Raw genomic sequence first — 72,089 nt, 5'->3', positions numbered from 1 at the left:
GTAGCTGTGTGTGTGTGAGAGAGTAGCTGTGTGTGTGTGTAGCTGTGTGTGTGTGTAGCTGTGTGTGTGTGAGAGTAGTTGTGTGTGTGTGAGAGTAGCTGTGTGTGTGTGAGAGTAGCTGTGTGTGTGAGAGTAGCTGTGTGTGTGAGAGAGAGTAGCTGTGTGTGTGTGTAGCTGTGTGTGTGTGAGAGTAGCTGTGTGTGTGTGAGAGTAGTTGTGTGTGTGTGAGAGTAGCTGCGTGTGTGTGAGAGTAGCTGTGTGTGTGTGTGAGTAGCTGTGTGTGTGTGAGAGTAGCTGTGTGTGTGTGAGAGTAGTTGTGTGTGTGTGAGAGTAGCTGTGTGTGTGTGAGAGAGTAGCTGTGTGTGTGTGTAGCTGTGTGTGTGTGAGAGTAGCTGTGTGTGTGTGAGAGTAGTTGTGTGTGTGTGAGAGTAGCTGTGTGTGTGAGAGTAGCTGTGTGTGTGAGTAGCTGCGTGTGTGTGAGAGTAGCTGTGTGTGTGTGTGAGTAGCTGTGTGTGTGTGTGAGTAGCTGTGTGTGTGTGAGAGTAGCTGTGTGTGTGTGAGAGTAGTTGTGTGTGTGTGAGAGTAGCTGTGTGTGTGTGAGAGTAGCTGTGTGTATGTGAGAGTAGTTGTGTGTGTGTGAGAGTAGCTGTGTGTGTGTGAGAGTAGTTGTGTGTGTGTGTGTGAGAGTAGCTGTGTGTGTGTGAGAGTAGCTGTGTGTGTGAGAGAGTAGCTGTGTGTGTGTGTGTGTGAGAGTAGCTGTGTGTGTGAGAGAGTAGCTGCGTGTGTGTGAGAGTAGCTGTGTGTGTGTGTGTGTGTGAGAGTAGCTGTGTGTGTGAGAGAGTAGCTGTGTGTGTGTGTGTGTGAGAGAGTAGCTGTGTGTGTGTGTGTGTGAGAGTAGCTGTGTGTGTGTGGGTGTGTGAGAGTAGCTGTGTGTGTGTGAGAGTAGCTGTGTGTGTGTGAGAGTAGCTGTGTGTGTGTGAGAGTAGCTGCGTGTGTGTGAGAGTAGCTGTGTGTGTGAGAGAGTAGCTGTGTGTGTGTGTGTGTGTGAGAGTAGCTGTGTGTGTGAGAGAGTAGCTGTGTGTGTGTGTGTGTGTGAGAGTAGCTGTGTGTGTGTGGGTGTGTGAGAGTAGCTGTGTGTGTGTGTGTGTGTGAGTAGCGGTGTGTGTGTGTATGTGAGAGTAGCTGTGTATGTGTGTAGCTGTGTGTGTGTGTGTGTGTGTGTGTGAGAAGCTGTGTGAGTGTGTGAGAGTAGCTGCATGTGTGTGTGTGGAGCTGTGTGCGTGTCATTAGCTGTGTGTGTGTGAGTAGCTGTGTGAGTGAAAGTAGCTGTGTGTGTGTGAGTAGCTGTGTGTATATATGAGAGTAGCTCTCTGTGTGTGTGTCTAGCTGTGTGTGTGTGTGAGTAGCTATGAGTGTGTGTGAGTAGCTGTGTGTGTGTGAGTAGCTGTGTGTGTGAGAGTAGCTGTGTGTGTGTGCAGCTGTGTGTGAGTAGCTGTGTGTGTGAGAGTAGCTGTGTGTGTGAGAGTAGCTGTGTGTGTGAGTAGTTGTGTATTGAGTAGCTGGATGTGTGTGTAGCTTTGTTTGTGTGAGTAGCTGTGTGTGTGAGAGTAGCAGTGTGTGTGTGTGTAGCTGTGTGTGTGAGAGTAGCTGTGTGTGTGAGTGTAGCTATGTGTGTGTGTGAGTGTAGCTGTGTGTGTGTGTGAGAGTAGCTGTGTGTGTGAGTGTGTGTGTGAGTACTTGTGTGTGTGTGAGAGTAGCTGTGTGTCTGTGTGTGTGAGTAGCTGTGTGTGCGAGAGTAGCTGTGTGTGTGTGAGAGTAGCTGTGTGTGTGAGAGAGAGTAGCTGTGTGTATGTGTGAGAGTAGCTGTGTGTGTGAGTGTGTGTGTGAGTACTTGTGTGTGTGTGTGAGAGAGTAGCTGTGTTTGTGTGTGTAGCCGTGTGTGTGAGAGTAGCTGTGTGTGTTTGGAGCTGTGTGTGTGTGAGAGAGTAGCTGTGTGTGTGAGAGTAGCTGTGTGTGTGTGTGAGTGTAGCTGAGTGTGTGTGTGAGAGTAGCTGTGTGTGTGAGTGTGTGTGTGAGTACTTGTGTGTGTGTTTGAGTAGCTGTGTTTGTGTGAGTAGGTATGTGTGTGTGTGAGCACAGTTGTGTGTGTGAGAGTAGCTGTATGTCTGGGTGTGTGAGAGTAGCTGTGTGTGCGAGAGTAGCTGTGTGTGTGTGAGAGTAGCTGTGTGTGTGAGAGAGAGTAGCTGTGTGTGTGTGTGAGAGAGTAGCTGTGTGTGTGTGTGTTTGTGTGAGTACTTGTGTGTGTGTGTGTGTGAGAGTAGCTGTGTTTGTGTGTGTAGCTGTGTGTGTGAGAGTAGCTGTGTGTGTTCGGAGCTGTGTGTGTGTGAGAGAGTAGCTGTGTGTGAGAGAGTAGCTGTGTGTGTGAGAGTAGCTGTGTGTGTGTGTAGCTGTGTGTGTGTGTGTGTAGCTGTGTGTGTGAGAGTAGCTGTGTGTGTTTGAAGCTGTGTGTGTGTGTGTGTAGCTGTGTGTGTGAGAGTAGCTGTGTGTGTGAGAGTAGCTGTGTGTGAGTGTGTGTAGCTGTGTGTGTGAGAGTAGCTGTGTGTGTTTGAAGCTGTGTGTGTGTGTGTGTGTAGCTGTGTGTGTGAGAGTAGCTGTGTGTGTGAGAGTAGCTGTGTGTGAGTGTGTGTAGCTGTGTGTGTGAGAGTAGCTGTGTGTGTTTGGAGCTGTGTGTGTGTGAGAGAGTAGCTGTGTGTGTGAGAGTAGCTGTGTGTGTTTGGAGCTGTGTGTGTGTGTGTGTGTAGCTGTGTGTGTGAGAGTAGCTGTGTGTGTTTGGAGCTGTGTGTGTGTGTGAGAGAGTAGCTGTGTGTGTTAGAGTAGCTATGTGTGTTTGGAGCTGTGTGTGTGTGTGAGAGAGTAGCTGTGTGTGTGTGTGTGTGTAGCTGTGTGTGTGAGAGTAGCTGTGTGTGTTTGGAGCTGTGTGTGTGTGTGAGAGAGTAGCTGTGTGTGTTAGAGTAGCTGTGTGTGTTTGGAGCTGTGTGTGTGTGTGAGAGTAGCTGTGTGTGTGAGAGTACCTGTGTGTGTGTGAGAGAGTAGCTATGTGTGTGTGTAGCTGTGTGTGAGTGTAGTTGAGTGTGTGTGTGAGTAGCTGTGTGTGTTTGGAGCTGTGTGTGTGTGAGAGAGTAGCTGTGTGTGTGAGAGTAGCTGTGTGTGTTTGGAGCTGTGTGTCTGTGAGAGAGTAGCTGTGTGTGTGAGAGTAGCTGTGTGTGTGAGTGTGTGTGTGAGTACTTGTGTGTGTGTTTGAGTAGCTGTGTTTGTGTGAGTAGGTATGTGTGTGTGTGAGCACAGTTGTGTGTGTGTGAGAGTAGCTGTGTGTCTGGGTGTGTGTGAGTAGCTGTGTGTGCGAGAGTAGCTGTGTGTGTGAGAGAGTAGCTGTGTGTGTGTGAGAGAGAGTAGCTGTGTGCGTGTGTGAGTAGCTGTGTGTGAGTGTGAGTAACTGTGTGTGTGAGAGAGTAGTTGTGTGTGTCTGGGTGTGTGTGTGAGTAGCTGTGTGTGTGAGAGAGTAGCTGTGTGTGTGAGCAGCTGTATGTGTGTGTGTGAGAGTAGCTGTGTGTGTGTGTAGCTGTGTGAGAGTAGCTGTGTGTGTGTGAGTAGCTGTGTGTGTGAGTAGCTGTGTGTGTGAGTAGCTGTGTGTGAGAGTAGCTGTGTGTGTGAGTAGCTGTATGTGTGTGTGTGAGAGTAGCTGTGTGAGAGTAGCTGTGTGTGAGTAGCTGTGTGTGAGAGTAGCTGTGTGTGTGAGTAGCTGTGTGTATGTGTGAGAGAGTAGCTGTGAGTGTGTGTAGCTGTGAGTGTGTGAGAGTAGCTGTGAGTGTGTGAGAGTAGCTGTATGTGTGTGTGAGAGAGTAGCTGTGAGTGTGTGAGAGTAGCTGTGTGTGTGAGTAGCTGTGTGTGAGAGTAGCTGTGTGTGTGAGAGAGTAGCTGTGAGTGTGTGTAGCTGTGAGTGTGTGAGAGTAGCTGTGAGTGTGTGAGAGTAGCTGTATGTGTGTGTGAGAGAGTAGCTGTGAGTGTGTGAGAGTAGCTGTGAGTGTGTGAGAGTAGCTGTATGTGTGTGTGAGAGTAGCTGTGTGTGTGTGTGAGTAGCTGTGTGTGAGAGTAGCTGTATGTGTGTGTGAGAGAGTAGCTGTGAGTGTGTGTAGCTGTGAGTGTGTGAGAGTAGCTGTGAGTGTGTGAGAGTAGCTGTGTGTGTGTGTGAGTAGCTGTGTGTGTGAGAGAGTAGCTGTATGTGTGTGTGAGAGAGTAGCTGTGAGTGTGTGTAGCTGTGAGTGTGTGAGAGTAGCTGTGAGTGTGTGAGAGTAGCTGTATGTGTGTGTGAGAGAGTAGCTGTGAGTGTGTGTAGCTGTGAGTGTGTGAGAGTAGCTGTGTGTGTGTGTGAGTAGCTGTGTGTGTGAGTAGCTGTGTGTGTGAGAGTAGCTGTATGTGTGTGTGAGAGAGTAGCTGTGAGTGTGTGTAGCTGTGAGTGTGTGAGAGTAGCTGTGAGTGTGTGAGAGTAGCTGTATGTGTGTGTGAGAGAGTAGCTGTGAGTGTGTGTAGCTGTGAGTGTGTGAGAGTAGCTGTGAGTGTGTGAGAGTAGCTGTGTGTGTGTGTGAGTAGCTGTGTGTGTGAGAGTAGCTGTGAGTGTGTGAGAGTAGCTGTGTGTGTGTGAGAGAGAGTAGCTGTGAGTGTGTGTAGCTGTGAGTGTGTGAGAGTAGCTGTGTGTGTGTGAGAGTAGCTGTGTGTGTGTGAGAGTAGCTCTGTGTGTGTGTGTGTAGCTGTGTATGTGCGAGAGAGTAGCTGTGTGTGTGAGAGTAGCTGTGTGTGTGTGTAGCAGTGTGTGTGTGTGTGAGAGAGAGTAACTGTGTGTGTGTGTGAGTACCTGTGTGTGTGTGAGAGAGTAGCTTTGTGTGTATGGGTGTGTGAGAGTAGCTGTGAGTGTGTGAGAGTAGCTGCGTGTGTGTGTGAGAGAGTAGCTGTGAGTGTGTGTGAGAGAGTAGCTGTGAGTGTGTGTAGCTGTGAGTGTGTGAGAGTAGCTGTGAGTGTGTGAGAGTAGCTGTATGTGTGTGTGAGAGTAGCTGTGTGTGTGTGTGAGTAGCTGTGTGTGTGAGAGTAGCTGTATGTGTGTGTGAGAGAGTAGCTGTGAGTGTGTGTAGCTGTGAGTGTGTGAGAGTAGCTGTGAGTGTGTGAGAGTAGCTGTGTGTGTGTGAGAGTAGCTGTGTGTGTGTGTGAGTAGCTGTGTGTGTGAGAGTAGCTGTGTGTGTGAGAGTAGCTGTATGTGTGTGTGAGAGAGTAGCTGTGAGTGTGTGTAGCTGTGAGTGTGTGAGAGTAGCTGTGAGTGTGTGAGAGTAGCTGTGTATGTGTGTGAGTAGCTGTGTGTGTGAGAGTAGCTGTGTGTGTGAGAGTAGCTGTATGTGTGTGTGAGAGAGAGTAGCTGTGAGTGTGTGTAGCTGTGAGTGTGTGAGAGTAGCTGTGAGTGTGTGAGAGTAGCTGTGAGTGTGTGTAGCTGTGAGTGTGTGAGAGTAGCTGTGAGTGTGTGAGAGTAGCTGTGTGTGTGTGTGAGTAGCTGTGTGTGTGAGAGTAGCTGTGAGTGTGTGAGAGTAGCTGTGTGTGTGTGAGAGAGAGTAGCTGTGAGTGTGTGTAGCTGTGAGTGTGTGAGAGTAGCTGTGAGTGTGTGAGAGTAGCTGTGAGTGTGTGAGAGTAACTGTGTGTGTGTGAGAGTACCTGTGTGTGTGTGAGAGAGTAGCTTTGTGTGTGTGGGTGTGTGAGAGTAGTTGTGTGTGTGTGTGTGAGAGTAGCAGTGTGTGTGTGTGTGTGAGAGAGAGTAACTGTGTGTGTGTGTAGCTGTGTATGTGTGAGAGAGTAGCTGTGTGTGTGAGAGTAGCTGTGTGTGTGTGTAGCAGTGTGTGTGTGTGAGAGAGAGTAGCTGTGTGTGTGTGAGTACCTGTGTGTGTGTGAGAGAGTAGCTTTGTGTGTGTGAGAGTAAGTATGTGTGTGTATGAGTGCAGTTGTGTGTGTGTGTGTGAGAGTAACTGTGTGTGTGGGTGTATGTGAGTAGCTGTGTGTGTGTGCGATAGTAGCTGTGTGTGCGTGTGTGTGAGAGAGTAGCTGTGTGTGCGTGTGTGTGAGAGAGTAGCTGTGTGTGCGTGTGTGAGAGTAGCTGTGTGTGTGAGATTAGCTGTGTGAGTGAAAGTAGCTGTGTGTGTGTGTGTGTAGCTGTGTGTATGTGTAGCTGTGTGTCTGTGTGTAGCTGGGTGTATGTATGAGAGTAGCTCTGTGTGTGTGTGTCTAGCTGTCTGTGTGTGTGAGTAGCTATGAGTGTGTGTGAGTAGCTGTGTGTGTGTGAGTAGCTGTGTGTGTGTGAGTAGCTGTGTGTGTGTGAGAATAGCTGTGTGTGTGTGAGTAGGTGTGTGTGTGTGTGTGATTAGCTGTGTGTGTGAGAGAGAGTAGCTGTGTGTGAGTGTGTGAGTACCTGTGTGTGTGTGTGTGAGAGTAGCTTTGTGTGTGTGGGTGTGTGAGAGTAGCTGCGTGTGTGTGAGAGTAGGTATGTGTGTGTGTGAGCGTAATTGTGTATGTGTGAGAGTAGCTGTGTGTGTGGGTGTATGTGAGTAGCTGTGTGTGTGTGTGTGTGAGAGAGTAGCTGTGTGTGCGTATGTGTGAGAGAGTAGCTGTGTGTGCGTATGTGTGAGAGAGTAGCTGTGTGTGCGTGTGTGAGAGTAGCTGTGTGAGTGTGAGTAGCTATGTGTGTGTGTGTGTGAGTAGATGTGTGTGTGTGTGAGAGTAGCTGTGTGAGTGAAAGTAGCTGTCTGTGTGTGTGTGTCTGCGTAGCTGTGTGTGTGTAGCTGTGTGTGTGTTTGTGTAACTGTGTGTATGTAGGAGAGTAGCTCTGTGTGTGTGTGTCCAGCTGTGTGCGTGTGTGCGTGCGAGTAGCTATGAGTGTGTGTGAGTAGCTGTGTGTATGTGAGTAGCTGTGTGTGTGTATGTGAGTAGCTGTGTGTGTGTATTGAGTAGCTGTGTGTGTGTGTAGCTGTGTGTGTGTGTGTGTAGCTATGTGTGTGTGTGTAGCTGTGTGTGTGAGAGTAGCTGTGTGTGTGAGAGTAGCTGTGTGTGTGAGTAGCTGTGTGTGTGTGAGAGAGAGGAGCTGTGTGTGTGAGAGTAGATGTGTGTCTGTGAGAGTAGCTGTGTGTGTGTGTGAGTACCTGTGTGCGTGTGAGAGTAGCTTTGTGTGTGTGGGTGTGTGAGAGTAGTTGTGTGTGTGTGAGAGAGTAGGTATGTGTGTGTGTGAGCATAGTTTTGTGTGTGTGAGAGTAGCTGTGTGTGTGTGTCTGTGTGAGTAGCTGTGTTTGTGTGCGAGAGTAGCTGTGTGCGCGTGTGAGAGTAGCTGTGTGTGAGTGTGAGTAGTTGTGTGTGTGTGAGAGTCGTGTGTGTGTGTGTGAGTAACTGTGTGTGTGAGTAACTGTGTGTGTGTGAGAGAGTGGTTGTGTGTGTGTGTGTGAGAGTAGCTGTGTGTATGTGTAGCTGTATGTGTGTTTGTGAGAGTAGCTGTGTGTGTGTGGGTATGTGAGAGTAATTGTGTGTGTGAGAGTAGCTGTGTGTGTGTGGGTATGTGAGAGTAATTGTGTGTGAGAGAGTAGCTGTGTGTGTGTGTGGAGCTGTGTGTGTGTGAGTAGCTGTGTGTGTGTGTGAGAGTAGCTGTTTAAGTGAAAGTAGCTGTGTGTGTGTAGCTGTGTGTGTGTGTGTCTAGCTGTGTGTATGTATGAGAGTAGCTCTGTGTGTGTGTGTCTAGCTGTGTGTGTGTGTGAGTAGCTATGAGTGTGTGTGAGTAGCTGTGTGTGTGTGTGAGTAGCTGTGTGTGCGAGAGTAGCTGTGTGTGTGTGAGTAGCTGTGTGTGTGTGTGAGTAGCTGTGTGTGCGAGAGTAGCTGTGTGTGTGTGAGAGTAGCTGTGTGTGTGTGAGTAGCTGTGTGTGTGTGTGAGTAGCTGTGTGTGCGAGAGTAGCTGTGTGTGTGTGAGAGTAGCTGTGTGTGTGTGAGTAGCTGTGTGTGTGTGTGAGTAGCTGTGTGTGTGTGAGTAGCTGTGTGTGTGTGAGTAGCTGTGTGTGTGTGAGAGTAGCTGTGTGTGTGTGAGTAGCTGTGTGTGTGTATTGAGAAGCTGGGTGTGTGTGTAGCTGTTTGTGTGTGTGTGTGTAGCTGTGTGTGTGTGAGAGAGTAGCTGTGTGTGTGAGAGTAGCTGTGTGAGTGAAAGTAGGTGTGTATGTGTGTGTGTAGCTGTGTGTATGTCTGAGAGTAGCTGTGTGTGTGTGTGAGTAGCTGTGTGTGTGTGAGAGTTGCTGTGTATGTGAGAGTAGCTGTATGTGTGTGAGTAGTTGTGTGTGTGAGTAGCTGTGTGTGTGTGTGAGTAGCTGTGTGTGTGTGTGAGTAGCTGTGTGTGTGTGAGTAGCTGTGTGTGTGTGTGAGTACCTGTGTGTGTGTGAGAGTAGTTTTGTGTGTGTGGGTGTGTGAGAGTAGTTGTGTGTGTGTGTGTGTGTGTAGCTGTGTGTGTGTGTGTGTGTGAGTACGTATGTGTGTGAGAGTAGGTATGTGTATGTGTGAGCGTAGTGTGTGTGAGAGAGTAGCTGTGTGCCTGGGTGTGTGTGAGTAGCTGTGTGTGTGTGCAAGAGTAGCTGTGTGTGTGTGTGAGAGAGTCGCTGTGTGTGCGTGTGTGAGAGTAGCTGTGTGTGTGTGTGTGAGAGAGTCGCTGTGTGTGTGTGTGAGAGAGTCGCTGTGTGTGCGTGTGTGAGAGAGTAGCTGTGTGTGTGTGAGAGAGTCGCTGTGTGTGCGTGTGTGAGAGAGTAGCTGTGCGTGAGTGTGAGTAGCTATGTGTGTGTGTGTGTGAGTAGATGTGTGTGTGCGAGAGTAGCTATGTGAGTGAAAGTAGCTGTTTCTGTGTGTGTGTGAGTAGCTGTGTGTGTGAGAGAAGCTTTGTGTGTGTAGCTGTCTGTGTGTGTGAGAGAGTAGCTGTGTGTGTGAGAGTAGCTCTCTGTGTGTGTGTCTAGCTGTGCGTGTGTGTGTGAGTAGCTGTGTGTGTGAGTAGCTGTGTGTGTGTGAGTAGCTGTGTGTCTGTATATTGAGTAGCTGTGTGTGTGTATAGCTGTGTGTGAGTGAGTAGCTGTGTATGTGAGAGAATAGGTGTGTGTGTGTGTAGCTGTGTGTGTGTGAGAGTAGCTGTGTGTGTGTGAGTAGTTGTGTGTGTGAGTAGCTGTGTGTGTGTGTGTGTGTGTGGAGATGTGTGTGTGTGAGAGAGTAGCTGTGTGTGTGAGAGTAGCTGTGTGTGCTTGTGTGAGTAGCTGTGTGTGTGTGAGTACCTGTGTGTGTGTGTGACAGTAGCTTTGTGTGTGTGTGTGTGTGTGTGTGAGAGTAGTTGTGTGTGTGTGTGAGAGTAGCTGTGTATGTGTGAGATTAGCTGTGTGTGTGTTTGAGTAGCTGTGTGTGTGTGAGAGAGTAGGTATGTGTGTGTGTGAGCGTAGTTGTGTGTGTGTGTGTGAGAGTAGCTGTGTGTCTGGGTGTGTGTGAGTAGCTGTGTGTGTGTGTGAGTAGCTGTGTGTGTGCGAGAGTAGCTGTGTGTGTGTGTGAGTAGTTGTGTGTGTGTGAGAGTAGCTGTGTGTGTGTGAGTAGCTGTGTGTGTGTATTGAGTAGCTGGGTGTGTGTGTAGGTGTTTGTGTGTGTGTGAGTAGCTGTGTGTGTGAGAGAAGCTGTGTGTGTGTGTGTGTAGCTGTGTGTGTGTAGCTGTGTGAGTGAAAGTAGCTGTGTGAGTGAAAGTAGCTGTGTGTGTGTGTGAGTAGCTGTATGAGTGTGTGTGAGTAGCTGTGTGTGTGTGAGAGTAGCTGTGTGTGTGTGTGTGTGTGTAGCTGTGTGTATGTATGAGAGTAGCTCTGTGTGTGTGTGCCTAGCTGTGTGTGTGTGTGTGTGTGTGTGTGTGAGTAGCTGTATGAGTGTGTGTGAGTAGCTGTGTGTGTGTGAGAGTAGCTGTGTGCGCGTGCGTGTGTGTGATCTCCCAGCTCTGCAGGAGGTTTGATCAGTTTCAAGATATGATTGAACACAGTATGCACTGTGGGATCAAGGAAGGAAATTCAAACAATAAACATGAACACTCCCCTCAGCCTGGATTCTGCATTTTCCCTTAATTAAACTGGTATTATAATCCTCTACTGAGCAATAATAAAAGGCCAAGGGGTTTGGAACTGCATTCAACTGCAGTTCACAAGAAAGAATTTAATATATTGTTAGCTGTACAGTGGGAGTGAATATGGAGAGGATTGAGTCTACTGGGATTGTGTACAGTGGGAATAAATGGGAAGTGGTTTGGATCCATTGGGATTGTGTCGAGTGGGAATGAATGGGAAGTGGTTTGGCCCCATTGGGATTGTGAGCAGTGGGAGTAAATTGGAAGGGGTTTGGCCCAATTGGGATTGTGAGCAGTGGGAGTAAATGGGAAGGGGTTTGATACATCTGTATATTGTGTGTTAACTAAATGCTCCAACCAGAGTAATCTGCCTCATTAACTGTATAGCCCATGTCCTCGGAAACACTCAAGAATAGGAAACAAAACCAGAAAGTAATGGAGAAGCTCTCTTTGGAGAGAGAGAGAGAGAGAGAGAGAGAGAGAGAGAGAGAGGAACAGAGTTAATGTCTCGAGTGCAGTCACTCTCCTTCAAGATACGGTCTTCCCAACACTTGACAACAGCACAAACACATGAACCCTTTACCCCAAAGCGTGACCTTACAGCATGTAAAGGAGTTGCCATGGTTGAGGATTTCTAGAATAGAAACAGGCCATTCAGCCCTCCAGCTCCATGCTGTGTCCACTACGAACTGTGTCCCAGCCCCACACAAACATAATCCCCCAGACCGTTCTCTCACTTACTGATCAAGAGTGTCCTTAAATGTCCTGAGCATTGTCCATTCACCAGCCCTTTGACAGTCCTGAGTTGAGGTTGATGTGTTACCAACCTCAGGCAGGCGGGTATCTGGAGGGGCGGGTAACAGTGGGATGGGCTGGGAGGAGGGGGGGGAGAGGATGGGACAGAGGTGTGGGGTATGAGGGTGACATAGGGAGGTGTCTGCAGGGTGGTGGTGAGGGTGGGATGGGAAGGGGGGAAGTAAGGACGGGCTGTGTTCTGTGACAGGTGAGGTGGTGAGGTCCCCCACATGTTGTATATCAGCAAGAGGGCGGGTGCAGAGAAATCCCACAGGGCTGTGGCAACCGAACTCAGTCACCTTAAGCCAGGAGGCAAGCTCAGCTGTATAACCTTTTTATTATCTATCAATTTATCGCATCCTGTTGAAGTGGAACGAGTTTTACAATGGTAAGGGATGTGGGGAATGTGAGCTGGTCATTACCAGAGCTCAGTGCTTTCTGAAGCAATGGAAATCTCTGTTTGATAAAGTGGATAAGGCATGTTCACTCAATCCACTCCCATTAAACTCTGGCACGGATGGTTTAATCTCAGCCCCATCTCCCTTTCAAACATATTGTGGAACATTCCAGACCCTCATATCAACCCGTTAATGGAAGCCCATTTGCCATTTTTAAAGGGTAAATGATTGAGGAAAGTAGTGCCTAATTAGGAAAGTTTAAGTCCTCAATTTGTCCACTGCCCTCTGTATTTAAGTGGGGTGAACAGCCCATTTACTTTGGGAAACACAGAGTTTAAGCTTCTTGCTGAAGTCTGACCTTGCCTCAGGCAGAGACAGCAAGTGCTAATTCAGAGTCAGGAGAGAGCCATTACATCGAATCCCTGATTAACTTTATCCTTTCATTTCAGTAATGGCTGTGTGCAGCTCTGGGGTTACGTCCTCGAGTTACCGAGTCACTCTCCATTGAGGGAAAGATCAAAACAAAGTGAGGATGACCTGGGAAGAGAGGAAGAACTCACCCCACAGCCCGAACAACCTTTCCCTTGATCATAACTGGAATAAGGAAAAAAGAGGACGGCTGATTGACGTTACTGTGACACCCTTCACAATCCCAGCGTGCCCCACTCCACAGCCAATGACATACCTGGTGTGGCCGCTGCTGCAATGGTGGAGATGTGTGCACAGTAAGCTCCCACATATTGGCACCGCGGCAACGGCCGACTCCCAGGAATGAAAAGCTTAAACATATGAGGAATGTTTGAGGACTCTATGCCATTTATGATTGTGTAGTTTGTGCTGTCCATGTAGGACCTGGAGGAACGCTGCCTCATTTTTACTGGATCAGTTGTATATGGAAGAAATGACAAATAAAAAGCTACTCTAGAGGTTTTAATCTCTAAAGGTTCTATACTCCATGGAGTTTACAATGATGATGGGGTGGGGGGGGCGGGGGGGGGGGGGGGGGGGGGGGCGGATCTAATTGAAACGTACAGAACAGCCTGCACAGAGTAGATGTTGGGAAGATGTTTCCATTGGTAGGAGAGACTAGGACCCAAGGGCATAGCCTTAGAGTAAAATGAAGACCCTTTAGAAGGGGAATAAGGAGAAACTTCTGCCAGAGAGTGGTGAATCGATGGAATTCACTGCCACAGAACCACCAACGTATTTGAATCTCATTTTCCAGCACTTTCTTTCTTCCAGGAAATAGAATTTGGCAGCAAAGTCCCTGATTAATTTGAGGCATGATACGTGGTGGGAATTGGGGGGTGGGGACAAGATTTGGTTGGATGGACGGTTTTAGAACGTTGTCCACTATTGGCATTTACCTCACCTCATGTCTCTGTCTGTTGATAGTTCATTGACAGAGATTGCTGCAAACACACAAATCAGCAGCAGGAGTAGGCCTTTTGGCCCCTTGAACCTGATCTCCCATTCAGTATGATGATAGCCGCTCCATTTATATTTCAAACTCCACATTCTTACCTTCCCACAATAACCTCCGACTGCTCTGTCTAATCTTTCCAGCTCTGTCTTAAACATATTGCAAAGACCCTGTCTTTCTGGAGCAGAAAATTCCAAAGTCACACAATGCTCTGACAGAAAAGAATTTCCCTCACCTCAGCCTTAAACATGAGCCAGGACACCAAAGCTAACTTCCCTGCTCGCTATCCAAATAAAGACCAGGATATCTTTTGAGAGAACCATCAGGGATGATAGTATCAACACTGATTAGTCAATACCTTTGAGATTATTCTATTGTCTGATTATAACAGAGAGATAGAAACATAGAAAATATAGGAACAGGAATGGGCTGCTCAGTCCTTTGAGCCTGTTCCACCATTCAATATGATCATGGCTTTTTTAAAAATTCATTCACAGGATGAGGGCATCACTAGATGGGCCAGCATTAATTGCCCATCCCTAATTACCCAGAGGGCAGTTAAGAGTCAACCATGTTGCTGTGGGTCTGGAGTCACGTGTAGGTCAGACCAGGTAAGGATGGCAGTTTCCTTCCCTGAAGGACACCAGTGAGTTAGATGAGGTTTTCTGACAATCGGTAATTGACTCATGGTCATCCCTCAATGTCCTAAGCTTCAGTGAAAAAAGACCCAGCCTGTTCTTATAACCCAAACCAGCAATATTCTGGTAAATCCTTTCTGAACCCTCTCCAATTTAATCACATCCTCCTGTAGCTGGGCGACTCTAATTGTACACAATATGGTGGCAAGGTATTTAGTGGTTAATGCTGCTGCCTCACAGCACCAGGGACCTGGGTTCGATTCCACCCTCGGGCCAGTATCTGTGTGGAGTTTGCACATTCTCCCCTTGTGTCTGTGTGGGCTTCCTCCGGGTACTCTGGTTTCCTCCCACACTCCAAAGATATGCAGATTGGCCGTGGGAAATACAGGGTTACAGGGATAGATGGATGGGTCTGGGAGGTTTGCTCTTCGGAGGGTCAGTGTGGACTTGTTGGGCCGAATGGTTTGCTTTCTTGCTGTAGAGGATTCTATCCTCCAAAATGTTGACCCATGTCCTTTACTGATAGCTCATTCCTAATAGCTTGGTCCTTAGTTATAGTTTTTAGTAGCAAATTGACTGCACACAAGCCTTTTTTGTGTAATTCTCCCATAGGACATGAGTCCCAAAGATAAGGTCTGCAGTTTTTGCTCATCCATTTACATCCTTGAAACGAGGGGCATTGGGACTAGTCCAGGGTTGGTGAAGTAAGGAGACAGTACAGACACGATGGGGCAGAAAGGCCAATGTGGGGTTTATTCCTCGAGGGGAGTGAATCTTAGAAAGGTTAACCTTCAAAATAAAACACTGAGCTTTGTTGAATACAGGGGATTGTTCAGAGAGAGTGGGCGGACAGAGGGAAGAATGGTGGTGCAGGGCTGCCATCTGCTGGCTAAAGAGCAAAAGGTATCCAGGCCATACCTGTGTACAGGTGAACACGGCAGTCAGTGAGATGGTGTTGGTGGGGGCGGGGGGGCTGGAATGAGCACCTGAAATCAACATTAAATTAAAAGTGAACTGAGTTTAAAACAAAGCCACCAGTGGCAATAGTAATCTCCTCCAGACATACAATGCTGTAGGATCCCGATGCCCCTCCAATACACCCGCTAATTCTCATCACTAATGACTGTGCCTTCAGCTGTCTAGGTCCGAAACTCCGAAATTCCCCATCTCCATCTGTCCAGCCTACTCTGCAATATTCCTTGAAAATGTTTGCCTACCCACTCTAGCATTCTTTCATGTCTTGGTATCTCATTTTATCTGAAACGTTCCTTTGAAGCCCCTTGGGACTTTCCCGATGTTAAAGGTGTGACATCAATGCAAGTTTTTTTTGTTTTGTAGCAGAGAATCTGACATTTTATTTATATATTGGTTCACAGGGCTTCGTAGGCAGGTCCTCATGAAAGTGGAGTGAGTTGCCTTCTTGAACCTTGACTGTCTGTGTTCCATTGGTTGACCTGTAGTGTGATTATCTGTCATGGTTGGTGACAGATTCTGACGGCTAGCATGAGGGGACGTAGCTTTAAATTGAGGGGTGATAGATATAGGACATATGTCCCATGTAGTGTCTTTACTCAGAGAATAGTAGGGGCGAGGAATGCCCCCCCCCTGCAACAGTAGTGGACTCAGCAACTTTAAGGGCATTTGAATGGTCATTAAATAAACATATGGAGAATGGAATAGGGTAGGATAGATGGGCTTCAGATTGGTTTCGCAGGTCGGCTGAAGAGCTTGTACTGCGATGTAATGTTCTATGTTCTAATGTTCTATGGTTTGAGACAACTGGGAGGCCAGTTCAGATGGTCTGGGATCACAAGTAGGCCCGACCAGGTAAGTCAGCAGATTACTCCCACATAAAGGTGTTAATGATCCAAATGTGACTGTACGACAATCCTGTAGTTTCATGAGCATTTTTACTAATGTAACAAGGTCAGCTGGGTGGACCTTATAGAATGTGAGTTCTCTGATGGGGGTTGTTAAACTGTTCCAATCAGGGAACCCTGGCTGACAGATATAAACAGGAGTGTCAGAGGTTCTGTTCACTCTGAGAGCTGACTCTGAGGGAGCTGGATCAGGGTCAAGGACTCTCCGTGTGTAAATAAAAGGTGACTTGGTGACGGAATATCGACCTCTGTGGATTTATTTCAAATGAAATTGAATATTAATACTAGATCTGTTAATTAATTGAATTTATAAGACAACAGCTGCTGCAGTGGGACTTTAACCCCGATCTCTGATGCACTAACTCAGGGTTCTGAATCCATAGAGACATTGAAGTTTTCCCCCTCATCTCCTCTAAACATTCTGCCCCTTACCTTAAATCTATGCCCCTCACCGTTAATTCTCCAAAGATTTCTTCCTGTCTCCCCTATCTGTGGCCCTCATAATTCTGTCATGTCCCTCTCAATCTCCTCTGGTCTAAGTGAACCAACCCCAGTCTATCCAATCTCTCTTCATAACTGAAACTCACCACCCAGGCATCATCCTGGGAAAACTAATGTGACTGGGGGTTGGGAACCAGAGCAGTAGGTCAGCAAGGAGGAGTTAGACACTAAAGCCAGTAAGACAGAAAGGCAGAACAGACAGGGAGAGAACTGAGGTGATACAACACAGTGAGACAGGTGGTCTGAGGTGTATTTGTTTTAACGCAAGGTGTATGACAAATAAGGCAAATGAACTTACAAAAGAAACTGCAGATCAGGAACTGTAAATCAGAAACATACACAGGAATTGCTGGAAATGCTCAGCAGGTCTGGCAGCATCTGTGAAAAGAAATCAGAGTTTACGTTTAGTTATAGTTTTTAGTAGCAAACTGACTGCACACAAGCCTTTTTTGTGTAATTCTCCCATAGGACATGAGTCCCTTCCTCAGAACATAGGAAGGGTCACTGGACCTGAAACGTTGACTCTGATTTTTTTTTCACAAACCCCCGTAGACGAGTTGAACTTAGAGCTTGGGTTCGTCATGTAACCATGATTTTGTATTACAGAGACTTGGTGGAGAGAGGAACAAGACTGACAGCTGATGTTTCCACGTATGGAGTCAGCTATTACAAGGGGGCATAGCTTTAAATTAAAGGGGGGTAGGTATAGGACAGATGTTAGAGGTAGGTTCTTTACTCAGCGAGTCGTGAGTTCATGGAATGCCCTGCCAGTAGCAGTGGTGGACTCTCCCTCATTATGGGCATTTAAGCAGGCATTGGATAGGCATATGGAGGATAGTGGGCTAGTGTAGGTTAGGTGGGCTTGGATCATCGCAATATCGAGGGCCGAAGGGCCTGTACTGCACTGTATTCTTCTATGTTCTATGTTCTATGTTCTATGTTCTGGCATTTAGATGTTTCAGGTGAGATGGAGAGTGATATAAAAGAGGTAGGGGAGTTGTGTTACTGATTAGGAAGATATCACAGCTGTACTGAGGGAGAGCATGAGGGAGGCTCACCCAGAGAGTACAACTCAGGAACAGGAAGCATGCAATCACTCTCACAGAATTTTACTACCACCTAATGAATGACAGAGGAATAGATATGTGGACAGGTTCTGGGAAAAGGTAAAAACAGCAGGGTTGTTGTGGTAAGCGATTTTAACTTCCCCAACATTGACTGGGACTCCCTTCACACCAGGGTCTGGAATGGGGGTAGCGAGGAGCCTTTGTAAGGTGCATTCAGGAGAGTTTCTTGAAGTAATATATTTATAATCCAACTAGGGAAGGGGCTGTACTTGATCTATTATTGGGGAATCAGCTTGACTAAACGATCAAAGTTTCAGTAGGGTAGCAATTTGGGAACAGTGACCATAATTCCATAAGTTATGGATAAGAGTAACAATAGTCCTTGGGTGAAATTACTAAACTGTGGGAAGGCTAACTACCACAATATTAGGCGGGAATTCGGGAACTGTAGAATGGGGGCAGCTGTTTGAGAGTAAATCCACGTCTGGCATGTAGGAATCTTTTAAAGGCCAGTTGATTAGGGTTCAGGACCAGCATGTTCCTGTGAAAGTGAAGGATAAGGATGGCAAGATTCGGGGACCTTGGATTACAAGAGAAACCGTGAGCTTCATCAAAAAGAAAAGGGAGGCCTGTGTAAGGTCTAGGAAACTGAAGACAGGAAAAAAAGTAGGAAGAAACTAAAATAAGGTGTTAGGAGGGTCATGAAATGTCCTTGGAAAACAGGATTAAAGAAAACTTCAAAGCATTTTATACGTGATTAAGGAGTAAGAGGGTAGCTAGGGAAAGGGTAGATTCACTCAAGGACAAAGGAGGAGGTTTATACGTGGAGCCAGAAAAAATGGGTGAAGTCCTTAATGAATGCTTGGCATCGGTTTTCACAAAGGGGAAGGACATGGTGGATGGTGAGTCTCAGGAGGGGTATGTTGATATTCTAAGGCATAATGGTATAAACAAAGGAGGGGGGTATTGGGTATTTTTGAAAACCATTAAGATAAACAAGTCCCTAGGACCTGATTTATCCCAGAACCCTGAGGGAGGCAGGTGAGGAAATTGTTGGGGCCTTGTATGAAGTGCTTGTATCTTCTTTAGTGAGGTCCCAATGTTACTCCTTTGTTTAAGAAGGGTAACAGGGACAATCCGAGAAATTACAGGTTGGTAAGCCTTATGTCAGCGGTAGGGAAATTATTGAAGATTCTTAGGGACAGGTTTTACTCATATTTGGAAGTACAGACATATTAGTGATTGGCAGCATGGCTTTGTGGGGGAAATTTGTGTCTCACAAGCTTGATTGAGTCTTTTCAGGAAGTCACAAAGATGATTGATGATGATCTGCTTTGGGTGTTGTCTACATAGATTTTAGGGAGGCTTTTGATTAGGCTGATACAGAAGGTGAAGTCACATGGGATTTGTGGTGATCTGGTAGGATGGATACAGAGCTAGCTTGGTAACAGAAGATAGAGAGTAGCAGTGGGTGTTTTTCAGACTGAAGATCTGTGACCAGTGGTCAGTACTGAGAGTCTTATTGTTTGTGATGCAGTCTGTTCTGATATAATGCAATTATTCTGTACCTGTGCGATCCTGTATCATAACAAAATTGTGTAATGGCAGCACCATTCAAACCAATGCGACCGGAATTGCGTTATTGCCAATACAGGTAATGAATGTTCATATTTTACAAATAATGGTCTATTCATGTTGAGGAAACGCTCGTTATAGTAGAACTGACTGTATATAGAAATAACTTGGAGGAGAATATAGGTGGTTTTATTAGGTAAGATTGTGGATGACATAAAGATTGACGGGAGCTCTGGATAGTGAGGAGAATTACCAAAGGATACAGATAGGCTAGAGATGTTGGTGGAGAAATGGTCGATGGAATTTACTCTGGACAAATATAAAGGATTTGGGCATACAGGTCCACAGTTCCCTGACAGTGGCAAAACAAGTGGTTAAGCTGGTCTAGAAAGCGTATGGCATGCTTACTTTCATCAGTCTGGGCATAGCATATAAAACTTGACAAGTCATGGTGGAGCTGTAAAGAACTTTTCTTTGGCCACATGTGGAATATTGTGTACAGTTCTGGTTGCCTCACTACCAGAAGGATGTGGAGGCTTTGGAGAGGGTACAGAAACGGTTTATCAGAATGTTGTCTGGAGGGTATCAACCATGAGGAAAAATTAGACAAACTTGGTTCATTTTCATTTGAATATTGGAGGCTGGGGAGGGGGGGGGGGAGGGGTGAAAGAAGTTTACAAAATTATGAGAGGCATAGATAGAATGGATAGTCAGAGTCTTTGTCCCAAGGGAGAAATGTCAATTACTAGGGGGGATAGGTTTAAGGTAAAAGTGTAAATTTAAAGGAGATGTGAGGGACAGGTTTTTTACACAGAGGGTGATAAGTGTACATTCTGTACAAGACATTGGTTCAGCTGCATTTAGAATACTGTGTACAGTTCTGGTCGCCACATTGCCAAAATGATGTGGACACTTTGGAGAGGGTGCAGAGAAGGTTTACAAGGATGTTGCCTGGTATGGAAGGTGCTAGCTATGAAGAGAGGTTTAGTAAGTTAGGTTTGTTTTCATTAGAAAAAAGGAGATTGAGGGGGAGCCTGAATTGAGGTTTACAAAATCATGAAGGGTATAGACAGGGTGGATAGAGATAAGCTTTTTCCCAGGGTGAAGGATTCAATAACGAGAGGTCATGCTTTCAAGTTGAGAGGTGAAAGGTTTAAGGGGATTACTTTACACAGAGGGTGGTAGGTGCCTGGAATGCGTTGCCAGCTGAAGTATGAGAGGCAGGCATGGTGGATTCATTTAAGATACGTCTGGACAGATGCATGAGTAGGTGGGGAGCAGAGGGATACAGATGCTTAGGAATTGGGTGACAGGTTTAGACAGTGGACTTGGATCGGCTCAGGCTTGGAGGGCCGAAGGGCCTGTTCCTGGGCTGTAAATTTTCTTTGTTCTTTGTTCTAAGTGCTGCCAGAAGAGGTAGTGGGGACAGATACAATAGCAATGTTTAAGAGCCATCTTGACAAATATATGAGTAGGCAGGCATTAGAGGGATATGGACCGAGCAGAGGTAAAGTCTATCAGTTTTGAAAGCTGTCGTGTTATGTTATGGCATGGTCTTGGTGAACCAAAGGGCCTGTTCCTGTGATGTACTATTCTCTGTTCTTTGTACATAAATACCAAGATCCCTCTGATCCTTGGTGCTTCCTAAGGTCCTACTGTTCATCATGTATTCCCTTGCCTTACTTGTCCTGCCCAAGTGTATCACCTCACATTTATCTGGATTGAATTTCATTTGACACTGATCAACCCATCAATATCCTACTCTTGTCTAAAGCTATCCTCCTCACTATTTACCTCCCCACCAACTTACTGATCAGCTCTCCTACATTCGAGCCGAAAACATTTATATAAACTACAAACAGCAAGGGCCTCAACACTGACTCCTACACGGACCCCATTGGAGACAGGCCTCCAGCCAGAAGGATTACCCTCTACTATCATCCTCTGCTTTAAAAACACAGTTTTTTGAAGAAGTAATGAAGAGGATTGATGATCTATATGGACTTCAGTAAGATGTTTGACAAGGTTCCCCATGGGAGACTGGTTAGCAAGGTTAGATCTCATGGAATATAGGGAGAACTAGCCATTTGGATACAGAACTGGCTCGAAGGTAGAAGACAGAGGGTGGTGGTGGAGGGTTACCTTTCAGACTGGAGGCCTGTGACCAGTGGAGTGCCACAAGGATTGGTGCTGGGTCCATTACTTTTCATCATTTATTTAAATGATTTGGATGTAAACATAGGAGGTATAGTTAGTAAGTTTGCAGATGATACCAAAATTGAAGGTGTAGTGGACAGCGAAGAAGGTTACCTAAGATTACAATGGGATTTTGATCAGATGGGCCAATGGGTTAAGGAGTGACAGATGGAGTTTAATTTGGATAAATGCGAGGTGCTGCATTTTGGAAAGGCAAATCAGGGCAGGACTTGTACACTTAATGGTAAGGTCCTGGGGAGTTTTGCTGAACAAAGAGACATTGGAGTGCAGATTCATAGTTCCTTGAAAATAGATTTGCAGGTAGACAGAATAGTGAAGAAGGTGTTTAGAATGCTTTTTTTTATTGGTCAGTGCATTGAGTATAGGAGTTGAGAGGTCATGTTGTAGCTGTACAGGACATTGGTTAGGCCACTTTTGGAATATTGTGTGCAATTCTGGGCTTCCTCCTATCGGAAGGGTGTAGTGAAACTTGAAAGGGTTCAGAAAAGATTTACAAAGATGTCGCCAGGGTTGGAGGGTTTGAGCTATAGGGAGAGGCTGAGGCTGTTTTCCCTGGAGCGTCGGAGGCTGAGGGGTGATAGGATACAGGTTTATAAAATCATGAGGGCCATGGATAGGATAAATAGACAAGGTCTTTTCCTTGGGTTGGGGGAGTCCAGAATTAGAGGGCATAACTTTAGAGTGAGAGGGGAAATATTTAAAAGGGACCTAAGGGGCAGCTTTTTCACGCAGAGGGTGGTGCATGTGTGGAATAAGCTGCCAGAAGAAGCGGTGGAGACTGGTACAATTACAACATTTAAAAGGCATCTGGATGGGTATATGAATAGGAAGGGCTTAGAAGAATATGGGCCAAGTACAGGCAAATGGGACTCGATTTATTTAGGATATTTGGACGGCATGGATGAGTTGGACCAAAGGGTTTGTTTCCGTTTTGTATATTGCTATGACTCTAATTGTGGATCTAATTTGCCAAATTTGCTCGGATCCCATGTGCTCTTATCATAGCTATCAGTCTCTTTTCTACTGTTGCTGTGGCTGGGGTGAAGTCGAGATCAGAGAGTAACGTAGGTATAAGTGGGTGATGTTTGAAATGGAGGAAGTCGGGGAAATAGGCTATGGAGAGATTCTCAGTTTGAAGTTCACTGTTGGATCAAACAGCCTTCAGCATCCAAGGACCATGAAACGTCCGTCTCCTTCTGTGCATGGGGCAGTTTCTTTCACAACTCTGTGAATGATGTCTCCCTGAACAGAACACCACTCTCAGCACTGAAATGACCTTGAGCAAAGTCACCATTGCTGGCACTATGACTGTGACCCAGTGAACTGGCTCTTGTGAACATGCCTGCATGAGGGCAAAAACGATCCATAAAATGCCCTTGCTCTCCAGCACTGTGAATCCAAGCGTCAACCCAGGCTAAGACTCAACTGGCATTGTTTAACTGACTGGCATGCCTTCTTCTAACTGTGATGTGGAGGTGTCAGTGTTGGACTGGGGTGTACAAAGTTAAAAATCACACAACACCAGGTTATAGTCCAACAGGTTTATTTGGAAGCACTAGCTTTCAGAGCGCTGCTCCTTCATCAGGAAGCTACCGAAAGCTAGTGCTTCCAAATAAACCTGTTGGACTATAACCTGGTGTGTGATTTTTAACTTCTTCCAACTGGCCTATCATAGGAAAGTAGGAAGAGGAAGAGGCCAGTTTGTTGCAAAGAGCATTCATGCCACACAAACTGTCAAGCAATGATAATCTCCAACAAAAGAGAATCTAACCATCTCCTCTTGATATTCAATGGTGTTACCATTACTGAATCCACCCCCCACCCCCACCATCAACACCCTGGGGCTTACCAGAAACTCAACTGGACCAGCCATATAAACACTGTGGCTACAACCACCTGAATGAAGGAGCAGCGCTCCGAAAGCTAGTGCTTCCAATTAAACCTGTTGGACTATAACCTGGTGTTGTGTGATTTTTAACTTTGTACGGCCCAGTCCAACGCCGGCATTTCCAAATTGTGGCTACAAGAGCAGTTAGAGACTGGAATTCCTGTGGTGAATAACTCACCCCCTGTCTCATCAGTGCTAGTCCACCATCTACAAGGCACAAGTCAGGAGGGTGAAGTAATACTCCCCACTTCACTGGATGGATCCAGCTTCAACAACACTCAAGAAGCTTGGCACCATCCAGGACAAAGTAGCCCACTTGAATAGCATTACGTTCACTCCATTAAACATTCATTTTCTCAGCTGCCAATGCACATGGCAGTCGTGTATAATGTCTACAAGATGCACTGCAGCTCACAACAAGGCTGACTGAACCATCCAAACCTACCACCTCTCCCAGCTAGAAGGGCAAAGACAACAGGGAGAATGTGCAAACTCCACACAGACAGTCGCCCGAGGCTGGAATCGAACCCAGGTCCCTGGCGCTGTGAGGCAGCAGTGCTAACCACTGAGCCACCGTGTTGCCCAGTTATGTTGCCAAATGTGCTGGTGAGACAAAGGTAGCAAAGTGAGTTGTGAGAATGATATAAGGAGCTTACAAATGGATATGGAGAGGTGAAGTAAGGGTAAGGATCTAATAAATGGAGCACAATATGGAAAAATACAGTCCTGATGCAAGGTTCTGTTCGAACGTTGACTCTCCTGCTCCTCGGATGCTGCCTGACCGGCTGTGCTTTTCCAGCACCCTTTATCAACTCTGATTTCCCCAGCATCTGCAGTCCCCATTGTCTCTGAGAAAAGATAAAATTGTCCATTTTGATATAAAGAATACAGAACAAGCGTATTATCTAAGTGGTAAGAGTCTGTAGAGATCTGAGATGCAAAGGAATCTGAGTGTCCGAGTGCATGAATTGTGAAAGGTTAGAAGAGCTAACACATTGTTCTTGTTCATGAATACAAGAGTAGGCAGGCTTTGCTTCAGCTCTACAGGGCATTAATGAGACCACATCTGCAGTATTGTCGAAATACTGATCACCTTAGTTAACAAAGGATGTAAGTGCATTGTAAATAGTTCAGAGAAGGTTTTCCCAGACTAATGCTTGGATTGGAGTGAGTGGGGTGGGTTGTCTTATGAGGGAAGATTAAACAGGCTAGTGTCTGTAGGCGAGGCTTTCAAAGAGTGAGAGATGATTTGATTGAAACATCTTGAGGAATCTTGACAACGTGGATGTGGAGACGACATTTTCTCTTGTGGGAGCTTTTAGAATGAATGGATCACTGTTTAAGAAAAACAGGGTTGTCCTTTCAAGAAAGAGGTGAGGAGAATTTAATCTTAGCAGACAACAATAAATAATTAGAACTCTCTCCCTCAAAAGGTGCTGGTTGAATCTTTTATAAGGCAGAAGTAGAATATTGGGAGGCACCATTATTAATGTAGGCAGGACCATGGAGTCATCAGAATGACGGAACAGATTCGAGGGGCCAAGTGGCCTACTTCTGCACCTTACACAGAGGCAGGAATCCCACCAAAAATAGTGAGTGGCCACTGACCCTGAGAAACAGACCTGGCCTTTGATATGGAGCAGTCAGGGACTTAGCCCTAAATGTCCAAGCCAATTGCGATAGATTGTTGGTGTATAATTCTGCTGAAACTTGGCAGTGAAGTGTTGGCTTGACAATTGCATTCGTTTCCCAATTAACAGATTAAACTGTTCATTGCCTGCAGAGAAAGACAAGGCTTTGAGGAGAGGAATAAGATGAATCAGCAAAAACTGAAAGCAATGAGTCTCAACATACTAATCTTCACCCAGCTCCTCAAACTGTGTGATAAGGAGATTACCATCAAAGGTATGGTTTCTCATTTTGAAGTGAAAAATATTTTTCCCAGGATGCAAAGCTTGATTTCAGATTTATCAATTGACTGCAAACATGAAAAAAATGAGGAATTGCCTTGTTGCTATGGTGTGGTAGTTAGGGTAGGCTGGCTGTTATTCACTGAGCAGCTTGGGGTCAGCTTTCAAGGGTTAAAAAGTACGGTGCTGGAAAAGCACAGCATTACGGGCAGCATCCGAGGAGGAGGAGAGTCGACGTTTCGGGTATAAGCCCCAATTATGGGGTTACATTCCTGATGAAGGGCTTATGCCCAAAACATTGACTCTCCTGCTCCTCGGATGCTGCCCGACCTGCTGTGCTTTTCCAGCACCACACTTTTCGACTCTGACTCTCCAGCATCTACAGGCCTCACTTTCTTGTTGTCAACATTGCAGTATCTGGACAGAATCCTGCTTGCTGATAGATTCATAGCAGTAAGAGCAGCAGTAACATAACAGAAGCAGTAAGTTCGGTAACTGAAGTAACAATAGCAGCATCAACAAGAGCTCACAGCAAGTATAATAAAACCAGAACAAATCTTAACAGCAGCAACATTGACAATAATAACAAGAGAAATAATGATATCAACAGTAAGATCAGCAATATTAGCAATAATTACAATATCAATACCAACCACAGAATTGGGTGGCATGATGGCTCAGTGGTTAGCACTGCTGCCTCACAGCGCCAGGGACCCGGGTTCGACTCCAGCATCGGGCACATTCTCCTTGTGTCTGGGTGGGTTTCCTCCGGGTGCTGCAGTTTCCTCTCACAATCACAAAGATGTGCAGCTTAGGTGAATTGGCCATGCTAAACTGCCCGTAGTGTCCAGGGATGTGTAGGCTAGGTGCATTAGATTAGATTACCTACAGTGTGGAAACAGGCCCTTCGGCCCAACAAGTCCTCACCGACCCACCCCCCCCCTATATTTACCCCTGACTAATCCACATAACACTACAGGCAATTTAACATGGCCAATTTACTTAACCTGCACATCTTTGGACTGTGGGAGGAAACCGGAGCACCTGGAGGAAACCCATGTAGACACGGGGAGAATGTGCAAACTCCACTCAGGCAGTCGCCCGAGGCGGGAATTGAACCCGGGTCCCTGGCGCTGTGAGGTAGCAGTGCTAGCCACTGAGTCACTGTGCTGCCCTGGTTAGGGGTAAATATAGTGAAAGGGAATGGGCCTGGGTGGGTTACTGTTCAGAGGGTTGGTGTAGACTTGTTGGGCCGAAGGGCCTGTTTCCACACTATAGGGATTCTAATTCAATGACTAAATAAAAAAGGGAGTAAAAATTACAGCATGAGAAGTATGAACAACAACAGGTATAATAAAAAAAAAAGCATCAACAGTGTGAGTAGTGTAGTGGTTGGAATGAATGTCAGATAGATCTTGTTGTCTATGAGATCCTTGTTGTTAAGCTGGGCCAATCAGGGAGCCCTGGCTGACAGATAGAAACTGGAGACACTGGTCACTTGGGTGTTTCTTTTCTTCCTGGTGGTGGAAACTGAATAAAGATTTGTACACCTTGTGACTTTCACTGTGCCTCACACCTGCACAAAAAAAATAAAAAAACAAAAATAAACAGGAGCAAAAAAAAAGAAACTGGAGATAGTGAGAATCTCGTCACTCAGCAACAGGCTCTGAGCCGGCTGGTCACAGCCCGTGTACTCTGCACATGTCAGTAAAGGGTGACTTGGTAACAAGATACTGGTCTCTGAGCAGTTACTTCCAGTAGCAACAGGAGTAATAACAACAACCTCATCAGTAACAACAGCAACACCAGTAACAGAATCAGTGAAGAGAGCCTAGGATTGTTTCCCTCAGAGCAAAGCAGATTGCGAGGGACATGATTGAGATAAATAAGATTATGAGGGGTATAGATTGGGGAGACAGGAAGAAACTTGTCCCCTCGACAAAGCCATCAATGACCGGGAGTATGGATTGAAGGTCAGGGGCAGGAGGTTTCGAGGGGATGTGAGGAAAATATTTTTCCCAGAGGATGGTGGGAATCTGGAACTCACTGGCTGTAAGGGTGGGAGAGACAGAAACCGTCATATCATTTAAGAACAGCTGTAGTTGCATGCAAGGCTACAGGCCAAGAGCTGGAATATAGGCCGAGAATAGTTAGGTGGTTATTTTTGGCCATAATGGACCTGATCGCCTGAAGGGCCCTTTCCTGTGCTATAGATCTGCATGACTCTATGCCTCCAGAACAGTAACTACACCGACAATGAAGACACTGAGGCTTCCCCTCCCTGATTCTGGCCAGTCCACTTTCCCTGGGATCCAGTGTCAATTATGGTCCAGTTGGAAAAACACTAATAGCCCACTAAACTCTGTAGCACCGTCACCATGCTAAATGGGACAGACTTTGAACCAATCTAGCAACTCAAGACAGGGCATCCATGAGGCTTAGTGGGCCATCAACAGCAGCTGAACTGTACTCCAGCACAATCTGTAACCTCATGGCCTGGCATATCCCCCACACAACCATTACCATCAAACCAGGGGATCAACCCTGGTTCAACAGAGAGTGCAGGAAGGGAGCAGCATCAGACATACCTAAAAAAAAAGAGGTGTCTACCTGGTGAAGCTACCAAACAGGGCTACTTACATGCCAAACAGCATAAACAGCAAGTGATAGACAGAGGTAAGCAATCCCACAACTAACAGATCAGATCTAAGCTCTGCAGTCCTTCCAATCCAGTTGTGAATGGTGGTGGACGATTAAACAGCTCACTGAAGGAGGAGGCTCCACAAATATCCCCATCCCCAATGATGGAGGAGTCCAGCTCATCAGTGCAAAAGATAAGGCTGAAGCATTTGCTGCAATCTGCAGTCAGAAGTGCCAAGTGATGATCCATCTCAGTCTCCTCCTGTGGTCCCCAGCATCACAGATACCAGTCTTCAGCCAATTTGATTCACTCCACGTGAGATCAAGGAATGGTTGCACGCACTGGATACTGCAAAGGCAATGGGCCCTGATAACATTTCAGCACTAGGACTGAAGATGCTGAAGGCATGTGCTCCATAACTTGCCGCTCCCCTAACCAAGCTGTTCCAGTACAGTTACAACATTGGCATCGACCCGACAATGTGGACATTACCCAGGTATGTCCTGTACATAAAAAAATGGACAAATCCAACCCGGCCAATTGCCACCCTATCAGTCTACTCTCCATCATCAGTAAAGTGATGGAAGGTGTCATCAACAGTGCTATCAAGCAGCACCTGCTCAGCAATAACCTGCTCAGTGACACCCAGTGTGGGTTCCACCAGAGCCACTCAGCTCCTGACTTCATTGCCATCTTGGGCCAAACATGGACAAAAGAAATGAATTCCAGAGGGGAGGGGAGACAACCCTTGACATCAAGGCTGCATTTGACTGGGTGTGACATCAAGGAGCCCTGGCAAAATTGGAATCAATGGGTATGAGGGGCAAACTCTCTGCTGGTTGGAGTCAGACCTGACACACAGGAAGGTGGTCATGGTTGTCGGAGGTCAGTCATCTCAGCTCCAGGACAACTCAGCAGGAGTCCCTCAGGGTAGTGTCCTAGGCCCAACCATCTTCAGCTGCTTCATCAATGATCTTCCCTTTGTCATAAGGTCATAGGTGAGGATGTTCACCGATGATTGCACAATGTTCAGCATCATTCGCACTCAAATGCAACAAGATTTGGACAGTATTCAGGCCAGGACTGACAAGTGGCAAGTAAAATTTGTGCCACACAATGCCAGACAATGACCATCACCAATAAGAGACAATCTAACCACCGGCCCATGACATTCAACGGTACTACCATCACTGAATCCCCCACTGTCAATATCCTTGAGATTATCATTGACCAGAAAGTTAACTGGACTCACCACATAAAAACAGTGTCTATACAAGAGCAGGTCAGAGGCTAGGAATCCTGCAGCAAATAACTCACCTCCTGACACCCCAAAGTCTATTCACCATCTACAAGGCACAAGTCAGGAGTGTGTTAGAATACTCTCCATTTGCCTGGAAGTATGCAGCTCCAACAACACTCAAGAAGTTTGACACTATCCAGAGAAAAAAAACCCACTTGACTGGCACTACATCTACAAGCATCCACTCCCTCTATGACCGGTGCTCAGTAGCAGCAGAGTGTACTAACTACAAGATGCACTGCAGGAATTCACCAAAGATCCTCAGACAGCACCTTCCAAACCCACGAGCACTTCCATCGAGAAGGCCAAGGGCAGCAGATACATGGGAACACCACCCCCTGCAGGTTCCCCTCCAAACCACTCACCATCCTGACTTGGAAATATACCACTAATCATTGGGTCAAAATCCTGGAATTCCCTCCCTAAGGGCATTGTGGGTCAACCCAAAGCACATGGACTGCAACCGTTCAAGAAGGCAGCTCACCCCCACCTTCTCAAGGGACAACTAGGAATGGGCTATCAATGCTGGGCCCAGCCAGCAATGCCCAAGTCTCACAAATAAATAGCAAACAGAAAATCCCTGAGTGAGAACGTTTTGGTCTCAAGTCTCACTCCAGACTTGAGCATAAAATTCTGAGCCGACAGAGTCAGTGCAGTGCCGAGGGAATACGTCACTGTCAGAAGTGCTCTCATTTGGATGAGACATGTAACCTGACGCCCTTCTGGATGGGTGTAAAAGATCCCAAAGCACCAGGTCAAGGTGGTCCAGAATGCGTTATCCCCAGTGTCCTGGCCAGGACTTATCCTCAATCAGCATTACTAAGACAAATTATCTGCTCGTGATCAGATTATTTTTTTGTGGGATCTTTCTGTGTACAAATTTCCCGCTGCATTTCTTGCTCCGCACTGGAACACACAACATCGTCTATTAATCCACCTCCTGAGCTCACCTTGTCCATGGAATCTCAGCTTTGCTCATTCGAATGTCACTAAATGTGACCCATCCAGATTTCCACCTGGAGTGACTGGGACAAGATTGGCCTCTCATAGAATATGAGATCCCTGATTGGGGCTGTCAACCTGATCCAATCAGGGAGCCCTGGCTGACAGAGATAAACAGGATTGTCAGGCATTATCCCCACTCTAGAGACTGCCTCTGAGCCAGCTGGTCAGAGTCCATGTACTGTGCATGTGTAAATAAAAGGGTGACTTGGTGATGGGATACCGGCTTCTGTGGAGTCATTTCAGTGGTGACGAGAGTAAAGCATGTTCCTGAAGAAAATAGGCTTGCAACAGTCACTTTAGAGCAGGGGTAAACATTCCTGGCATCACACCGTTATTTGGGAAGCTTGACTTATTTGTTTGTGCCGTCAAAGACTGGGAAAATAAAAACCAAAAGTAATTCTTCTGACAGCTTAAGGATCCGTAGCTTTGTTGGTTATTAGGAGCCTAATGTTCCCTGAGGTACCAGATACTAAAATCTTTAAGAGTTGACAGATTTGGTTAAGGAATATTATGACCCAAAGCCTCGTCTGATTCTGAGATGCTATCAGTTTTACTCAGCAGTTTGAGACCCACAGGAATCTGTATCTGGATTTTTGACGTGGTGAAGATGACTGGCAGAGGCATGTGATTTTGGGTAAACCCTGAATGAAATACTGAGAGATCATTTGGTATGTGGTATATGATGTAACCATATAAAAGTGCCGACTAGCTGAAGAGGCCTCCATCAGGAATGTGCCCGAAATGTTGATTCTCCTGCTTCTCGGATGCTACCTGACCTGCTGTGCTTTTCCAGCAGCACACTCTCGACTCTGATCTCCAGCATCTGCAGTCCTTACTTTCTCCCTGCCTACTAGCTGAAGCCCACCTGGACTACGACTGGCTTTATCATTGGAAAATGCAACAAGTGGAGTATATGAGCTACAGGCCATCCCAGTGGAAGTGAACACCCTGACATGTGAGCTTGGGGAACACCACTTGAGTGTAGGCAACCGCAGAGCCTGACACAGAACACATCCAGAGCAGAGAAACCCAAGGACAGCCCACAGTAAAACCCCAAAACAAAGTCGAATGACTAAAATGTTCCTCAGAGTCCGGTCATTGTAGTTGCTGCCAGTATGCGGACTCGAGACAGCAAGGGAATGCTACAAGCTGTGACTTGAGTAAGAGAGCTCACAGACCAGTATGCAGCAGGGCGCACCTCATTGTGGTTTGGAACAATTAAATTGCTTAGCAACATCCAAATCAGAACCAAACAAAATAAATAGCTGGTTAATGGTTATCTGGTTCTAATGGGGGTCGATACCAGTGTGGCTGTCTCAGGAATTATAGAACTAGTCTTTAACAAGATTCACTCTGGACTCCAAACCTTAAGTTTGTGCAAGACGTTGGCCAAACTGAGAACATATACTGGGGAACCATTAGTCGGCGTAGTTCCCACTGATTGTAGTAAAAGGCTCAGGTCTAAGCTTGATGGGACAGAGCCCACATTTCCAGATAGTGAGTTCCATACCCTAACTACACACTTTTCTCACATCACCTTTGTTTCTTTTGCACATAATTTTAAATCTATCCCTTCTCGTTCTTGTTCCTTTCACAAATGGGAACAACTTCTCCCTGTTTACTTATGATGTTGAAAACCTTAGTCATATTTCCTCTCAGCCTTCTTCTCTCCAAGGGGAACAGTCCCAACCTCCTCAATCTAACCTTGTAGCTGGAGTTCCTCATCCTCAGAAGGATTCTCCTAATCCTCTTCTGCAGCTCTCTCCAAAGCATTCACATTCTTTTTATAAGGTGATGCCCACAACAGTATGCAATGCATTAGAAAGGAAAATCATAGAGAAAAAAAACTCAGATGTTTCAATTTTTTTTTTGTTTCTTAGTTGTAAAACCTAGTGGGGAAGGATTTAACAGAAGAGCTGGTTGGAAAATGGCAGGACGTGAACTGAAATCTCCAGGAATCTAGAGTTTGACAACTCCAATTCCATCCCTGCCCACATCACCTCAACCTGTACTGCCTGACTCTCCATTAATTCCAGTTGGGAAACAAGCCAAGTCAAAACTTTTTAATACACAGTATAAATACGAGCCCAAATAAACTCCACTGTGCAGCTTGCGGCCAAAGCAATTAATGAGAAATTGTTTGGAAAAACACAGGACCTGCCTTCCAGCTTTTAGTGACAAATTACTCCCTCGGATATTTCTTTATTTTAGCAAAAGCACCAGCTCCAGATAAATTGCGCGTTATTTCTGCCCTCTTACAAAGAAAAAAAATGAACAAACTGATAAGGCCTTTAATTCAGCTAGCCTGGGAAGCAATGCTATTTCACTCGCAAAATAGGTCAATTATCAGAAACTAGTTTGGCTAAATGGCATTTCAAGTGAGACACTGCATGCAATGGGTCTTAAATGCCCTTTAGCCAACACCACTATGTTGAAAACAAATAATACCTTAGTCAATTGGGTTCTGCTGGCCGCTCCCAGCAAAGTCGGATTAGCATACACGGTAGCAGTAGTCTCTGCCAGTTAGATAATGAAGCCTGATTATTTGATTCAATGAATGTTAAATAGGCAAAAGGCCTTATCTATGCACAACTCTATTTATATTTTAATCGCCTCACATTTGAACCGGTGGCTTGCGTTTTCTGTTTCTCCGGGTTATTGTGAAAATGAGGCACCTTTGGCAGATAGGCAAAGTGTTAAGTGCTTGCATTTTACATAGAAAAATCCTTCAGAGATTGGCCCCTTGGCAACTAGATAAGATTCCTCATTATAAAGAAGCTCTGATGGTATTTCAGATCAGGTGATGCCTTAAAGGAGCAGCGCCATTCCAAAGCTGGAATTCTTTCGGAATTCTGCCGTCCCTGCCCTCACGAGTGTCAAGTCCCCATCGCCCCTGTGCTCTCCGGCCTCTTTGATTGTCAAGTGGGGTCATGCAAACAGATTCAATAGCAGCTTTCAAAAGGGAATTGCAAGTGAACAGTGCATTAATCAATTTGTGTTTTTTATGGAAAATAAGCGAAGCTTTTAAATGTTGACAAGAGGCTGTTTGACTGGGTGAGGCAGAGTCCAGAAACTGCAGATTGAAGGTTGAGGTGGCTAACTTTGTTCTTAGCTGTCTCAAATAGTAAATCTTAATTTTTTACATTTTCTATTAAAATTCTCGTCCTCATTCTTTCATTCCCCAGCTTTGAGCCTCTCCAAGTCCCTCTGGTCCCCAAACCCTCCAAGATCTCTATAGTCCACCATTTGTAATCTCTAGGTCGCCTCTGATTTTAATCACTCCATGTCAGGGTCCCAAGCAATGAATTTCCTCTCTAAGGTTCTCTGCCCCTCTATTTCTCTTGCTCGCTTAAAATAAGCTCCTTGAGACCAAACTCTTCCACCAAGCGTTCAGTCCTAGAATCGCTTTGTGTGGCTCTATCCAGTTTTGTTGAGTAATACTCCTGTGCACAGCACTGGAATGTTTACTATATACTAAGTAATAACCTTTCTACATCTACCCTATGTAATGCTGTCAAGGTTTTTTAGACTTCAATGGAATCACCTCTCACTCTTCTAAACTCTAGAGAACACAGGCCCAGTCTCCTCAGTCTTTCCCTGTAGGACAGAGCCCATCCCAAAGTCAGCCTCAAATGGAGAGTAAAGCTGTTCACAGTACTCCTCATAGAGTTATTGAGTCATAAGAACATAGGAAATAGTTGCAGGTGTAGGCCATCTGGCCCATCGAGCCTGCCCCACCATTCAGCATGGCTGACCATGCAATCTCAGTGTCCCATTCCCGCCCTCTCCCCATACACCTTGATCCCTTTAGCTGCAAGGTTCATGTCCAGCTCCCTCTTGAATCTATCGAATGAACTGGCTCCAACAGCTTCCTGTGGGAGAGAGTTCCACAGGTTCATAACTCCCTGAGTGAAGAAATTCTTCCTCATCTCGGTCCTGAATGGCTTACCTCTTCTTCCCAGACTGTGATCCTAGGTCTGGACATCCCCAGCGTGGGGGATATTCTTCCCGCATCTAACATGTCCAGTTGCATCAGGATTTTATATGTTTCTCTGAGATCGCCCCCCCCACCACCACTATTCTTCCAAATTCCAGTGAGTACAAACCCAGTCAATCCAGTCTTTCCTCATATGATCCCGGGAATCAGTCTGGTAAATCTTCACTGGGCTTTCTCAATAGCAAGAATGTCCTTCCTCAGAGTGGCAGATGGATAAATGCGAGGTGCTGCATTTTGGGAAAGCAAATCTTAGCAGGACTTATACACTTAATGGTAAGGTCCTAGGGAGTGTTGCTGAACAAAGAGACCTTGGAGTGCAGGTTCATAGCTCCTTGAAAGTGGAGTCGCAGGTAGATAGGATAGTGAAGAAGGCATTTGGTATGCTTTCCTTTATTGGTCAGAGTATTGAGTATAGGAGTTAGGAGCTCATGTTGCGGCTGAACAGGACATTGGTTAGGCCACTGTTGGAGTGTTGCATGCAATTCTGGTCTCCTTCCTATCGGAAAAATGATGTGAAACTTGAAAGCGTTCAGAAAAGATTTACAAGGATGTTGGCAGGATTGGAGGATTTGAGCTATAGGGAGAGGCTGAACAGGCTGGGGCTGTATTCCCTGGAGTGTCGAAGGCTGAGGGGCAACTTCATAGAGGTTTATAAAATCCTGAGGGGCATGGATAGGATAAATAGACAAAGTATTTTTTCTTGGGGTGGGGGAGTTCAGAACTAGAGGACATAGGTTTAGGGTGAGACGGGGAAAATATAAAGGGATCTAAGGGACAACTTTTTCATGCAGAGGGTGGTACGTGTATGGAATGAGCTGCCAGAGGAAGTGGTGGAGGCTGGTACAATTGCAACATTTAAAAGACATCTAGATGGGTATATGAATTGGAAGGGTTTGGAGGGATATGGGCCAAGTGCTGGCAAATGGGACTCAATTGGGTTGGGATATCTGGTCGGCATGGATGAGTTTGACTGAAGGGTCTGTTTCCGTGCTGTACATCTATATGACTCTATGACTCCTTTACTGTTCCACCATGACACCCAGGTCTTGTTACACCTCACCTTTTCCTAAACTACCACTGTTCAGATCATAATCTGTCTTCCTGTTTTTGTGACCAAAGTCGATAACCTTACATTTACCCACATTATGCTGCGTTTGCCATGTATTTGCCCTCTCAGCCAGTCTGTCCAAGTCACCCTGCAGCCTCTGAACATCCTCCTCACAACACACACAATGAAGGAATTGAATGCCATCCAGCTTAGTATCATCTGCAAATTTGGAGGTATGGCATTCAATTCCTTCATCCAAATGTATCGTGAACAGCTGGGGTCCCAGCACTGAACCTTGTGGCACCCCACTCGTCACTGCCTGCCACTCTGATAAGGATCCGTTTATTCCAAATCTCCACTTCCTGTCTGCCGCCCAGTTCTCTATCCATGTCAATGCATTAGCTCTGATACCATGAGCTTTAATTTTCCTTACTAATCTCTTGTGGGGAAACCTTCGGAAAGTCCAGATACACAACATGCACTGATTCATTCTTGTCCACTCTGCTGGTAACATCCTCAAAGAATTACAGAAGATTTGTCAAGGATGATTTCCCTTTCGTGAAACCTTTCCTGTTCATGTACCTGTCCAAATGTCTTTTAAAGGTTGAAACTGTACCCATCTCTACCACTCCTTCTGCCAGTTCATACCACATACAAACATCCCTCTGTGAGAAAAAGTTGCCCTTCAGGCCCCTTTTAAATCTTTCTCCTTTCACCTTAAAGATTACACTTTCTAGTTTTGAACTCTCTCACCTGAGGGGATTGATTGCTTTACACAATTGCAAGACTTTGTTACACCTGGACTCAACTCCTCTTGCAGTAAAAGCTACAGTCTATTTGCCTTCCTAATGATTTACTGCATGTCAAGTTAGCTCATGAACATGGACACCCTGGTCACCTTCCACATCAGCACTTCCCAATGTCCTGGCTTACTCCTGCTTCTAGTTCTTGAGAAGAGACCTCATGAAGATACATGAAATCCTGACAGTGCTGGACAGACTGAATACAGGGATGATGTCCTCCGGACTGGGGTGGTGGAGGGGGGAAGGTGGGGAGTGTCTACAATAATGGCTTTTGCTCTCAGGATATGGGTTAGAACACTTGGGAATTGAGATGAGGGGAAATTTCTTCACTCAGAGGGTGGTGACCTCATGAAATAAGGTTGAGGTCAAGTCACTGAATATAATTAAGAAAGATATGGAATCCTAGAGGCTCAATATTTTAAGAGATATGAGGATCAAGCAGGAGTAGGATGTAATGATAATCAGATGTGATCATAATGAATGGCAGAACAGGTTTGATGGGCTGTGTAGTCCACTCCCACTCCTTGTTTCTGATTTTTATGTTCATATGATATGCAGATCAATGTCCTGAACAACAGGGCTCCCTGAGATGATCCTTTTAGCTTATAAGAGCCTGGCCGCTCCAGTATTTTCACTTGTTTGTGAGAGGAACTCGACTGGCTGGTAAGAAAACAACAGCTTACACTGCTAAGGGAAGTAAACTGGCTTCCTTTGGACTTATACCACAGAGACTTAAGGGCTTCTGCCTGAACATTCACATCCCTAAACTGTTCTGCTACCTGGGAGCCAATCAGATAGCTGTTGTTGGGCAGAATGCCTTTCTCATCAACACCTGATCACTGTGCCGCCGACCAATCAGATATCTGATGCCAGCCAAAGGTCCATTCGGACAAAGCCCTTGGAACCAGCTCAGTGGAACAGGATTTCCCCTTCACTGTTAGGACAAGCAGCTGAATAAACAATACTTAAATTGAGGGTCGGGTTACTTGCTTTAAGAAAAGCTACAATCCTCCAAAAAGCTTTTGTTTTTAAACAGTCATTTTTCCGCTGCAGTCCAAATGACAGTCATAGTAAAATAAAAAGATACTGTTTTACAATTGATACAGCATTATAAGACCATAAGACCATAAGACATCGGAGTGAAAGTAAGGCCATTCGGCCCATCGAGTCCACTCTGCCATCCAATCATGGCTGATGGGCATTTCATCTCCACTTACCTGCACTCTCCCTGTAGCCCTTAATTTCTTGCGAGATCAAGAATTTATCAATCTCTGCCTTGAAGATATTTAACATTCCGGTCTCCACTGCTCTCGTGAGCAATGAATTCCATAGGCCCACCACTCTCTAGCTCAAGAAATGTCTCCTCCTTTCCATTCTAAATTGACCCCCTTTAATTCTAAGGCTGTTCCCACGGGTCCTAGTATCCCTGCCTAAAGGAAACAACTTCCCAGTGTCCACCCTTTCTAAGCTATGACATTATGGGAGAGAGTGAGTTGTGAGATTGATGCAGAGCTATTGGGTGAGAGTGGGGCAGTGGGATTAGTTTGGGATTATTACAGGGCTATGGAGAGAGGGTGGGGCAGTGGGATTAGTTTGGGATTGATACAGGGCTGTGGGGAGAGAGTGGGGCAGTGGGATTAGTTTGGGATTATTACAGGGATATGGAGAGAGGATGGGGCAGTGGGATTAGTTTGTGATTGATACAGGGCTGTGGGGAGAGAGTGAGCTGTAGGATTGGTTTGGGATTGGTGCAGGGCTATTGGGAGAGAGTGGGCTGTGAGATTAGTTGCGTATTTTATCAAAGTGAGAGCACCATGTTTGTAATAATCTGGAACCATTCAGAGAGGGACTTCAGATCAATCTTAGGCCCTTTATTTCTTGGTGTCCAATACTCCAATTGGCTGTTTTTGTGTTGCTTTCTCTTTTTCATGCAGGTAGACCCTGCCTACGTGGACACGGTAGACCCTGTCTATATAGACATGGTAGACCCTATCTCTATGGACACTATAAACCCTGTCTATGTGGACATAGTAGACCCTGTCTATATGGACTTTAGTAAGTCCTTCTAACAAGGTACTGCACAGTAGACTGGTTAGTGAGGTTAGATTACATGGGATGCTGAGAGACGTAACAAATTGGATAAAAAATTGACTTGACAGTAGGTGACAGAGGGTGGTGTTAGAGGGTTGTCATTCAGACTGGAGACCTGTGACCACCGGTGTGCTGCAAGAACCAATGCTGGGACCACTGTAGTTCATTGTTAATACCAATGATTTGGATGGGAATAGTGGTATAGTGTTGGTTAGAAGGTCAGCTAAGAAGAAAGTTATCGAAGAGTACAATGGGATCATGACCAACTGGGCCAGTGGGCTGAGGAGTGGCAGATGGAGTTTAATTTAGATAAATATAAGGTTTTGCATTTTGATAAGATAAACCAGGGCAGGACCTGCACAGTTAATGGTAAGGTCCTAGGGAGTGTTATCAAACACAGAGAGCGAGGAGTGGAGGTACATAGTTCCTAGAAACTGGCACCACAGGTAGTGAGAAAGGTGTTTAGTATACTTGCCTTCCTCAATAGAAGCATTGAGTACAGGAGTTAAAATGTCATGGTACAGCTGTACAAGATGTTGGTGAGGCCACATTTGGAGTACTTTGTTCAATTCTGGTTGCCCTGCTATAGAACAGATGTTGTTAAAAACAATGACTGCAGATGTTGGAAACCAGATTCTGGATCAGTGGTGCTGGAAGAGCACAGCAATGAAGGGCTTTTGCCCGAAACGTCGATTTTGCCTGTCCTCGGATGCTGCCTGAATTGCTGTGCTCTTCCAGCACCACTGATCCAGAAAATAGAACAGATGTTATTAAACTGGAAAGGGTGCAAAAAAGATTTACAAGAATGTTACTGAGACTTGAAGGTTTGAGTTTTAAAGGGAGGCTGGATAGGCTGGGGTTATTTTCCCTGGAGTGTTGGAGGCTGAGGGGTGACCTTATAGAGGTTTATAAAATCATTGAAGCATAGATAAGGTGAATAGCCAAGATATTCTTCCTGAGGTGGGGGAGTTCAGGGCATAGGTTTAAGGTGAGAGGGAGAAGATTTAAAAGGGAATTGAGGGACAACATGTTCACACAGAGATACATATGGAGTCATAGATTCATAGAGATGTATAGCATGGAAACAGACCTTTCGGTCCAATTTGTCCAATCCTACCAGATATCCCAACATAATCTAGTCCCATTTACCAGCACTTGGCCCATATCCCTCTAAACCCTTCCTATTCACATACCCATCCAGATGCCTTTTGAATGTTGTAATTGTACCAGCCTCCACCACTTCCTCTGGCATCTCATCCCATCCAAGTACCACCCTCTGTGTGAAAAGGTTGCCCCTCACTATCCTTTCTACCTGCGACTCCACTTTCAAGGAGCTATGAACCTGCACTCCAAGGTCTCTTTGTTATGCTACACTCCCTAGGACCCTACTATAATGTGTATACATCCTGCTAAGATTTGCTTTCCCAAAATGCAGCATTTCGCAGTTATCTAAATTAAACTTCATCTGCCACTTCTCAGCACATTGGCCCATCAGATCAAGATCCTGTTGTAATCTGAGGTAACCTTCTTTGCTGTCCACTACACCTCCAATGTTGGTGTCATCTGCAAACTTACTAACTATACCTGTTATGCTCACATCCAAATCATTTATGTAAATGATGAAAAGGTAGTGGACCCAGCACCGATCCTTGTGGCACTCCACTGGTCACAGGCCTCCAATCTGAAAAACAACCCTCCACCACCACCTTTGAGGTCTTCTACCTTTGAGCCAGCTCTGTTTCCAAATGGCTAGCTCTCCCTGTATTCCATGAGATTAGATTAGATTCTCTACAGTGTGGAAACAGGCCCTTTGGCCCAACAAGTCCACACCGCCCCTCCGAAGAGTAACCCACCCAAACCCATTCCCCTACTATATTTACCCCTGAATAACACACCTAACACTGCGGGCAATTTAGAGATCTAACCTTGCTAATCAGTCTCCCATGGGGAACCTTGTCGAACACCTTACTAAAGTCCATATAGATCACATCTACTGCTCTGCCCTCATCAATCCTCTTTGTTACTTCTTCAAAAAACTCAATCAAGTTTGTGAGACCTGATTTCCCACGCACAAAGCCATGTTGACTATCCCTAATCAGTCCTTGCCTTTCCAAATACATGTACATCCTTGTCCCTCAGGATTCCCTCCAACAACTTGCCCACCACCGAGGTCAGACTCACCGGTCTATCGTTCCCTGGCTTGTCCTTACCACCCTTCTTAAACAGTGGCACCACGTTAGCCAATCTCTCACCTTCCGGCACCTCATCTGTGACTATCGATGATACAAATATCTCAGCAAGGGGCCCAGCAATCACTTCCCTAGCTTCCCACAGAGGTCTAGGGTACACCTGATCAGGTCTTGGGGATTTATCCACTTTTATGTGTTTCAAGACATCCAGCACTTCCTCCTCGGTAATACGGACATTTTTCAAGATGTCACCATCTATTTCCCTACATTCCCTACATTCTATATCTCCAATATCCTTTTCCACAGTAATACTGATGCAAAATACTCGTTTAGTATCTCCCCATCTCTGATGGATCCACACAAAGGCCGCCTTGCTGATCTTTGAGGGGTCCTATTCTCTCTCTACTGTCTCTGGACTCTTGTTATCTCATTTCTGAAGGCTTTCCATTTTCCAGCTGTCGCTTTACTTGCAAACATCTGCCCCCCCAGTCAGCTTTTGAATGTTCTTGCCTAATATCGTCAAAATTGGCCTTCCTCCAATTTAGAACTTCAACTTTTAGATCTGGTCTATACTTTTGGGGATGTTGCTGTGTGCAAACGGCTGCTACAGTTTAGATATGACTTTCAGTGTGAGAATTGTATCCTTTTAAGAGTCAACCAGAAGAGCTACTTGAGAGCATGGTTATGGTCATTGGAAGTATGAGCTGGGTTCTCTGTACCACCTGCTCCAGAGGTGTGTCAGAGAGACGTGCAGCATGTAAACAGACCCGTCGGTCCAACTCGTCCATGCTGACCAGATATCCTAACCTAATGTAGTCCCATTTGCCAGCAATTGGCCCATATCCCTCTCAACCCTTCCTATTCATATACCCATCCAAATGTCTTTTAAATGCTGTAATGTTACTAGCCTCCACCACATCCTCTGGCAGATCATCCCATACACGCACCATCCTCTGCATGAAAAAGTTGCCCCTTAGGTCCCTTTTAAATCTTCCCCTTTCACCTTAAACTTATGTCCTCTAGTTTTGGACTCCTCTACCCTGGGAAAAAATACTTTGTCTATCCATGTCCCTCATGAATTTATAAACCTCCTTATAAACATCTTTAAGGTCACCCCTGAGCCTCCAAGGCTCCAGAGAAAACAGCCCCATCCTGTTCAGCCACTCCCGACAGCTCAAACCCTCCAACCCTGGCAACACCCTTGTTTTCTGAACCCTTTCAAGTTTCACAACATCTTTCCTATAGCAGGGAGACCAGAACTGAACACAGTATTCCAAAAGTGGCCTCACCAATGTCCTGTAGAGCTGCAACATGACCTCCCAATGTCTGAAAATGGATTAATTGCAACATATTTAAAAAGAACAGCATTCTTAATTGTAATTTGTTCATGGGTGTTTTGTACATTTGATCTATTTTAAAAGAAAGTGCTGAGTTTTTGGCTCCATGGAGTTGATAGTGCATTATCAGCTCCTCCAATTCTGTTCTGATGTAGTTCCCTCTCTTGTTTCCCCACTTGCTGTCTGGATGTTTTAGATTGCTGCATCGCTGTGGTGGCAGGGTCTGTAATTATGCAATTGGTTAACTTGATGGCGAATTTGCTATTAAAGTTTTTGAAATAGAGTTGCATTCTCCTGCGGTATGGGGGTTTAGCTTCTGGTGGGGAAAGGGAAAAGATGTAAATTACTGTTTGTGCAAAAATATTGATTTTTTTTTTAAGAACAATACTTTTGCAAATTTCTGAGAGCCTTTTGCGGAATAATTCAACTCATGGGTATCGTTCTGCTAAGCAATCGCCACAATGTTGACATTTCACACAAAGCAACAAAGCTGTCTGGGGTGGCCTGAGGTTGTGAAAGGTGCTTTATAAATCCAGGAGAAAGTGAGGCCTGCAGATGCTGGAGATCAGAGTCGAGAGTGTGGTGTTGGAAAAGCACAGCCATCCAGGCAGCATCCAAGGAGCAGAAGAATTGACATTTCGGGCAAACGCCCTTCATCAGGAATCATCATGCCCAAAACGTCAATTCTCCTGCTCCTCGGATGCTGCCTGACCAGACTCTCGACTGCTATATAAATTCAGTTAATTTTACTTTTTCTGAGCTGTTGCTCCCCCCACAGCATGTAGTGGATAAGTTGGTGAAATTAGCATTAACCCTTTGCCAACTGAGAGGTGCTAAGAAAAACTGATTAAATCAAATAAAATCAACTTCTTTCCTCAGCTAGAAGATACAAAATCTTAATTACATGTACCAACAGATTCAAAAACAGCTCCTTCCCCGCTCTTATTAGACTTCTGAATAGACCTCTCAAATTTCAAATCTAAGATGATCTTGCTTTGCATCCTCTCTGCAGTCATAACTTTGTATTCTTTGCTCTTCTATCACCCTTTGTATGTTATGATCTGTCTACACAGCACGCAAAACAAAACCTATCACGGTAACATGCGCCAATAATAAATCAAATCAAATCAAATCAAAATCCCGTGGTGCTCTGTAGTGACAGCGTCGAAGGAGTTAAATGCTCTTCCCCCAGAGACTGCTGGGATTTCACCAATCTCTCTTGGAATGGATTCACACAGGCAGATCATCTCATTATTATTCACCACGAGTTCGCTAAAGCATCCTCCTAAAACTATATAATGAATTCATTATGTTTTTAATTTTCTCATCTGGGTTGAATTACCAGGGATGGAAAAGGCAACATTATTTGGATAGTGTCCCCGCCCTGCCCTTTACCATCCCCCTCTCTCGCCCCGAGGGCAATAGGAAGACAGAGGTGTGTATTTCACACAATCTCTGGGTGTACAGTCACATACAATGACTGAGGCTTGTCAAGGCTTATGGTTTCAGGAGCTGTCTGTCAATGACATCCTTGTTATCGTCTAATTGGCCAACAGAGATCAAGTGTCGTTTTGCTTGTTTGGGAGAAAGCCTGTGAACAATGGAAGCCAAGTGTTACACAACAATAAGAGGAAAACAAATATACACAGAACCAGAGTAAGGACCTGTCCTGGGCACACAGCCCAGAGAGACAACTGCTCAGACTCGTCTCTCCCAGCTCCTTGACTTTCCGTCTGCCCGCCATTAGAAAGTTTAACAGGATTCCCTGTTCAGTGCTATTTTATGAGGGCTTGACAAGTTGTAGGAAATTATATAAATTTTCCAACATGATAAACTTGTTTTGGCACTCCCAGCCACAGGTTACATAATTCCTCTATGATAGTCCCCATCAAACACTCCCAGGACAGGGACAGCGCAGCGTGAGATACAGAGTAAAGCTCTCTCTACACTGTCCCCATCAAACACTCCCAGCACAGGGACAGCACAGGGTGAGATACAGGGTAAAGCTCCATCTACAGTGTCCCCATCAAACCCTCTCAGCAAAGGGACAGCACAGGGTGAGATACAGAGTAAAGCTCTCTCTACACTGTCCCCATCAAACACTCCCAGGACAGGGACAGCACAGGGTGAGATACAGAGTAAGGCTCCCTCTACACTGTCCCACAGTGTTTGCAAAGTGAAGCCCTGCAGCGGTGCCCATTCTGTCCCCATTCCTGCCATTCAGTTGGACATCAGCAAATTTGTTTCTTGACATTATTTTTCCACCTTTGCTCCACACGCGTCAAACGGTTTGCCAACAGTTTGTTATTGACTGTCCCCACTGAAAGTTTACACAAATTTCAACTGATTCCAGCAACCAATGCCTCTCAGGAGAGAGAGTTCCTAAATATCTCATCTCTTTGCACCAAAATGACTCGCTAATCTCATGTAGCCCAGCTCCCATTTTAAAACCATGCCTCTTACTATGTTGAATCTTACCACCAGCAGGCATGATTTCTCCGCGTACATATCCTTCTGAAGCTGGTTATAATTATAAAGATCACAACTAGATTGCTTCATTCCAATTTGCGTTCACTGAAACTCATGGAAATACAAGTCAATCCCATGAAAAGCGGCCTTGCTGTTTAACCTTTCTCATCCCAGCACAGACTCACAGAATCTTACAGAACAGAAAAGACACTTCAGCTCCCCGAGTCTATATCGACTCCAACTCCACTCTGGTCCCATTTTCTAGCAGTTGGCCCACAACCTTCACTATTAAAACATTTCTGGTGGATCTAAGCCGTACACTTTCTGAGATTATCTCCTCGTGCCACCTGAGGTATTGTGCTCAGATAATCTCTCCCAGGTGTGCCGATCTATGATACATTCAAATGCAACATGAGTTTGCCATCCAGTCCCCTCACACTGAAGTCCAACATTACAATGGAGCAGGAGATTGCCTTTTTTTGTACCCATGAACCGCTTCTAGCAAATGGTGCATTCAAATCCCAGACTCCATTGTCTTCTCCGCTCGCCAGGCCTCTCCACGTTGTATGGGCAATGTTCGATAAAAGATCAGGGGAGAACTGGGGACACCAGGTCATCGGGTCTGCCCATTGACTGTGTCTGTACTCATGGTGGATAGTGTGTCTACAGTAAATGCCCCATAAATGTGTCATTGTGGGTTGAGTTCATCCTTCCCTACCTCAACATTGTTCTCACACACTGCTCCCTGCACATTCCCCCTCCTCCAGCTATCCTCTCTTCCCACCTGACCACCATTTCACCCCGTTTATTCTGTTTCCACAGACAACCTTTCCCCTTTTCAGTTTTAGCCTGCACCATGGTTATCCAGATAAGTAAACCTTTATCTTTCTATTCAGAACCCATTCTATTCTGTCATCCATTCTCACCACTATTCACACTCACACTCTCACATCCTATGTTGTGCACTCATTGTTATTCACACTCACTCCCTCACATCCCAAGACACTTACTCTGTCACTCAGACCATCATTCACACTCATTGTCTCCCACACAGTGTTACTTGCTCTGTCATTCACATTGTCATTTACATTGTCTCTTTCAAACTCCATGTTACCTACTCTGTCACTCACTCTGTCACTCACATAGTCACTCTCTCACACTATCACTCACATATTTGCTCTTTTTCACTCACTCTGTCACTCACACTGTCTTTCTCACACACTATCACTCACACAGTCACTCTCACACACTCTGTCAGTCACACTGTCTCTCATTCTGTCAGTCACACTGTCTCTCACTCATTCTGTAAGTCACACTGTCACCAGTTTGCCCCTGTTGGAGATGGATTCTGTGTCAATATGGAGAGTGGGTTGGGAGAGTGAAGATGATGTTTTTAAGACAGAATGAGGCCAGGATCACTGACTGTATGGTTTGGAGCTGATCCTTCCAGCTGAAGGGGTTTAGGGTCTGAAGTTTGCAAGTTCAGTCCTTGCAAGTTGCAAGCAACAGACACTGTATAATTGAGTTTAGCAGAAATATCATATTGGATAAGGAATACAGAGACTGAGAACTCAAACCCACTGTTCTATATAGTTATATGTATAAATTGTTGTGTGTCATTTGTATTAGTGATTTGGATGAGAGTATAGGAAGCATGACTAGTAAGTTTGCAGATGATATCAAAATTGGTGGCATAGCAGACAGTGAAGAAGTACAAAGGATCTTGATCAATTGGGTCAATGGGCCAAAGAGTGGCTGATGGAGTTTAATTTGGAGAAATGCGAGGTATTGCATTTTGTTAAATAAGGGCAGGACTTATGTAATTAATGATGGAGCCCTCAGTCGTGTTGTAGAACAGAGAGACCTAGGGGTGCAGGTGCATAGTTCTTTGAAAGTTGCATCGTAGGTAAACAGGATAGTGAAGAGGGCATTTAGCACACTTGTCTTCATCGGTTAGAGCATTGAGTAACAGCAGTGGGTACGTCACGTTGATGTTGTACAGGATATTGGTGAGACCACTTTTGAAGTAGTGTGTGCAGTTCTGGTCCTGCAAAAGGAAGGATATTCTTAAATTGGACAGGATGCAGAAAGGATTTATCAGGATGTTGCCAGGAATAGAGGGTTTGAGTTATAAGGAGAGGCTGGATAAGCTGCGGCCTTTTTCACTGGAGCAGAGGAGGTTGAGGGCTGATCTTACTGAGGTTTATAAAATCATGGGGGCGTAGGTAAGGTGAATAACAAAAGGGGCGGCACGGTGGCTCAGTGGTTAGCACTGCTGCCTCGCAGGCACCAGGGTCCCAGGTTCGATTCCATCCTCGGGCGACTGTCTATGTGGAGTTTGCACATTCTCCCCGTGTCTGTGTGGGTTTCCTCCGGGTGCTCCGGTTTCCTCCCACAGTCCAAAGATGTGCAGGTCAGGTGAATTGGCCACGCTAAATTGCCCGTAGTGATAGGTGCATGAGTAGGAGAATGGGTCTGGGTGGGTTACTCAGGGCTGAAGGGCCTGTTTCCGCACTGTAGGGAATCTAATCTAATCTAATCCCTTTCCTAGGGTGGGGGAGTTCAAAACTTGGTGGCATATGTTTAAAGTGAGAGGAGAAAAATTAAAAAGGGACCTGAGGGGCACTAGAAGGTGGTTCATATGTGGAATGAACTGCCAGAGGAAGTGATAGATGCAGGTACAGTTACAACATTTAAAAGACGTTTGGACAGGTACATGAATAGGAAAGGTTTAAAAGGATGTGGGTCAAATGCAGGCAAAGGAGACTAATTCAGTTTGGGAAACCTGGACGAATTGGACCGAAGGGTCTGTATCCATGGTGTATGACTCGGTGACCGCACGACTCTAGTTGAATGATAAACCTGGAACAATGGTGGCACCAGTAGAAGTGGTCATACAAAAACTCATTTGATTCACTGACGCCCTTTGGGGAGGCAAATCTGCCACTCTTATTCAGTCTGGTCAATATGTATCACATCAGCTTGGGTGACTTTGACTATCTTCAGAGCAGTGTAGAAAACAGCTCAGTTGTACCACCACACCAAAAAAAAACTGAGAATAAAACAGACGAGGCAACTCATCCTATCAACAGGAAAAAAAGACACACCCTACCCTCACGACTCAACAAACGGCTCCCTACAAACAAATGGGGACCAGGTACAAAGTTGGGAGATCTGCCCTACACAGGTGTCAAGGAACCACCTGACATTATCATACTCATAAGGTTATAACAGCTGTCTGCATCTCCTCCATTCATCATCCCTGGGTATGTCACACTGCACTAACAGGAATCTGCCCTGTTTTATACAGTAAAATACAGTGGTATACTGCAGCCAGGATGGGTTAGACTTGTATCTGATTATTGAGGACCAATTCAGGGCTTGCATCATATATAAAATGCAGAATGGAACTGTAAATAATAGTCTAAGTATGTATTTGAATTTGGAAATGAGAGAAAGAGAGGGATAAATTCCAACGAGGATAGATCTGCATCACTATCTGTATAACGCCACCAGCGTATCCCAGGAATCATTGCAGAGACTATGAACAGACATCAGTGTCCTTCTTGCAGTCAGCTCTATAAGCATACAAAGTGCTCAGGGTAGCAGAACAGAGTGCAGAATACAGTGTTACAACCACAGAGAAGGTGCAGGGAGAGATCAACAATAACATTTGAGAGGTCTGTTCAGAAGTCTGATAACAGCGGGGAAGACTCTGTTCTTGAATCTATTGGTGCTTGTATTCAAATTTTTGTATCTTCTGCCTGACAGAAGAGGGTGGAAGAGAGTATAACCGGAGTGGGAGGGGTCTTTGATGATGCTGGCTGCTGTCCTGAGGCAGCAGGAAGTGTAGTCAATGGATGGAAGGCTGGTTTGTGTGATGGACTGGGCTGTGTTCACAACTCTCTGTAATTTCTTACTGTCCTGGAAACAGCAGTTACCATACCAACCTGTGATGTATCCAGATAGGATGCTTTCTATGGTGCATCTTTAAAATTGGTTAAGGGCCCTTGAGGACATGCCTTAGCCTCCTGAGGAAGTAGAGATGTTGTTCTGCTTTCTTGACCATTGCGTTAACATAGGTGGACTAGGACAGATCGTCAGCGATGATCACTCCCAAGTACTTGACGCTCTCGACAATCTCTACCTCAGTCCCACTGATGTAGGCAGAGACGTGCCCTCCACTCTGCTTCCTTAACTCAATGACCAGCTCCTTCATTTTGCTGATGTTGATGTAGAGATTTACACCAAGCCGTTAAACACTCAATTTATTTCCTGCACTCTGTCTCGTTATCGTTTGAGATCCACCAGCAAACTTGTAAATAGAGTTGGGGCGGAATTTGGCCACATAGCTGTGATGTGTACATTAGGGGGTTGAATGTGCAGTCTTGCAGGGCATTGGTGTTGAGGATTATGGTGGAAGAAGTATTGTTGCCTACTCTTACTGATTTGTGGTCTGTGAGTCAGGAAAACGAGGATACAGTTACGGGGATGGGGGAAACCGTGACCTAGGTCTCGAAATTCAGAGATGAGTTTGTCACTTCCAGCAATGTATAAGAGACGAGAGAAGCTTCATAGCAATGCCTCTGCCATGTTGATTGGGAACAGATCCCACTGCACCATTCCCTTGGGCTAAGCTGCCGTGTGACTCTCTCCCTTGTATTTCAGTTAGCAAAGAGAACATAATACACGGTGATAAGGACTGCTTCATAGCCCAGAGGCTGCATGACATGCAATTGGAGCATTGATATTCCCTGGCAGGTGCAAAATAAACATGCTAAGGGGGCTATTCATCGGCTGAATGGACCATTGAGGGCCAATTGCAGGCTGCAGTTGTCTGTTTAGCCTCCGCTAATTGCTTAACATCAGTTTGAAGTGAGTTGTGTGAAAATGGATCTGCAGAGCGATGAGGTCAATCACTGAGTCAGTTTGTGTTGGATTACAAAAGAGCCCAGAGCAGGTATGAAGCTGCTCTTTCACACACCTGTCAGAATGAGCAGGAGGGACGAGGCAAACCAATGATGTCATTGGCTGCGCTCTGCTCCTAAACACCAATCATTGTGCCTCTGTACTGAGGGCAAGTAACCCAATCTGCTCTGCTTGAATTTCAACACTTCAAGTGGACAGATGTGATACAGAGCACTCCACATTCACACACAATGAACCATTTTGCTTTATCTTTGGTGGGATAAATTTCAAGGATGAAGTGCTAACATGTTCCCGTCAAACCGAGGGATCTCACTGCTGAGGAATGGAGTACTGATCCAGCACATGCAGAATCAAACACTCCCAGGACAGGGACGGCTTGAGGTTAGATACAGAGTAAAGCTCCCTCCACATAAGACTCTGGTGTGGCCGCATCTGGAGCATTGTGTGCAGTTTTGGTCGCCATACTATAGGAAGGATGTGGAGGCACTGGAACGGGTGCAGAGGAGGTTTACCAGGATGTTGCCTGGTATGGTAGGAAGATCGTATGAGGAAAGGCTGAGGCACTTGGGGCTGTTTTCATTGGAGAAAAGAAGGTTTAGGGGTGACTTGATAGATGTGTACAAGATGATTAGGGGTTTAGATAGGGTTGACCATGAGAACCTTTTTCCACGTATGGAGTCAGCTATTACGAGGGGGCATAGCTTTAAATTAAGGGGTGGTAGGTATAGGACAGATGTTAGGGGTAGATTCTTTACTCAGCAAGTCGTGACTTCATGGAATGCCCTGCCAGTAGCAGTGGTGGACTCTCCCTCATTATGGGCATTTAAGCGGGCATTGGATAGGCATATGGAGGATAGTGGGCTAGTGTAGGTTAGGTGGGCTTGGATTGGCGCAACATCGAGGGCCAAAGGGCCTGTACTGCGCTGTATTTTTCTATGTTTTATGTTCACACTGTCCCCATCAAACACTCCCAGGACAGGGACAGCACGGGGTCAGATACAGAGTAAAGCTCCCTCTACACTGTCCTCATCAAACACTCCCAGGACAGGGACAGCATGGGGTTAGATACAGAGTAAAGCTCCTCTACACTGTCCTCATCAAACACTCCCAGGATAGGGACAGCGCGGGGTTAGATACAGAGTAAAGTTCCCTCTACACTGACTCCATCAAACACTCCCAGGACACTACGCAGCCTTTGGTGAATTTCTGCCATGTATCTTGTAGAGGGTACACAGTATCTGAGGAGTTGTGGACTGTGCAGTTATCACTAAACGTCCCACTTCTGACCTGATGGTTTCGTGAAGGTCCACATATCTGGAACTCTTCACTTAAAACTTTTCCACACTCTTTCTAATGTGCTCACAGCCTTCCTAATATTGGGTGCATGGACTGAATGTAATCTTCAGCTACAGCTGAATTTGTGTTTTATACACGTTTATTGTAAATTACTGGCTTTTCTAGTCTCTGCCCATTTGGAAGAAGTCTATGATACTCCTTGTCACTTAACTGCAATCTCAACTTCTTCAGCCACCTTCAATAATGAATGTACAAAAACATCCGGTCTCCTGCATCTCCTTTAGAATTGTATACCATATTTTATATTCTCTCTCTCTAATCGTCCTGCCTAAACGAAGCATCTCAAACTTACCTTCATTGAATTTCACTTGTCACTGTCCAGCCATTCCACCAATCTGAGTCCTTTCATCGTTACAATATATTGAATATTGAACACCTACACCATCCTCCCAGGTTTCACAATAGCCATGGTTTTCATCATTTGTAAGTATTGAAATTGTGCCTTACATTCCACAGTCTCTATCAATAACATATATCAGGCAGGGGAGGCTTCTATAGACCAGTGTCTAGATTAGAGTGGCGCTGGAAAAGCACAGCAGGTCAGGCAGCATCCGAGGAGCAGGAAAATCGACGTTTCGGGCCTTCATCAGGAATGAATCAGTATAGACCAGTACCTGGGGAACTCCACCATAAATCATCTGCCTGCCCAAACATTCCTGACCATTCACACTACTCCCTGTTTCCCATCACTTAGCCGATTTTGTACCCACACCATTTATTCAATGAGCCCCACTCATGAGTCTGCTGTGCACCACTTTATCAAATGCATTTGTCTATACCACATCAAACAGCATTACCTCTCTGTGCCATCTCATCCCTATTCTCCGATAAGTCAGCTGAACATGATTTGTCCCCAGCAAATCCATATTAGCTTTCCATACCTGCACAAGTGAGCGCTAATTCTCTCCTGGATGATCATTTTCAAAAGTTTTCCCTCTCCAGAGGGTGGACAAGCTGCCCCACAGTTGCTGCGCTTATCTTTTAACCTTTTGAATAAGTGTGCATCACGGTGGCACAGTGGTTAGCACTGCTGCCTCACAGCGTCAGGGACTTAGGTACAATTCCACCCTCAGGCGACTGTCTGTGTGGAGTTTGCACATTCCCTTCGTGTCTGTGTGGGTTTCCTCCAGGTGTTCCGGTTTCCTCCCACAATCCAAAGATGTGTAGGTTAGGTGAATTGGCCTTGCTAAATTGTCCTCAGATGTGCAGGCTAGGTGGATTGGCTGTGGTAAATGTGGGGCTGCGGAAATGTCCCTTGGAGGATTGGTGCAGACTTGATGGGCCAGGTAGCCTCTTTCTGCACTGTAGGGATTCTGTGATTTACACTCCTTTATTTCCATGGCACCACTCTTGGGTCTGAGGAAGGTTGGAAAATCATGATCAGTGCCTCTGCAATTTCAACTCTCATTCCTTCAGTGAACTTGGATGTATCTTATCTGGTTCTTAAGCACAGATAGTAAGATGAAAGCAAGACATTGAAGATGCTGAAGATCTGAACTCCAAGCTGAAGTGTGAAGAAATGTTGGCAGCTGATTGTGATGAGATGTGCTTTGGGTAGATTTGCTCTTGCTGAAATACCACCCTACAGAGGTTACTAGGATTAAGTGGTGAAAGGTTAACCAGTAATAAGTCTTGAGTAGAAGAGACAAATAATTAAATAATAAGAATTCATTAAATAATGCAAAGATAGCAGGTTGCATTAGCTTAAGATTAGATCAGAGTGGTGCTGGAAAAGCGCAGCAGATCAGGCAGCATCCGAGGAGCAGGAAAATCTATGTTTCGGGCAAAAGCCCTTCATCAAGAATAGAGGCAGGAGGCCTCCAGGGTGGAGAGATAAATGGAGGGTGTGGGGGTGGGGGGGGGGTGAAACTTTGATGGATGTGGAAGGCTCCTTTGGAGCCTTAGATGGTGGTGAGGGAGGAGGTGTGGGCGCAGGTTTTGCAATTCCTTGCGGTGGCAGGGGAGGGTGCCAGGATGGGAGGGTGGGTTGTTGGGGGGGGCGTGGACCTGCACATCCACCAATGTCATTTATTGTATCCGTGGCTCCCGATGCGGTCTCCTCTACGCTGGGGAGACTGGGCGCCTCCTAGCAGAGCGCTTTAGGGAACATCTCCGGGACACCTGCACCAATCAACCCCTGGCCCAACATTTCAACTCCCCCTCCCATTCTTCCAAGGACATGCAGGTCCTGGGCCTCCTCAACCGCCTCTCCCTCACCACCTGATGCCTCATCTTCCGCCTCAGAACACTTCAACCCCTGGGCATCAATGTGGACTTCACCAGTTTCCTCATTTCCCTTCCCCCCTCCTTACCCCAGTTCCAACCTTCCAGTTCAGCACTGTCCTCATGACCTGTCCTCCCTTCCCACCTAACCACTCCACCCTCCCCTCTGACCTATCACCTCCATCCCCACCCCTATTCACCTATTGTACTCTTTGCTACCTTCCCCCCAGCCCCACCCCCCCATTTATCTCTACATCCTGGAGGCTTCCTGCCTCTATTCCTGATGAAGGGCTTTTGCCTGAAGCATCGATTTTCCTGCTCCTCGGATGCTGCCTGACCTGCTGTGCTTTTCCAGCACCACTCTGATCTAAACTCTGGTTTCCAGCATCTGCAGTCCTCACTTTTGCTTTAGCTTAAGACTAGTTAACTACATTAATTAAAGTCACTGTAATCTACCCTGTCATCAGGGAGAGAGATAATTGCTGATGAGTTTAACTAAAGGATAAAAGACAATACAGGGTTTTTGTTGTGATGTGACCTGGTGCAGGAATTGAAGCCACACTCTTACGGTTACTCTGTGTCACAAACTGTACATTAGGCACAAAAACAGAAAGTGCTGGTTAAACTCAGCAGGTCTGTCAGCGTTTGTGGAAAGAGAAACAGAATTAACATTGAAGAATTGAAATGTTAATACTTTTTGCCTCTCCGCACAAATGCTGCCAGTCCTGCTGAGTTTCTCCAGCACTTTCTGTCTGTTTCAGATTTCCAGCCTCCGCACTATTTCACTTTATTGGAGAGCTCACCACATTGATGTTAGGTCAGAGATATTGTTGTCTTCAAAGAGGTAGTAATGAGGTCGGTGTTACATCACTTGTAGGGTGGTCAGTTGGTCAGATGGCTGACCTGTGTGACACCAACATCGTGGGTTCAGTTCCTGCACTGGCTGAGTTAGCCATGAATCTCCTGCTCACCAATAGTTGTCTCGAGAGAGAGAGAGAGACAGTGAGAGAGCAGCCCTGCAACCTGGTGGCTTTACCTTTGCACGGATGTTGATTAGGTTAGAGCCAACATAGCCAACTCCTTCCAGTAACAGTCATTTATATATCAGTGAGCAGAGCTATACCAATGTTACTGAGTTAACTCTTTCAGGGCAATTGTTTTGTACAAATCTCCCTCCTAGTTTTCCTTCCCCTCCCTTCACAGTGTGGAAGCGGAGCATTCGGCCCATCAAATCCACACTAACCCTCTGAAGAGCATCCCACCCAGACCAACCTCTCCTATTGCTGTAACCCAGCATTGCCCATGGCTAACCCACATAACTTGCACATCCCTGGGCAATTTCCCATGGCCAATCCATCTAACCTGTGCATCTTTGGACTGTGGGAGGAAACCGGAGCACCTGGAGGAAACCCACGCAGACACAGAGAGAATGTGCAAACTCCACACAGATAGTTGTGCATGGGTTGAATCGAACCTGGGTCCCTGGCTCTGTGAGGCAGCAATGCTAACCACTGAGCCACCATGTCATCTCTCCCTTGTTTAACCCATTATACTATTGCTTCAACAAGTACATCAAATTTTCCACTCTCCCTTCTCCCTCCTAAGTCTTTGACTTTGTAAATTTATAAACTGGCGGGTTTTTTATACCGTGCATATCTTTCACTGGAAGATGGTTTGCTAATGTTGGACTTGGTGATGGACTGTTGTCCTAACAAAAAGATCTTCAATTTCCTCAAAGTGGAAGAGAATTGAGTTGGTGAAAGAGGTGATTTACTTCTTTTGGCTTTGTTGTGAGGTAGTCTTACGGGGAAGATCTTCCACAATGGTGCCTGCTCTGTTAACTAAGGCCATCATTTTGTTTGGGTTCTCCTTGCTGTCATTGGGACTGACTGTGTAGCATGAGCAATATCTGCTCTGAATAGTCAATGCTGACTGTACGGAGAGATCAGATGGTGGGTTAACCAGAGCTTTCGCTAAGTCAAGCCTTGAACATTTTCCTGTAGGCGAGGAACAACTAAACAGTTCTCTCAGCGCTGCAGTTCTGAGGAAGGGTCACTGGGCCTGAAACATTAACTCTGCTTTCTCTCCACAGATGCTGCCAGACCTGCTGAGATTTTCCAGCGATTTCTGTTTTTGTTTTTTTGTATCTGATTTCCAGTATCCGCAGTTCTTTTTTTTCTGTGAAATCAAATTGAGTAAAACATTTGTTGAATGCTGTCTTGTTGTGTGGACACAATCATGATTAGATCAAGATAGACGAGTCGAACAGAGGACAAGGAATACCTCCAACTTGGAGGTATTTACAACGCTGTTTACTACATATTAAGACTAATTATTACAATACATGGTATTCAGAGATATATCAGTCCTTCTGAAGGGTGGCACGGTGGCTCAGTGGTTAGCACTGCTGCCTCACAGCACAAGGGACCTGGGTTTGATTCCAACCTGTGTGGAGTTTGCACATTCTCCCAGTGTCTGCGTGGGTTTCCTCTGGGTGCTCTGGTTTCCTCCCACAGTCCAAAGATGTGCAGGTCAGGTGAATTGTCCATGGGAAATTGCCCATAGTGTTAGGTGCATGAGTCAGAGGGAAATGGGTCTGGGTGGGTTACTCTTCGCAGGGTCGGTGTGGACTTGTTGGGCCGAAGGGCCTGTTTCCACACTATAGGGAATATAATCTAATCTTTTGTAGTTATTGAAAGTTATTCTGAAAACTCTACCACATAATGCTAGTTGATCTGCTTCACATGGCTCAGTTGGCTGGATTGTTGGTTTACAGAGCAGTGTGATGCCAGTGGCATGGGTTCAATTTCCGTCACCAGTTTATTTCCAAAGTAGGGATTTATAAAATGTCACATGGACTGACTACCCACAGATTGTGTGCTTTTTGAACAAAAATGTCTGTAGGCAGTTAGTCTATGTGACAATTTATAAACTCCTAGTTTGGAAATAGAACCAGTCTGATTCAAGATTGGAGTACAGACAGACTCTAACCTCACACTTTTAATGCATTGTCTGAGCTGAGATGTCATTTTTTTTTATAAAACCTTAAGTTATCTCAGGACTGTGACTTGAAAGAAGTTCTAGGATTTACATATTAATCAACTGAAATCTGCATCCCCATTCTAAGTAATTTATGACATAACAGCAATCTGAGTTTGTTCAATATATTGCATTAGTTGTATGACACTTTGATCTTTCACAATAAAGTCTGTGTCCTATGATCTTGCCCCACTAGCTATCTGATGAAGGAGCAGCACTCTGAAAGCTAGTACTTCCTAATAAACCTGTTGGACTATAACCTGGTGTTGTGAGATTTTTTTAACATGACCTATTAATGGTCACAATGGTCTCCATTAACAGCTATTCACCCTCCTAGCCAAATCACTATCCATTTGTTTGTCTGTCCAACTGTTTTTTCTCTCCCTGGGCTTCATCCCTACCTATTGTTTACTCCTTACCCCCTCCCACCACTCTACCATCTGCATTTAAGCTGATGTTTCCCTGGTTACCATCAATTCTGAGGAAGGGTCACTGAACCCAAAATGTTAACTCTGATTGCTCTCCATTGACGCTGCCAGACCTGCTGAGTTTTTCCAGCAACTTCTGCTATTGTTTCTGATTTACAGCATCCGCAATCCTTTCGGGTTCTATTTAACTAATCTCAAATGGTGTGTTCTTCTTCCTGGATCTTGGATTCATCTGAGTCCAGTGAGGTTTTCTTGCTGCTGATGCGTATCAAATTGCTCAATATCTTCTTGGCTAACTGAAATCTTTCCTCAAATTTCATGATTTGTGCAGTAAAACATGCCTTCTGGCTCAGAACTGAAGTTTTCTGGTTCAATATAACCTAAGGATATTCTGTGAACTGATGAACTTTACATCTTAAAGAATCTTAGACATTATTTCATGTGCCTCATGTAACATCAGATCAGTCAGGTTTAACTTAATATTTTTCATTGAAGGTATTTTATCGAATAACACAATGCCACTCACTCCTGTATCAATGTTAATCTTGAATTAAATTGGATGTCCATTGGCATTTAATTAGATTCCCAACAGTGTGGAAACAAGCCCTTTGGCCCAACTAGTCCACGCCAACCCTCTGAAGAGTAACCCATCCAGACCCATTTCCCCCAATGCACCTAACACTACGGGCAATTTAGCACGGCCAGTTCACCTAACCTGCACACCTTTGTGACTGTGGGAGGAAACCCACACAGACACGGGGAGAATGTGCAAACTCCACACAGTCGCCCGAGGCTGGAATTGAACCCGGGGCCCTGGTGCTGTGAGGCAGCAGTGCTAACCACTGAGCCACCGTGCCACCCTCAGAGATGAGCTCTGACTGTTTGGTGCAGATGGACTATCTACTTCCCCTAGGAATGGCTATGGTATTACTTCAACAGGAATTCTGATATTACCTCGGAATGAAATAGTGTAATGGGAACCTGTGACTATACCCTCTAGTTCTAGACTCCCCCACCCCAGGGAAAAGGCCTAGTCTATTTACCATATCCATGCCCCTCATGATTTTATAAACCTCTATAAGGTCACCTCTCAACCTCCAACGCTCCAGGGAAAACAGGCCCAGCCTATTCAGTGTTTCCCTATAGCTCAAACCTTCCAACCCTGGCAACATCCTTGTAAATCTTTTCTGAACCCTTTCAGGTTTCACAATGTCCTTCCGATAGCAGGCAGACCAGAATTGGACACAATATTCCAAAGGTGGCCTAACCAACAATGTCCTGGACAGTTGCAACATGCCCTCCCAACTCTTATACTCAATGCATTGACCAATAAAGGAAAGGATACCAATATATGCTTATTTTGAAACTGTCCCACTTTTCAGAGCTTTTGAACAACATGGGCAGTGGAGCAATGGGGCTCTGTGAGGCTTCCTGAACTCGGGGCTTGCCCGCTCCTGTCTGCTTTCTTTCCTTTTCTCTCCTTCTAACTTCTGCTCCTTTTTATTCATTTTTCTTCCCTTAAAAGCCTTTTGCAACTGTTCAGTCAGTGACATCAGCGGCAGCCTCTTGGCAGTCTGAGGCAGTTGTGGGCACAGATTCCTCCTGGCTACTGGAGGCAGCAGCGTGATTGTCCTCCCGGCCCTGAGGCCAGTTAAGAGCCAACCAGAGTTTGGAGTCATGTGTTAAGTCAGACCAGGTGATTTCCTCCCTAACAGGCATTGCTGAGGCCAGTGACGCTAAGACATCACCACCTTCAAATCGTTTTCTTGTGCTGTAGCAGTCCGTGTGCTGTGGGTTGACCCACAATGCCCTCAGGAAGGGAATTCAAGGATTTTGACTCAGCGACAGTGAAGGAATGGTGATATATTTCCAAGTCAGGATGGTGAGTGGATTGGAGGGGAACGTGCAGGGGGTGGTGTTCCCATGTATCTGGTGCCCTTGTCCTTCTGGATGGAAGTGATTGTGAGTTTAGAAATAGCTGTTGGAGGAGTCCTGACATGTTTCTCAATCCGTTTTTATTAGGCCCAGGTCCTTATTGTGAAACCCATCCTTTTGGGAGTCAGCATGAGACCAGCATGGAGTTTGTCATGAGGGGTTCCCAGTGAGACCCCTTTCAGACTGGGGTTTATGTGAGGTTCCAGACTTTTCTCATGTGGTGACAATCCCTTCTGAATCAATATGTTATGGTAATAGTCTTTTCTGCTACAGGGAATAGTCATTCCCTCTTATTGGTCGGCTGATAATGAGATCATAATTTGACAAAGGGATCATGGGAGACCTCTGCATTGACAATGAGACTCCCAATATGGAGGTCTGGAAGAAACATGGCAACTGGAGGAGTCCATTCAGCCCCTCAATCCTATTCTGCCATTCAAATTAGTCTGCAGATCACCCCCATCTATTCAGTTGGATTCTGTTATCCTGAATGTTCTCACCCAACAAGAACAGGTTACTCTCAGTTTTTGACATTTTGACCAGATGGGGGCTGACACCATTTGAGGAGGTTGGGGCGAGAACTCCAATGATCCAGAAGCCTCTGTGTGTCTCTGAATTCAGTCCCCGGCTTAATTTGACAGTGATACATCTTTGATGTGGATTCTTCCCCTCCACCACCAACCCATCTGCCATTTCTCTCAATCTATCCCCTCCTGAGGGGTTACGCGGAGGCTCCTATATGCTCAATAAGGACTCTCCTTCTTCATTTAGCCGACCCTTCTCTGCCTTGGATGCAACTTGAAATTCTCGGAATATCTCTGTAACTCGAAGCTGCCTTATTTTCTTTCACTTGTTCAAATCTGTTGAATAGCTGTGGCTCACTTTCCATAGCCCACGGTTGGAAACATTCCTGTCCATTCACCATCAGCAGTCCACTGGGATCTCTACAAGATGCTCCAGTATCTGCCACTCCACCGCACGGCTGTTGGCTGACCCTTGCTTTACCTATACACAGCCCGGATCTATTGCAAGATTAAACAGGTCCTGTTCATAATAGGATGAGCTAGAATGAAATTCATTAAAACATAACACTGGGAAAAATAGAAAGTTCTTTATGAAAGGACGAACTTGATATTAATGTTGTTACTTGTTGGTATTTGAGAAATATTTGGCAGGGTGTCTTTTTTCATTTAAAGTGTGATATGATACAGAGGGACAGTATTTGATTGCAGTCCACTCCTGAGTTGTCCTGGGTCAGCTACCAGTACAGCTCAGCGACATAAAATTACACTGATTGTGTTTCACCCAGTGTCAGCACTGAGTACACCCAGGTCAGATATGGGATGGGTCAGATACAATGGATATCTCCCTCTCCACTACCCTGAGAGCGCATTATAGAAATGGACAGCACACAAAGAAGGCAATCAATCCGTGAGTAGGCCAATCATCCCATCAAATCTGCTCCATCAATCACTGAGACTACAATCTGATTTGATAATCCTCATCACCACTCTCCAGCATTTTCCCCACAACCTTTGATCCCCTCACTGGTAACAAATCTGTCTATCTCAGCCTTGAATATACTTAATGACCCAGCCCCAACAGCTGTCTATGGTAAAGAGTTCCATAGATTCACTCCCCTCTCAGAGAAGAAACTCCCCCTCACCGCTGTCTTAAATGTGCGACCCTTTGTTCTGAGTTGATGCCCTCTGGTCGTAGACTCTCCAACAAGGAGAAGCAATCTTTCCACATCTGTCTTGTCAAATCCCGAAGAATCTTGCAAATATCAATAAGGTCTCCTCTCATTTTTCTAAGCTCCAATGATTACAGGCCCAACCGACTCAACGTCTCCTCATGAGTCAGTCCCTCCTTACCTGGTATTAGCAAAGTGAACCCTCTCTGGAGTGCCTCCAATGCCAGAATATCTTTCCTTAGATACAGAGTCCAAAACAGTTCACCTTTTCTGGATTTTTGAGCAAGTGACTGTGCTTAGTTCAACATTCTTGCCATTTGCTTCTAAGCTTGCAAGGACAGAATCAGAGAGCCATAGGGTTGTACAGCATGGAAACAGAGCCTTCAGTCCAACTCATCCATGCCGACGAGTAATCCTCAACTGATGTACTCCCATTTGCCAGCATTTGGCTAATAACTCTAAACCCTTCCTATTCATGTACCCATCCAGAGGTCTTTTAAATGCTGTAATTATTCCAGCCTCCACTACTTCCTCTGGCAGCTCATTCCACACAGACACACACACACAGACACACACACACACACACACACACAGACACACACACACACACATACACACACACACCTCAGCTCCCTTTTAAATTTTCCCCTCTCCCCTTAAACGTATGCCCTCTAGTTCTGGATTCCCCTGCCCTGGGAAAAAAGACTTTTTCTATTCACCCTATCCATGCTCCTCATGATTTTATAAACCTCTGTAAGGTCATCTCCCAGTCTCCGATGCTCCAGAGAAAACAGCCCCAGCCTGTTCAGCCTCTTCCTTTAGCTCAAACCCTTCAAACCCGTCAACATCCTTGTAAACCTTTTCTGCACCCTTCCTGTAACAGGGAGACCAGAATTGCATGCAGTATTCCAAAAGTGCCTCACCAATGTCCTGTACAGCCATGACATGACCTCCCAACTCCTATACACCAGTAAAGACAAGCGCACCAAACGCATTCCTCACTGCCCTGTCTACCTGTGACTCCACCCCCAAGAAACTATGAACCCGCATCCCCAGGGCTCTATCAATTACAGCATAAATCCTGCCTTGAATTGTCTTCCCAAAATGCACCACCTCACATTTATCCAAATTAAACTCCATCTGCCACTTCTGAGCCCATTGGCCCACCTGTTCAAGATCCCAAAATTCTCTGAGATAGTCTTCTTCATTGACCATTACACCACCAATTTTGGTGTCATCTGCAAGCATACTAACCATGACTCCAATATTCACATCCAGATCATTTATATAAATGACAAAAAGCAGTGGACTCAACATCAGGTAAATAGTGGTAAGGTCACTGGACTAGTAATTTGGGAGCCCAGGCCTATGGCGAGTCCAGTTCAGTTCCTAATCAATGATAACTCCCAGGATGTTGGTCATGGTGGACTCAGTATAGTAATGGTATTGATTGCTGGAATTTAAATTTCACCAGCTCTCATGGCCTGGAATAATATTACTGTAGTAGATACAGCAAGTCAGAGGCTAGGAATACTGCAGGGAGTAACTCACCTCCTGACTCCCCAAAGCCTGTCCACTATCTACAAGGCACAAGTCAGGAGGGGGATGGAGTACTCCCCACTTGCCTGGATGGGGGCAGCTCCAACAACACTCAAGAAGCTTGACATCATCCAGGACAAAGCAGCCCACTCGATTGGCACCACATCCACAAGTATCCATTCCCTCCAAATTCAGTGGCAGCAGTGTTTACTATCTACAAGATGCACTGAAGAAATTCACCAAAGATCCTCAGACAGCACCTTCCAAACCCACTACTACTTCCATCTAGAAGGACAAGGGCAGCAGATACAAGAGAACATTACCACCTTCAATTTCCCTTCCAAGCTATTCATCAGCTGACTTGGAAATGACAAGAGCCAATGGATGTTACCTACCTGGACTTCCAGAAGGCCGTTGACAAGGTGCTGTACAGGAGGCTGCTGAGTAAGATAAGAGCCCATGGTGTTAGAGGCAAGGTGCTAGCATGGATAGAAGATTGGCTGTCTGGCAGGAAGCAGAGAGTGGGGTTAAAAGGGTCTTTCTCAGGATGGCAGCCGGTGACAAGTGGTGTTCCACAGGCTCAGTGTTGGGACCACAACTTTTCACTTTATGCATTAATGATCTAAATGAAGGAACCGAGGGCATTCTGGCTATCTTTGCAGACAATACAAAGATCGATAGAGAGACAGGTAGTTTTGAGGAGGCAAGGAGGCTGCAGAAGGATTTAGACAGGTTAGGAGAGTGGGCAAAGAAGTGGCAGATGGAGTACAGCATGAGAATATGTGAGGACATGCACAATGGTAGGAAGAATAGGGGCATGGACGATTTTCTAAATGGGGAGAAGATTCAGAAATCTGAAATGCAAAGGGAATTAGGAATTCTTGTCCAGGATTCTCTTAAGGTAAACTTGCAGGTTGAGTCGGTAGTTAGGAAGGCAAATTGATATTGCCATTTATTTTGAGATGACTTGAATATAAAAGCAGGGATTTACTTCTGAGGCTCTATATGGCTCTGGTTAGACCACATTTAGAGTATTGTGTACAGTTTTGGGCCCCATATCTCAGGGAGGATGAACTGGCCATGGAGCAAGTTCAGAGGAGGTTCACGAGAATGGTCCCAGGAATGAAACACTTAACATATGAGGAATGTTCGAGGGCTCTGGGTCTATACTCGATGGAGTTTAGAAGGAATGGGGGGGGGGGGGGGGGGGGGGTGGGGGGGGGGGGGGAATCTAATTGAAACTTATAGAATACTGAATGGCCCGGACAGAGTAGATGTTTGGAAGATGTTTCAATTGTGAGGAGAGACTAGGACCCAAGGTCACAGCCTTAGAGTAAAGAGAAGACATGTTGAACGGGGATAAGGAGAAACTTCTTTAGCCAGGGAGTGGCGAATCAATGGAATTCACTGCCACAAAAGGCAGCTCATTGGGTATATTTAAGACTGAGATAGATAAGTTCTTGATTGTCAAGGAGGTCAGGGGTTACAGGGACAAAGCGGGAGATGGGGTTGAGAAACTTATCAGCCATGATCGAATGGTGGAGCAGACTCAATGGGCTGAATGGCCTAATTTCTGCTCCTATGCCTTGTCGTCTTACGGTCTCATACCTAATCTCATTATCGAGTGCTCCTGGGCAAATTACAACACTCCGCTCTCACCTGATAGTCTTTCTTCACTTGTTTCCAGTGTTGGTATACTCCAAACTCAGGCGTGAGATGCCAAGATATCGAGGTGCAGGTGTGAGATGGTGTGTGATATCAGACATACCTCTCTACATTTTGTGTTCGATCAGGTTTTTAAGAGGAATCAGAATTCAAGAACATCAGGAAGAACAGAAAGAGCTGTAAGTCAGAGATTGAGAGGTACACAGACAGAGATGGAGAGCTCAGCAATGCCATTGAAAAATGGAAGCATGGAAAATAAAAGCAGGAGTAGGCCATTCGGCCTTTCCAGCCTTTTTGCCATTCAATATAATCATGACTGATCCTCTATCTCCACCTTATTCCCACGTTCTCCCCATACACCCTTGATGTTATGAAAATCTAAAAACGCATCTATCTCCTTCTTGAATGCATTCAGTGGCCTGATCTCCACAGTCTTCTGTGGTGGAGAATTCCATATGTTCACTACCCTTTGCATGATGAAATGTTACTTCATCTCAGTCTGAAATGGTTTACCCTGTATCCTGAGATTGTATCCTCTGGACCCAGATTCCCCAGCCAAGGAAAACATTCGCCCGGTATCCAGTCTGTCCAGCCCTATCAGAACTTTGCATGATTTAAATCCCTTCCATCGTCCTCAACTTTAGGGAATACAGGCTAATTGTATCAATCTCTTGTGATAGCACACTCTTGCCATCTCCATATCAGCCTAGTGAACCTCTGCTGTACTCCAGCTACGGCAAGTATATTCTTTCTTCAGTAGTGAGACCAAAACTGTATTTAGTACTTAAGACGTGGTCCCACCATGTGCCTATATAGCTGCAGAAGGACATTGCTGCTTCTGAACTCAAAACCTCTTGTATTCAAGGCCAATATTGTAAATAAATCATGTCAAAGCTCTGGAGTCCTGAATGGCAGTGAACAATGAAACAATTCAAAGGAGGAAGAGACACCTCAATGATGGGGGATGAAAATGTGTTGCTGGAAAAGCACAGCAGGTCAGGCAGCATCCAAGGAGCAAGAGAATCGACGTTTCGGGCATGAGCCCTTCTTCAGGAATGAGGAGTTTGCCAAGCAGGCTAAGATAAAAGGTAGGGAGGAGGGACTTGGGAGAGGGGCGTTGGAAATGCGATAGGTGGAAGGAGGTTAAGGTGAGGGTGATAGGCCGGAGAGGGGGTGAGGGCGGAGAGGTCAGGAAGAAGATTGCAGGTTAGGAAGGTGGTGCTGAGTTCGAGGGTTGGGACTAAGACAAGGAGGGGGGAGGGGAAATGAGGAAACTGGAGAAATCTGAGTTCATCCCTTGTGGTTGGAGGGTTCCTAGGCAGAAGAAGAGGCGCTCTTCCTCCAGCCGTCGTGTTGCCATGGTCTGGCGATGGAGGAGTCCAAGGACCTGCATGTCCTTGGTGGAGTGGGAGGGGGACTTGAAGTGTTGAGCCACAGGGTGGTTGGGTTGATTGGTCCGGGTGTCCCAGAGGTGTTCTCTGAAACGCTCCGCAAGTAGGCGGCCTGTCTCCCCAAGATGGAGGAGGCCACATCGGGTGCAGCGGATGCAGTAAATGATGTGTGTGGAGGTGCAGGTGAATTTGTGGCGGATATGTAAGGATCCCTTGGGACCTTGGAGGGAAGTAAGGGGGGAGGTGTGGGCGCAAGTTTTGCATTTCTTGTGGTTGCAGGGGAAGGTTCCGGGAGTGGAGGTTGGGTTGGTGGGGGGTGTGGACCTGACGAGGGAGTCACGGAGTGGTCTTTTTGGAACGTTGATAGGGGAGGGGAGGGAAATATATCCCTGGTGGTGGGGTCCGTTTGGAGTGGCAGAAATGACGACGGATGATACGATGTACCTGGAGGTTGGTGGGGTGGTAGGTGAGGACCAGTGGGATTCTGTCCTGGTGGCGATTGGAGGGGCGGGGTTCAAGGGCGGAGGAGCGGGAAGTGGAGGAGATGTGGTGGAGAGCATCGTCGATCACGTCTGGGGGGAAATTGCGGTCTTTGAAGAAGGAGGCCATCTGGGTTGTTCGGTATTAGAACTGGTCCTCCTGGGAGCAGATGCAGCGGAGACGAAGGAATTGGGAATATGGGATGGCGTTTTTACAGGGGGCAGGGTGTCTCTATATTGGAGAGACAGGCCGTCTACTTGTGGAATGTTTCAGAGAACACCTCTGGGACACCCGGACCAACCAACCCAACCACCCCGTGGCTCAACAGTTCAACTTCCCCTCCCATTCCACCAAGGACATGCAGGTCCTTGGACTCCTCCATCGCCAGACCATAGCAACATGACAGCTGGAGGAAGGGTGCCTCATCTTCCACCTAGGAACCCTCCAACCACAAGGGATGAACTCAGATTTCTCCAGTTTCCTCATTTCCCCTCCCCCCATCTTGTCACAGTCCCAACCCTCGAACTCAGCACCACCTTCCTAACCTGCAATCTTCTTCCTGACCTCTCCGCATCTGCCCCCACTCTGGCCTATCACCCTCACCTTAACCTCCTTCCAATTATCGCATTTCCAACGCCCCTCCCCCAAGTCCCTCCTCCCTACCTGCTTGGCAAACTCTCCTAATTCCTGAAGAAGGGCTCATGCCTGAAACGTCGATTCTCCTGCTCCTTGGAGACTGCCTGACCTGCTGCACTTTTCCAGCAACACATTTTCAGCTCTGATCTCCAGCATCAGCAGTCCTCAGCAAGAGACAAGGCTGAAGCATTCATAGCTACATTTAACCAGAACTGCTGAGTGGATGATCCATCTCTAGTGGTCCCCAGTATTACAGATACCAGTCATCAGCCAAATCGATTCACTCAACGTGATTTCAAGAAATTGTTGGATACTGTAAAGACTATGGCCCCCTCTGAAAACATTCCAACAGTAGTACTAAGTATTTGTGTTCCATAAGTTGCTGCTCCCCTATCTTAGCTGTGCCAGTACAGCTACAACACTGTCTATCCAACAATGTGGAAAATTGCCCAGGCACGAAAACCAGGACAAATCCAACACAGACAATTTCCACTGCATGAGTTTACTCTCAATCATCACTCAAGTGATGCAGTGTGTCATCAGGCAGCACCTGCTCAGCAACATGTGAAGGTTCCACCAGGGCCACTCAGCTCCTGACCTCATTACAGCCTTGGTTCAAACATGGGCAAAAGAGCTGAACTCCAGAGGGCAGGGGAGAGTGACAGCCCTTGACAGAGTGTGGCATCAAGGAGCCCTGGCAAAACTGGAATCAATGGGTATCAGAGGGCAACCACTCCACTGGTTGGAGACATACCTGACACACAGGAAGATGGTCGTGGTTGTTGGAGGTCAGTCATCTCAGCTCCAGGTCATCTCTGCAGGAGTTACTTAGGGTAACGTCCTAGGCCCAACCATTTTCAGCTGCTTCATCAATGACCTTTCCTCCGTCATAAGGTCAGAAGTGAGGATGTTCACCAATGATTGCACAATGTTCAGCACCATCCGTGACTCCTCAGGTACGGAAGCAGTTCATATCCAAATGTAGCAAAATCTGGGCAATATCCGGATAAATGAGTTGTAGCATTTGTGCCACACAATTGCCAGATAAAGGCCATCTCCAATAACAGACAATCCAACCATTGTCCTGAGACATTCAATGGCATCATTCAATCCTCCAGCATCAATATCTTGCGGGGGTTGCCATTGACCAGAAGCTGAACTCAACCTGCCATGGAAACATAGTGGCGGCACGGTGGCACAGTGGTTAGCACTGCTGCCTCACAGCGCCAGAGACCCGGGTTCAATTCCCGCCTCAGGCGACTGACTGTGTGGAGTTTGCACGTTCTCCCCGTGTCTGCGTGGGTTTCCTCCGGGTGCTCCGGTTTCCTCCCACCATCCAAAGATGTGCAGGGTCAGGTGAATTGGCCATACTAAATTGCCTGTAGTGTTAGGTAAGGGGTAAATGTAGGGGTATGGGTGGGTTTCGCTTCGGCGGGTCGGTGTGGACTTGTTGGGCCGATGGGCCTGTTTCCACACTGTAATTAAATCTAAATCTAAATCTAAACAGTAGGTCAAAAGTTGGGGAATTCTTGTAATTATGAAATGATTACAACTGTTCAAGAAGGTAGCTTACCACCACCTTCTTAAGGGACCACTTTGTCTTAAGGACCAATAGAACTAGCCATATTTGTGAGGTGAATGTCCTGAGAATTTTTTGATAACCTAAAATAGAACCGATAGCCAGATGGCGAGAGATAGTTTTACCTCTTTACTCAGTTCCTCTTCATTCTATTACAATTTCCCCTCCCTGTATCCTAGACAAGAACATAGAACATAGAACAGCACAGTCTCGCACATTACAGGCTCTTCAGCCCTTGATGCTGTGCCAGCCTTTTATCCTCCTCTAAGATCAAATAACCTACATGTCCTTCATTTTACTGTCATCCATGTGCCTATCCAAGAGTCGCTTAAATGTCCCTAATGTATCTGACTCTACTACCACTGCTGGCAGTGCAATCCACACACCCACCACTCTCTGTGTAAAGAACCTACCTCTGACATCTCCCCTAAACCTTTCTTCAATCACCTTAAAATTATGACCCCTTTTGACAGCCATTTCCGCCCTGGGAAAAAGTCTCTGGCTGTCCACTCTATCCATGCTTCTCATCATCTTATACACCTCTATCAAATCACCTCTCATCCTTCTTTGCTCCAATGAGCAAAGCCTTAGCTCCCTCAACCTTTCTTCATAAGACATCCCTCCAGTCCAGGCAGCATTCTGGTAAATCTCCTCTGCACCTTCTCTAAAGCTTCCACATCCTTCTTTTGATGAGGTGACCAGAACTGAACACAATATTCCAAATGTGGTCTAACCAGGGCTTTATACAGCTGCAGCATAACCTCGTGGCTCTTAAGCCCAATTCCTTGCTAATGAAAGCCAACACACCATATGCCTTCTTAACAACCCTATCAACTTGGGTGGCAACTTTGAGGGATCAATGGATCTGTTCCTCCACACTGCAAAGATTCTTGTCTTTAACCCTGTATTCTGCATTCAAATTTGACCTTCCAAAATGAATCACTTCACACTTTTCAAGGTTGAACTCCATCTGCCACTTCCCAGCTCTACATCCTGTCAATGCCCTGTTGGAACCTACAACAGCCCTCCACACTATCCACCACTCCACCAATCTTAGTGTCACTGGAAAACGTAATAACCCATCCTTCTACTTCCTCATCCAATCACTCATAAAAATCACAAAGAGCACATGTCCGAGAAAAGATCCGTGCGGAATACCACTGGTCACCGAGTTCTAGGCTGAATACTTTACATCTACCACCAAACTCTCCCTTCTCGGGGCCGGCCAATTCTGTATCCAGACAGCCAAATTTCCCTGCATCCCATACCTCCTTACTTTCTAAATGAGACTACCGTAGGGAACCTTATCAAACACCTTGCTAAAATCCATGTACAACACGTCCGCTGTAGTCCTTTCATCAATGTGTTTTGTCACATCCTCCAGTATCATAAGACTTATGAGGCATAACCTGCCTCTCACAAAGCCATGCTGACTAGTTCTAATAAAACTATGGTTTTCCAAGTAATCAAAAATCCTGTTTTTCAGAATCCTCTCTACCCACCACTGACATAAGACTGACTGGTCTGTAATTCCCAGGATTATCCCTATTCCCTTTCTTGCACAAACGAATAACATTTTCCACCCTCCAAAATCTGGCACTAGTCCAGTGGACAGTGAGGATGCAAAGATCATTGCCAAAGGTGCAGCAATCTCTTCCCTCACTTCCTGTAGTAACCCTCGGGTATATCCCATCTGGCCCAGGGGACTTATCTATCCTGATGTTTTACACATTTTCAGCACATCCTCCTCCTTAACAACAGCTTGTTCAAGTATATCAGCCTGTTCCACGCTATCCTCACAAACAACAAGGTCCCTCTCAGTAGTAAATACTGAAGCAAAGTATTCATTAAGGACCTTCCCTACCTCCTCCGACTCCAGGCACAATCTCCCCCCACTATACCTGACTGGCCCTGCCCTCAATCTGGCCATCAACGCCTCACTTTACTTTCAGTTCTTTTCTTCACAAGCTCCAAATGGTCCATTCTTCATTTTCTTTTCCCACCTTATACCCTCACTCCATTGAAATCAAGATTTCTGAGAACACCTCAGAGTTGCATTCCTCCTTTCCCGCTACTTCAATGCTCAAAACTTTTCACTTTTGCCAATTCCCATTTCCTCCTGAAAGAAATTAAAAACCTCTCATTCAAATGACATCTTTCAACATCTCAGGACATCCATGTGCTCCTTAAAATCAAAGGCTTTTAAAATAATTTACTCTCCCAAGGGATGTGGGCATCGCTGGCTGGGCCCAGTCGTTATTGCCCATCCTTAGTTGCCCCTTGAGAAGGTGAGGGTGAGCTGCCTTCTTGAACCACTCCATGTGCTGTGGGCTGACCCATAATGCCCTTCAGGAGGGAATTCCAGGAGTTTGACCCAGTGACAATGAAGGAATGGTGATAAGTTTCCAAGTCAGGATAGTGAGTGGCTTGGAGGGGAACTTGCAGGGGGTGATGTTCCCACGTATCTGCTGCACTTGTCCTTCTAGATGGAAGTGGTCATGGGTTTGAAAGGTGCTGTCTGAGGATCTTTGGTGAATTTCTGCCGTGCATCTTGTAGATAGTACACACTGCTGCTGAAGAGCTTAGAATTGTAGAGTTTTAGAGATGTACAGCACAGAAACAGACCCTTTGGTCCAACTCATCCATGCTGACAAGACATCCTAATCTAATCTAGTCCAATTTGCCAGCACTTGGCCCATTTGCTGAGATTTTTAAAATTACAGAAGGGAACATTGCTTTTTAAAATATATTCTTAATCAAATTCCTATCATATCGCTCTGCAGCAGGTGGGATTTGAATCCAGGTGCTCTACCTCAGAGGTAGGGACACTACCAATGCACCACAGGAGTCCCTTAAAGGTAATATAAAGTCGCCATTGTCCTGCCCTACCATAGGGCTGCTGCCTCATTGGAGAGAGGTGACTAGTGGTGGTTTAACCTGAGGGTCATCACACCGTAGGTAAGGGTGCAGGTTGAGAAGGAGATTCCATCATGGTAACCTCAGCCAGTGAAGAATTTAAACCCTTCACTGTGTTGGCATCACCTTCCATCACAAACCAGCCATCCAACCAAAACGAGCTGGAATGGCAGAGCAGAATCAATGGGCTGAATAGCATCATTTCTGCTCCTATGTCTTATGGACTTATACACCGAATAATGTATCGTAAGAATCCACTGGCAGCACAGTGATTACGACAGACAGCTTGTTTCTTTAACATGGCAATTGGCAGCTGAACTTTGACCTCCAGGCCTCCTGCCTTGTTGCCCTTTGAATATACATCCACCTGAGGGGCAAGACGAGGCCTGGAGTTTCCTACCTCCTCTTAAAAACAGCACCTCTGACAGTGCAGCACTCCCTGTCCTGCACAGGGAGCATCTCTCTGAGGTTAAAACTCTGGACAGAGCCTACAAGTTTCTGACTCAGAGTTGACAGAGGACAATACATCAGGTTTATCTGTCTATTCCCTAACCAGCACTTTCTAATTTACTGCATTACCCCTTTGAGTACTCTGAGTCCAACTGATGTCCTGCTTGACTTCAGGAATTTAAAAAGAATTAATTAAAATGAAATCCTTTCAGTAATCCTGGCAGCTTTGTGGAGTAACAGAAGTATTTTCCTCATCCCTATGGGTATTGAACTGTATATGACTCGAGTCCTCAGGGCTGGGTAGATCTTGAATCAAGTTTCCCCTTCCACAGAGTAACAGTAAATTGCATTTAAATGTATCCTTTTCATTCAATAATGAGATCAATTTAAACATCAAAAAGGGGGGAAATTGTTCTGTCAATTCAAAGATATCAACTTTTATGTGTTGTCAGAGACAGGATTATTACATTGTAAACAGTGACAGTCCTTAGAGATTGAGGCCAAGGTAAGGGATGGTGCGCAATCGCATGAGTGTGTGTGTGTTGTAGATATGTGTGTGGGTGTATGTGAGGGTGTTTATATGTGTGGGTGTGTGTGTGTGTGTGTAGATATGTGTGTGGGTGTATGTGAGGGTGTTTATATGTGTGGGTGTGTGTGTGTGTAGATATGTGTGTGGGTGTATGTTAGAGTGTTTGTATGTGTGGGTGGGTGTGTTTGTATGTGTGAGAGAGTGTAGATCTGTGTGTGTGTTTATGTGACAGAGAGTGTGGATATGTGTGTGGGTGTATCTGAGTGTGTTTGTATGTGTGGATGTATCTATGTGTCTGTGTGTGTGTGTGGGGGGTGAGAGTGTGTGTGCATGTGTGTCTGTGCGAGAGGGAGAGTGTGGATATGTGTGTGGGTGTATGTGAGTGTGTTTGTATGTGTGTGTGTGGTTGTATGTGAGTGTGTGTATGTGCGTGTGGATATGTGCATGGGTATATGTGAGCATGTTTGTATATGGGGGTGTGTGGATGTGTCTATGTGTCAATGTATAGGTGTGTCTGTGTGGGAGCGTATGCGTGCATCTCTGTATGTGCATGTGAGTCTGTGATTGTGTGGGTGTGTGTTGGTGTGTCAATGTGTGTGTCTGTGAGGTTGTGTGTGTGTATGTATCTGTGCGTGTGAGTATGTGTGTGTGTGCATGGGTGTGACTGGATGTGTGTGTGTATGTGTGGCTGAGTGTGTGTGCCTGTGTGTTAATGTGTGTAGGTGTGTCAATGTCTGTGTGTGTGTGTGTCTGTGTGTATGTGTGTATGTGTGACCGAGTGTGTGTGTGTGTGTGTGTGGTTGTGCGTGTGTGTCTGGGTGAGGGTGTATCTGTGTGTACACATGAGTATGTGTATGAATGTGTGGGTGGGTGTGTGTGTGTATTTGAATGAGGATCTGTGAGTGTGTGAGAATCTGTACTTGTGAGTGTGTGTGTGATTGTCAGAGTTGTTGCGTGTGAGTATGTATGTGTGTGAGTGCCTGCGTATGTGTGTGTGTGTGTCTGTGAGAATATCTCTGTGTCTATTACAGTCTGTGCATGAGAGTGTGACTGATTTATTTATTTATTTATTGCCATGTATACCGAAGTACAGTGAAAAGCTTTGTGAGCAGTGCAGGTAGATCATTGTAAGCAAGGACTTACAGAACAAAGGATTTAGATAGAGGCATGCAGGTTACATTGCACAGGGTGTACAAGAGAGATCAATGCTCACTAGATCAGCATTATTTGAGGCTAGAGACATTCCTGATGAAGGGCTTTTGCCCGAAACGTCGATTTCGCTGCTCCTCGGATGCTGCCTGAACTGCTGTGCTCTTCCAGCACCATTAATCCAGAATCTGGTTTCCAGCATCTGCAGTCATTGTTTTTACTCCATTCATCAGTCTAATACCGGGCGGGAAGAAGCTGTTCCTGAACCTGCTGGTAACTTGTAACTCGGCAATCAGAACTGGACAGAAAAGGGTACTGCAGATGCTGGAGTTTAGAGTCAAGATCAGAGTGGTGCTGGAAAAGCACAGCAGGTCAGGCAGCATCCGAGGAGCAGGAAAATCAACGTTTCGGGCAAAAGACCTTCATTCCTGATGAGGGGTTTTTTGCCCGAAACGTCGATTTTCCTGCTCCTCGGATGCTGCCTGACCTGCTGTGCTTTTCCAGCACCACTCCGATCTTGACTCTTATACAGTTAATGGTAAGGCCCTGAGTAATGTTGATGAACAGAGAGACCTAGGGGTTCAGGTACATGGTTCTTTAAAATTTGTGTCACAGGTAGACAGGGTGGGTAAGAAGGCATTTGACAGACTTGCCTTCATTGCTCAGACCTCTGAACATAGGAGTTGGGATGGCATGTTGAGGTTGTACAGGATGTTGCTGAGGCCTCTTCAGGAATACTGTGTCCAGGTCTGGCCGCTCTGCTATAGGAAGGATATTATTCAGCTGGACCGTGT

This window comes from Chiloscyllium plagiosum, unplaced genomic scaffold (assembly GCF_037043375.1).
Source record: "Chiloscyllium plagiosum isolate Xiang-an unplaced genomic scaffold, Cpla_swu_hap1 HiC_scaffold_1, whole genome shotgun sequence".
In the NCBI taxonomy this organism is placed as follows: Eukaryota; Metazoa; Chordata; class Chondrichthyes; order Orectolobiformes; family Hemiscylliidae; genus Chiloscyllium; species Chiloscyllium plagiosum.
Note: the sequence above shows the minus strand (reverse complement) of the source record.